The sequence below is a fragment of the Nansenia antarctica genome (genome assembly GCF_963989245.1).
Source record: "Nansenia antarctica genome assembly, chromosome: 5".
NCBI classification, from domain to species: Eukaryota; Metazoa; Chordata; class Actinopteri; order Argentiniformes; family Microstomatidae; genus Nansenia; species Nansenia antarctica.
In genome coordinates, this window is record NC_137690.1 from 30,871,554 (window position 1) to 30,943,642 (window position 72,089).

General features: G+C 45.3%; 1 protein-coding gene across 1 annotated transcript; it reads right to left on the reverse strand.

The window, feature by feature from the left end:
- Window positions 1–23,953: 23,953 nt before the first annotated feature.
- atad1a (ATPase family AAA domain containing 1a) lies at window positions 23,954–32,307 on the reverse strand. The gene is made up of 10 exons (XM_080532405.1): window positions 32,288–32,307; window positions 31,655–31,908; window positions 30,961–31,059; window positions 30,695–30,815; window positions 28,558–28,758; window positions 28,207–28,313; window positions 27,665–27,754; window positions 27,359–27,409; window positions 25,662–25,846; window positions 23,954–24,855 (listed from the first exon to the last, which is right to left on the reverse strand). The coding sequence occupies exons 2-10, from the start codon at window positions 31,826–31,828 to the stop codon at window positions 24,732–24,734; spliced, it is 1,152 nt and encodes a 383-aa protein (XP_080388531.1). The 5' UTR covers window positions 31,829–31,908; window positions 32,288–32,307; the 3' UTR covers window positions 23,954–24,731.
- Between the last annotated feature and the right edge of the window lie 39,782 nt (window positions 32,308–72,089).

Here is a 72,089-nt window from a genome sequence, read left to right on the forward strand (position 1 = left end):
ACCATGTCAGAAACACAACCAGACCATGTCTGTAACACAACCAGACCATGTCAGAAACACAACCAGACCATGTCAGAAACACAACCAGACCATGTCTGTATCACAACCAGACCATGTCAGAAACACAACCAGACCATGTCTGTATCACAACCAGACCATGTCTGTATCACAACCAGACCATGTCAGAAACACAACCAGACCATGTCTGTAACACAACCAGACCATGTCAGTAACACAACCAGACCATGTCAGAAACACAACCAGACCATGTCAGAAACACAACCAGACCATGTCAGAAACACAACCAGACCATGTCAGTAACACAACCAGACCATGTCAGAAACACAACCAGACCATGTCTGTAACACAACCAGACCATGTCAGAAACACAACCAGACCATGTCAGAAACACAACCAGACCATGTCAGAAACACAACCAGACCATGTCTGTATCACAACCAGACCTTGTCAGAAACACAACCAGACCATGTCTGTATCACAACCAGACCATGTCAGAAACACAACCAGACCATGTCTGTAACACAACCAGACCATGTCAGAAACACAACCAGACCATGTCTGTAACACAACCAGACCATGTCTGTATCACAACCAGACCATGTCTGTAACACAACCAGACCATGTCAGAAACACAACCAGACCATGTCTGTAACACAACCAGACCATGTCAGAAACACAACCAGACCATGTCAGAAACACAACCAGACCATGTCAGAAACACAACCAGACCATGTCTGTAACACAACCAGACCATGTCAGAAACACAACCAGACCATGTCAGAAACACAACCAGACCATGTCAGAAACACAACCAGACCATGTCAGAAACACAACCAGACCATGTCTGTAACACAACCAGACCATGTCAGAAACACAACCAGACCATGTCAGAAACACAACCAGACCATGTCTGTAACACAACCAGAACATGTCAGAAACACAACCAGACCATGTCTGTAACACAACAATGCATCAGCTGAGTTAAAGAAAACCAACTCTTACCTTTGATGACAGAACATGAGCCGTGTTTACCCGTACCTCCGCCTTGCCCCGCGCATATTGCTATGAATAGTTCGAAGATAGGTGCTTGCACGTTAGGTGCGAGGCTGCTTGGTTAACCCATTAGCGGGAACATTATTAGTTGCACAAAATAGGCTGATTTAATTGACCATGAACATCAGAGACAGACATTACGAATGTTCATTTAAAATACTCCGGAAGCCCGAAGTCCGGAAAACCGGAAGTCGGGAGTCCTCAGCATAATGCATTGTCTGCAATACAACCGGAGATTCAGGAGGACGCACAATTGTGCGCCCTGGCCAAGAAATAGAGACAGCCAATTGGAGCGCTGCTACAGCTCACGTGTAAGCGAAAAGTATTCGTCCTGGCATAGACTTGCAATTGACCGGCGCCCCGCGTCCTTCCCCTATGTATTTTAACAGTGAGTTTTACACACACACACACACACACACACACAGATAAAAATGTTTATTGTATTGGAGGATTTTTAATGAATGCTGATAGGCGCCGACAGAATATCAGCCGCATTTTGTGAATAAACAATGTTTATTTAAAAAAAAAACTTTTTTTTTTCTTCAAATCGCAACTAGGAAGTGAAGGTGGGGGCGGCGCCCCAGCGCCCTCTATCGGCCAGCCGCCACTGCATACAAGGCAGTGACAAATGCATCCACGGTCTCATTTGCTTCCTGTTTGCGCATGTTAAATCGCGCACGTTCATACACAATGTTCTTTTTCACTACAAAGAAAGATTGAAAGCCATCCCTCACTTTACTGTACAGATGCAGGTCTCCCTCGCTGAGTTTCAAACCCCTCAAAACATCGTCGGCCTCATCTCCCATACAATAAATCAAAGTGTTCACCTGATTATCATCAGAGCTGGTGGCTAGATTGCTTGCCTGTCGGAACCTCTCAAATCTCCGTATCCACTTTGTCCACTCGAGCGGCTTAGAAAAATCAAAAGGCTCCGGCGGCTGAATGTTGAACGTCGCATTTGTAGTAGCCATTCTGCTAGCTTCCTCTTCCTCGCGCGGTACGTTACCGTTAGCCAGCTGCTCGTCTTCTTGTCCGCTAGCCAGCTCGCCTTCAGCATGTAACGTGGAATCGCTCATACAGCCTGTCGATTAGGCACATCACTGGTAGATCTTCTCTGTACTGATTTAGTTCAACAGCACTTCTGACATCATGTCGCGTTTGGTAATATAAACGCTTGAGACAACTGTTAACTAAATATATCTGGTACTTTATTAACCATACAGTTCCACCATTCAATCCAATCTGCCGCTTTCCCACTGCGCGTGCTCTCCCCTCTATCCCCAACTCATTCCCATTGGTCTACAGCAGTGGTCTTCAACCGGGGGTCCGCGACCCCTAGGGGGTCCGCAGAGGTACTGCAGGGGGTCCGCCAAATTTTTTCAGAATAATTAACAATTTTCACCAAAATAATTTGTGACAATTAAAAAATATAACAAAAGTTATATTGAGTAAACTACAAGCATTAATAGGCAATAATAAGCTACTTTTGACAAAAAACTATTTACAATAAAAATGTACTATTTACCATTTGCATTATGGGTAATGACCCGAGGCACTGTTGAAGCTGAGTGTTGATTAAACTGGTTGAGCTAAACCTGCGCAAGTTGTCCGAGTCCGATAATGATATTATAACTTCACATTATTAGTTACTACTATTAATTAGTGAAGCAGGATGGATAAATTTGTAACAGTAACGAGACCTCGAGCTCGAGATCCAACGGCTAGGCCTACTCCTTCCACCTCGGCCCCAGCAGCGCCTGCCCCAGGGGCAGATAAACGCAAAAGAGAAAAGTCCCGAAAATATTCAGAAGTGTACCTAAAGTTTGGATTTACTTTCATAGAAACCGAAGGAGTGGAATTGCCGGTGTGTGTTGTTTGTGCGGCGACGCTCTCAAACGAAAGCATGAAGCCATCAAAGCTGCAACGACACTTTGAGACGAATCATGGCCACTTACAAGATAAAGCACTGGACTACTTTCAGGCTCGTCTGCACTCTCTCCAAGGCCAACAGACAATGATAAGAAAATCTGCGAAAGTCGGTGAGCTTGCTTTGAAAGCCTCATATCAAGTTGCTCTTCGCGTTGCCCAGTGTAAAAAGCCATACACAATTGCAGAAGATTTGATATTGCCTGCGGCCACTGATATGTGCAAGACCATGTTTGGGAATGATGGATATGGATATGCAGAAAAGTTGAAGACTATCCCATTGTCAGACACAACAATTGCTCGGCGAATTGGTGAAATGGCATCGGATGTGAGGGTGCAGTTAATTGAGAAATTACAAACGGCGGAGGCATTTGCACTCCAATTGGATGAATCAGTGGACATCTCCAAAGACGCACAGCTCTTGGCATTTGTGCGCTTTGTTGACCAAGACGAAATGTGTGAAGAGTTCTTGTTTTGTAAGAAGCTTCCTGAACGCACAACAAGTGCTGAAATTTTCAAAGTGATTGATGACTTTTTCGGTGAAAATGACGTAAGTTGGGCAAAGTGTGTCGCGGTGTGTACCGACGGTGCGCGCGCTATGACTGGGCAAAAGAGTGGACTGATGGCGCTTGTCAGAAAAGTCGCCCCCAAAGTGATGTGGACTCACTGCATGCTGCACAGAGAATCCCTCGCCGCTAAAGAAATGAGTGCTGAGTTTGCCGATGTTATGGACACTGTTGTAAAGGCTGTAAATGTTATTAAGAAGAGTGCCCTACAAACTCGCCTCTTCGCTTCTTTATGCGCCGCTACAGGAGAGGAACACACAGCGCTCCTTTACCATTCAGAAGTCAGATGGCTTTCCCGTGGATCCGTATTGGCACGAGTATTTGAATTACGCACAGCTATCCACGAATTTCTAATTGGCCAAAACCGCGCGGAGCTGGCTGCGCATTTCATCGACAATGCCTGGGTCTTTAAACTGGCATATCTGGCGGACGTTTTCGCAGAGTTGAACCGGCTGAACAGTTCTATGCAGGGCCGCAATACACACGCCATTCAGCTGTATGATAAGATGGAAGGCTTCCTGAAAAAAACGAAAAGATGGAGAGAGCGCGTCAGGGGAGATAACATCTCCATGTTTCCATCAGTGGAGGAGTTGACGGATTCCGCTGTGATCTCGCCTGACGTGAAACGCGCAATTGGTAATCACTTGGAGGCACTTGAATGGCAATTCGAAAAATATTTTTCTGAGACTGAGTCCTGGAGAAAGGACAAGACCTGGATACAGTTTCCTTTCAAAGAGAATGCACCCGACGGCTCAAATCTGACAGCCGCTGAGGAAGATCAGCTGATCGACCTGTCCACAGATAGTACACACAAGCATGTGTACGAGTCAAAGCCACTGATCCAGTTCTGGATCCATTGCCAAAAATTCTTCCCACAACTGACAGCAAAGGCCATGGTGAGCCTCTTGCCTTTTGCAACCACATATCTTTGCGAAAGTGGATTCTCCTCCCTCACCCACCTGAAGAGCAAATACCGTTCAAGACTGCAGCCTGAGGATGACATGATGCTCTGCCTGACAACCTCCATCTCCCCCAGAATAGACAAGCTGTGTACCACCCACCAGGGCCAGTCATCGCACTGAGGTAAGCATACCTGACTTCCTGAAGCTAAATGTTTAATTGTTGAATAATAATAATAATAATAGAAAATATAAGCCTCATCAACAATAATAATAATAATAATAATAATATATATATATATATATATAATAATAATAAAAAATAATAATTATGCATGAACGTTTTATCAATCATAAACACATATAGGTTAATAACCCAGTAATTAGCCTGTTACTTATTAATTTTCCCTTGTGACCTGACCCCCTGCCTGTCTGCCGACTACTCCTCCTGTCTGACCCCCTGCCTGTCTGCCGACTACTCCACCTGCCTGCCGACCATTCTTCCTGCTTGATTCCCCACCTGTCTGCCGACCCTTCCTCCTGCCTGACCTCCCGCCTGCCTGACGACCCACCTGCCTATTCCCATCAGCCTTGTTACTAGAAATAAACCTTTATTATTTAACTCTTACCTGTTCACCTGTGTCTGCGTTTGGGTCCTACCTCTGGTCGTGACAAAATAGGTTAATAAGGTGAATAAAGTTATTATAGGCCTTAAAATGTTTTTTTATTTTTTATTTATTACATGTGGGGGTCCCTGTTCTGGTTGTCTCTCGTCCAAGGGGTCCTTGGGCTGAAAAGGTTGAAGACCCCTGGTCTACAGCATAAGCGTCACACCATATATTTATTATCATTATGTTCTAACTAACATAATACCACACTTTCCAATGCCAATTGTCTGATGAGTGATAAGACTATTATTTTGTGAGTGCAGCGCAACAGGACTTCTCCTCTGATCCTAAAAGATCTTACGAAAAATACAGAGTTTGGACAGGCGGGATAGGGTGGTACACAGGGCATAGCGAGCTGGAAGTTCAGTGCCTATTCTGACAGGTCTCTACTGCTAGACCTACTTCAACTGCAGTGGATTTATACATGAGCCACCAAGACACGTTCTAGTGCAGTATGGCAACAAGGAGCATACTTAATTTTTAGTTTGAAGAAAAAAAATGTTGTGGGCCAATTAATCAGAATCAGAATTGCTTTTATTATATCAATGTACAGGTACACAGAGTAGAATGCTTGATTCTTCATTCGACATTGGCAATGGCATAAATCAGGATATAAAACCCTCAAAAATAAACAATCCACAATCAATAAAGCAGAATATAAAAACAACAAAATCAACAATAGCAGCCATAGCAGCAATAGTATCAGTAGCATCAATAGCAGCTGAATGCATTTACAATAATGGAATAAAGTAAATGAGTAGGGTGATAACAGAGACTACAGCAGTACTACAGCTGGACCAGTCGGGCTGCTGTAGAACAGTTGTGCAAAAACGCTCTGCAGATTCCAATGACATGAGATACAATATCATACAGTATGCAATAATATAGTTCAGGTATGATATATTACAGGAAGTTCAAGGAGTAGTCAGGGGGTGCAAAAAATGCTGTGCAGGTAGCAGTGAGATGTAATACACTGTCATATGGTGTACAATATGGTACAGATATGGAGCAGTACATAATTCAAGTAGTAGTAGTAGTGTTCAAGTAAACAGGCAGTATGTAGTTAGTCATAATATATATTATTAATGCAGTGGGGATGGTTTGGGGGGGACAGACCTTTACCTTATACCAATGCTATTCCCAAGGAGCCTGATTGCTTGAGGGAAATAGCTGTTCGACATACAGGCAGAACCGTTGATGGTGATGGGGTCTTGTGCCTGCCTCTTTTCCCTGAAGTCCACCACCAGCTCCTTGGTCTTGTTGGCGTTGAGAGTGAGGTTATTGGCATGGCTGTAGGCCGTCTGGTCGCCTTCAGTAATCAGGCCAATCACTGTCGTGTTGTCGGCGAACTTATGGCGATTACCATGTTGGAGCTGTGAGTGGCCAGAGGAGGGGGCTTAGTACACAGCCTTGGGGGGCTCCTGTGCTGATAGTCAGAGCGGCGGAGGTCTTAGAGCGCATCTTCACCACCTGTTTTCGGTCCGTCAGGAAATCCAGGATCCAGTTGCATAGGCTGGGGTTGACGCCTAGGTCCCTGCGATTGCTCTAGAGTCTGTAGGGGACTATGGTGTTGAATGCCGAGCTGCAGTCTACAAACAGCATCCTCACATAAGAGTTTCTCTTATCAAGGTGTGTGAGGGCTGGGTGTAGCGCCGTGGCAATGGCGTCATCTGTCGATCTGTTACATCACAAATTGGTGAGGGTCTAGGAAGGGTGGCAGCTCCCTGCAGATCAGGATCTTTTTTTTTTTTGTGATCAATTTTTTATTGAATTTTTCTTCAGGGAATGGTACAAGGGAGTGGTAACATGTAAATGAACAAAAGAGAAATAGAATAACAAAAATCCAGTAGAAACCACCCCCCCCCCCTCTCCTAATCTCCCTTTACCCCAGCAGCCCCCTACCTCCCCCTCCTCCCACACATGTCCCTCCCGCCACAAACCTCCAACCCACTCGCCCAATCACAGCCCCCTGCCCCCCACCCACTCACAGCCCCCCGCCTTCCACCCCCCACCCTATCACAGCCCCCCCGCCCACCCCCCCCCACCCAATCACAGCCCCCCCCCCCCCCCACAGGACCCTATGGAAGGAGCAAATCGATTAGCCTATAGTAGTGTCTTGAGGATGGTTATAGTTTGGTCCCAGCATGAAACATTGTCCGAAATTGCATGATGCCTGTTGGCTATCCAGTGTTCCATGCTGGCTATGTCTATGTAGTCTAATATCCACCTCTGTGTGGTCAAGAAATGGGGTGACTTCCACCTGCAAGCTATAAGCCTTTTGGCTGCTGTAAGGCCGGCCAGCCAGATGCGTCTTTGTTTGATGTTTAAATCAAGGTTTGAACTGTCATGTAACAATAGGACTACTGGTGAGTGTGGAATGTGTTTGGACAGGATCAGGGACAATGCATCACAAACTGTCCTCCAGAAATCAGCCACTCCCGGGCATTCCCATACCATATGAAAAAAGGTGCCAACTGTATTTCGGGTGCAAAGAGTACAGTTAGGTGAAGGTATGGTCTTTATTTTATGTAGCAGATATGGAGTGAAGTATGTCCTATGAGTAAAATTGAAATGGATAACCTGGTGGTTGGGATTTCTGGAGGAAAGGGATATGTTTTGCCAAATTAATTGCCAATTTAAGTTATTGTGTGATAAAGTGTCTTTCCACACTCTGTCAATGTGTAATGGTTTTAAAGAAGCCTTAACCAGGATGGAGTAAAGAGCTGAGACCTGACCCCTGGGTCTGGTGAATGCTATGTGAAATGGATGCATGTCTAATGAGCTATTCCAGGGTACCCCGTATGTGCGCATATCTGTACGTAATTGAAGGTAGAAAAAAAAGGACGTACCCGGTAAATTAAAGTTTCTCTGAATGTGTTGGAATGAGCGGAGACCCTCAGCCCCAAATAAATCTGAGAATGTGTGAACTCCCTTGTCACTCCACTGGGGAAATGAGATTGGACGCCCTCCCAACTGGAGAATTGAATTTGTAAATATAGGCGAATGGAGGTACCAGTTGGTTGAGATTTTGCAGAACTTTTCTGCGCATCGCCAAACTGAGATTAATTCAGTGATGATGGAGCCGAATTTCAATTTGGACTGTTTAATAGAAATGTTAGAGTATATTACATCTTGTAACCTATGAGGATGGACAATGTTTTCCTCTAAGGGGCGCCAAGAAACACGAGCAGCCGGATCAAACCATGTGGAGAGAGGACGCAGCACAAAGGACCAATAATACCATTCGAAGTTTGGTAGCCCCAATCCCCCTTCGTTTTTTAGCCTCTGGAGGGTTGAGAATTTGAGTCTGGGCTTCTTCCCCCTCCATATAAAATGAGAAGAGATAGAGTGTAGTTTCTTCCAATAACCACTTGGTGGGGCTAGAGAGAGCATGGAACTAAAAAAGTGTATTTGTGGAAGAATATTCATTTTAATAACTGAGATACGGGAATGAAATGTGAGGGGTGAAGTTTTCCACCTTTGTAGATCAGAATCTACCTCCTTCAGCACATTCTTATAATTAATTGATACTGTGTTTGAAATTGAGGGGTAGATTGAGGGGTGATACCTAGATATTTAATATTCTGGACCACTGGGATGTTTAGTGAGATATCTAACTGTCTAGCTGAGGCATTCAGTGGCAATAGAGCTGATTTTCCCCAGTTAATTTTGTAACCCGAAATTCGGCTAAAATTATTAAAGATGTTTAGAAGGTGAGGAAGTGACTGAGGGATATTCTGAATAAAAAGAAGGATATCATCAGCATACAGAGATATGTGATGTTTGGTGTTCTGGACCGTAATAGGATCATGGGTAACTGACTGGCGAACGGCCTGGGCCACAGGTTCCAGAGATAGGGCAAACAACAAAGGAGAGAGAGGGCAACCCTGGCGCGAGCTGCGGGATACTGGGAACTGTTTAGAGCATGTGTTCCCTGTCAGAACCATTGCTGTCGGGTTGGAATATAGTAGTTTTATCATATCCACATAACAATCTCCAAAGCCCATATAGCGTAAAACCGCCCATAAAAAGTGCCACTCGAGACGATCAAAGGCTTTCTCAGCATCAAGTGAGAGAATAGCATTTGCTGAATCAGTAATATTCGAAGAGTCAATAATATGGAGAAGGCGGCGAACATTGTCTGAGGCAAGGCGATTTTTAATGAAGCCTGTTTGGTCCTCATGCACTAAGGTAGTCATAAATAGTTCCAGTCGAGAGGCTAGAACTTTGGCGTACAGTTTAGTATCTGTATTTAAAATTGACAAGGGGCGATAGCTTCCGCAGTCAGTAGGGTCCTTCCCCTTTTTCAAGAGCAAAGAGATTATAGCTATATTGTTGTTTTTGGAGAAGGAGCCATTTTTGATTGCAGAATGAATCATTCCCAACAGCAAGGGGCCAACTTGGGGCCAAAAGGCCAGATACAATTCAGGTGGTAGACCGTCTAACCCTGGTGACTTGCCTTTATTCATGCATGAAAGAGCTTTGTATAGTTCAGATAGCGTAATAGGAGAATCTAAATCAAGGGAGTCATTTTGGGAAAGCTGGGGGAGCTGTAAGGGGTTCAAGAAAGAACTAACGGCTTGATCATTATAATCAATCTCAGAAGTATATAGAGCCGAGTAGAATGCCCAGAAGTTATTGTTAACCTCTGTTGGATCAGTGCACAAAGTACCTGTAGAACTTTTAATTGAAGAGATGTTTGCTAGTTGTTCATTGGTTTTAAGTTTTGAGGCTAGTAAATGGCTTGGCTGTGCACTGTGCAAGTAATGGTTTTGTCTAGTTCTATGAATGAGGAAATCAGCTCTATGTCTGAGAAGATGGTTAAGATCTTTAAATAACACTTCTCTCTCAAGAACTAGGTCAGGGGTAACATGCGGAGTCATTGTGATCTCCAGTTCAGCAATTTTCTTTTCTAAATCTTGAATATGTTTTAATCTGGATTTGTGTAGATTAGAGGCAAAACCAATAGTTTTATCCCTAATGAACCCCTTCACCGCATCCCAGAGAATACCAGGATCATCCACAGATGGCTTATTAATTACAATAAACTCATCAAGTTGTTCCTTCATTTCCTTTAGGAATGATTCATTCTGCAAAAGGGTGGAGTTAAAGCGCCAGCGAGGAGCCCTTTTAGGCTTCAAGGAGATCGCTACTCTGCCAAAGACCGCCCTGTGGTCAGAGAGAGACATAGGAAGTAAATTAAAATCTGATGTCTTATCATACAGATGTTTGGATATAAAAATATAATCCATGCGAGAGAATGATCTATGTTGAGAGGAGAAACAAGTGAATTATTTCACGGAGGGGTTAGAAGAACGCCAGACATCTACCACAGCACAGTCACTAGCCCATTTCCTTAGTGCAGAGGACGCCAGGATCTTGATGATCTTCTAAAAGCATTTGCATACTATGGAGGTGAGACCAACAGGGCGCCAGTCATTTAGGCATGTTACCTTACCCTTCTTCGGTACCGGGATGATGACAGATGACTTGAAGCAGGAGGGCACTAAGTCCGTGGAGAGTGAGAGGTTGAATATGATGGTGAAGATACCAGACAACTGTTCTGCGCATGCTTTAAACACCGGGCCGGGGATTCCATCTGGTCCAGCAGCTTTGTGTATATTTATGTGCTTGATAAGCTCTAGCACGTCTTCCACGGTGAGCAGAGTGGATGGGGCTTGGCCCGCCAGGCACAAGTGTGCCACTATTCCATTAACTTAGTGGCCACTCTAAAATGGGCAGTCTTTGCACTCGATCAAATTTCAGGACCCTCCTTTTATGACTTTCCCTAGATATGTGCGTTCTACCACCCAGTATCCTTACATTTTTTTTTACATTATTTTGACGTTTTTCTGTGTAGGAAGCAGGCCAACTTACAAGCGGCCAACTAGTGGTCGTTGTGTGTAAATAGCAGCTTGAGCATTGTAAAGAGGGGTTCATTTGACCACTGAGGCGGCTCTTTTAGTACAAACGTTTAGTAACATGACACGGCTGTTCTAGTGTTAAAGAGAAGCTACAGGATATTTATGTAGTTTTTAAACCTTTCTTTTTGGGTCTGGATGGTGAATGCGTAATATAATGTATGAATTGTATCACCATCTTCACCTCATTCAGCCGGTTTATCAGCCATCTTCTGAAGCAGCAGATGGGGACCATTTCTGCTCGTTAGAGCTACGTTTGGAACTGAAATGATCCCATACAAATGATTACATGGCATAATTTTAAGATGGAAGTAGGCGAGAAAGCAGTGGAAGTATGATACAAACAAACTTTAGGCTAAAAACAAACAAATCGAGACAAGGCGAGGTAGGAATTTGAAGCAGGAGCCAAACCGGAAGTAGACTTTTGTTCGATTGACTGTGGCCTTTGAGATTTATAGAGTATATCATATTTTAAGCATACTACTTACTGCTTTAATACATTTTCAATACACGTAAGTATACTTTTACACTTGGGTTTCGCTTCGAAAGGATTTGCAGGGTAGAAATACCCCAATTACGGAACAATTTATTCCATTGCCGTCTTTAAAAGGAGATATTCCTCATAGTCATATTCCTGTTGTAGAATATTGCCATACTTGCCTTAAACTTTCTATAATTACCAGTGAATCAGCACTTATATCAGCAAATGTAATGAAGCCTTATGCAGATGGTTAAATATGTATTGAGAGAATACACCTGTCTTAGCACAAGAACATTTCAAAGTCCACTGAAATGTTTCACGTAGGATGAAATCAAGATCAAGAAAAATATATAATACTGGTGTGGTGCTTTCATGGAAAGTTACTATGATTCAGCATAAAACTTTCCGGGTTTCCGGGTCCAAATTAAAAAATCCCTGCACCAGAGTACCAATGCACTAAAGCGGTAGAATGACAGTTCAATCGTTTTTTAGACTCGGATCTATTCATACAACAAGGGACACAGCACTTTCCCGTTTTTCCCATATTGTCAGCGTCTTTGAGCCTCGTAAAAGCGCTATACAAATATAATGAATTATTATCATTACTGCGGCATTTCGAAGAGAGCGCCTCAGCCAACGTTGGACCCGGAAACACGTCACGACTTAACAACCGAATAGAAAATAGTGGGAGGCTCAGAAAACCTAACTATATAACTCTGATGTATGAATGTATGCATTTAGTTGCTTACAGGCCCTAGCAACTCCAGACATGTTGTTATGACAATAAAAGCCTGTATCTATCGGACAACACTCTCACTCTGAGTTTCCTAATTCCACTACAAGGTACAAGCCACAAAGCCACCAGACTGTAGAGTGGGCTTGTAGGCCGTACAAACAGCCTGCGAAGAGATTATTGTACAGTGTGTGTGTGTGTGTGTTTTCACTGTTTCTCCAGTGTCTATTTAAGAAGAAAAAAACAAACAAAAAAACTGCTACAACTGGTGAATTGATGATTCACTTGCTTAGTCAAATGTATCAATTGTAAGTCGTTTTGGAATAAGGTGTCTGCTAAATGCCAAAAATGTAAATGTAGATGTGTGTCTAACTATCTGATGTAGGCTACAGTAATAGCATCTTAGCATCTGAGTTAATGCCTGGTTTTTATATTTTATTCATCACTCATCCTTTGTTCAACAGACCAAGCCGACATAGAAGGTCGCTGGGAGGACTATTGATTTGCCCCTGGAAATGCCCATGCATCACTTTAATCACTCACTCCATCTCACCCTCCCCAATCTGTTAAAATACATCTATATTAAACAGTAAGATTTTCCTGAGTTGCATCAGATATCCATAAAAGGATGGTAAAATGCATATTCAACATTAAAGATTCAAGATGTTTATTTGTCACTCAGGTTATACAAGTACAATCGTGTGACATACTTTCACTGGGGGGGGCTCCAACCTAGGTGCATATAAACATTAATAAATAACCTAGACATATATAGTCATATATAGACATAATATATAATATTATAACAAAATATAAGAGGCAAAGGAAAATATATTTAAAATATAAAGAAAATGATCGGATTTTATACATTAATGGTAAGAAAGAAATGATACACTCAAGTTATACATTTAGAAGAATGTTGCACAGAAGTTGGATAGCACTTGTATGTGTGTGGTGTGCTTCTATGTGTGGTGTGCTTCTATGTGTGGTGTGTGGGGGGGTGGGTGGGGGAGTGGTCGTGTCAGTGTGTATGTGTGTTATTTAGCAGTTTTATGGCCTGAGGAATAAATGAGGGGAAATATATATTCAGCAGCCATGTAGACGATGTCATAAACAACTGGGCTAAGCAGAATCCCTTTCAAGTGCCGATATACATATTCATGAGAGAATAATCATCCACCTCCGGTGATTCTCTCTACTTATCGACCACTTCAACCAGCATCTGTGGAAACATCCGCACGAGAGTAATCATCCTTCCTTTAAATGTCAACACGGTGGTGAAGTCAACAGACATGCACAACTGCTCGTCGGAGTGCTCATTAGCATACTACAATGTTGTTATGGATTCATTGCATTGCTACAACTACTACTGAATAATAATAACAAAATAATAATCCTCTGCAATCTACTTAACTTATCAGTGTTGGTTAACAGGCACAGCCCTGATAAATCAGACATGACATGAGTCATGTAATTGACCTATGCTGTCTCCCAACAGCTCAGACATGTGGATGGGCGGGCAAAAAAGAAAAGAGTTTTCTTGGTGGTATGTGTCTCTAGGCGGTCGCCTGTCTCCTGCCTCCTCCACTGCGTGGTCGTGTGTCGTGAATCATCCGCTCATTTGTCTGCCAGCAGAGAGATGGAGCCTTCAACCCCCGGTGCGCAATTCATTAGCGCTCATTATGCCATCTCCGCTTCCCTGGGTGGGCGCTGCGCTTTCTTCCTGCTTTATTAACATACATTTAGTGAACAACCGCCAGTGACGTCCATTCTGAAACGTGGTTCTGCAGCGCATCATAACAATCTCACAATGCCGAGCCGAGCCTGCTGAGATCTGGAGATGTTGTACATTTCTTTTATTAGGATAAAACCCCTTGAGATGAGCCATCTCGTTTTCGAGGGGGTCCTAAGTTACAACTCATAAAGCATAATACATCATAATACAATAATGATGTATAATACAATACAATAATACAGATATAATAATACATATTGCATAATACATAATCATTACATATTACATAAGAACAGGATAAACAATAAAAGACACACATGATAAAACACAGACAAACAGGAGACAAACAACAACACACATTGCCAGTTGAAAACATTGAGAACATCACAACCATAACACGACCAAAATGGATAACAGAACAAGGGAAGGCGGATCTACATACAATAATATACATACTATACTTTACAATAAACTTAATAGGTGTACATGTAAGTGGTGACAACTTCAAAGGAAACGAACAATCAATCAAAAGGTAAGAAGACAGTGCATGCTTAAAAGTAACAAAAGATGTGATGGATTTGATGTGAACCGGTAAATTATTCCAATCAGCTGGAGCTTTGAAATTAAATGCTCTTTTACCAACTGGTTTTGTAAGGTAAGGTGTGGTGAAATTAAACTGAGATGAATGCCTAGAACGATGGTTTGCTGTAAAAGGAACAATACTGTTGTAAATAGGGGGGATAGTTTAGATTAATGCATTTAATTATAAATTGAAGCCAGTGCATCCGTCTTCTTACATTAGGAGATGGAAATTTGAGTGCCTGATACATGTTGCAATGGTGAGTGAGAAAAGGACAACCAAGGACAAATCTGCAGATTCTGTTATAGGCTGTGTTAAGCGGGACAAGATCCGTTTTAGCTGCGGTTTGATAAACAACATCACAATAATCAATGAGTGGAAATATGAGTTGTATGACAAGTTTTTTGCAAACATTGGGTGAAAAACAATTGCGTGATCGATATAGGGTATTGATTCCAAAATGTACTTTACGCAAGGTATGGTCAATGTCTGATTTGAATGAAAGATTGGAATCAAGCCATACACCGAGATATTTAATATTGTCAACTTTATGTAAAGTAGTGCCATCATTACAGGATATTAAACATGAACCGGGTGTAGATTTGATTTTCTGTCTAGTTCCAAAGATCATAGTGTAAGATTTTGATTTATTGAGCAGTAATTTGTTCTGTAAGAGCCAATCTTGTAGGATGTTGAAGTCAGACTGAAGAGAAGTTTGAATTTGTAGTATGTCCGGTTTAGATGTGTATATGACAGTGTCGTCAGCATAAAGTTGAGCACAGCAGCTAATGAAAATTGATGGTAAATTATTAACATATACCGTATAGAGAAGAGAAGTGGTCCCAATGTAGAGCCCTGAGGCACACCTCTTCGTTGAATTGCAAAATCAGAGACATTTCCATTCAATAACACACACTGCTTTCTGTTATGAAAGTATGAATTAAACCACATTGTCAGACAGGCCAATAGCATGAAGTTTATCTAAAGCGGGGTACACACATAAGGATTATCTGGCCGATTTTGGCCCGATTTTCCCCCTTCCGACCAAAGACAGAAAACGCCCGACAACCTGCTCGGAAAATGGTTGTGGCCGGCAATCGTAAATGTCAAATGTGTTCAATACTTACGACCAGAAATCCTAGGGTTGCCAGATTTTTGGGTGGAATTAGCGGTTTTAGACTGTGGTTAGGGTGGAAAATGTCATTCCCATCTGGCAACCCTGCTCGCGAGTCCGACTATGACGTGGATGGAATGTAGCCAATCAAGAAGCGAGCTGACTTCTTCTTTTCGTTATTCGGCACTTTATTTGCCCTGTCGCACATGGTTGCCTCGTACAGGTCAGTCAGGGTACTACGTTAGATAATAATAATAATAATAATAATAATAATAATAATAATAATAATAATAACTTTATTTGTATAGCGCTTTTCCTGCAAACGTTGCGGCTCAAAGTGCTTTAATCATTCTATAATCTTAATTTAATTATTTTGTAATTTAAAGGCAATATTAAAAGGATGGGTTCACGTGAGATTTCTGGCTTGGGTAACGAGACTCTAGAGAGTCTGGAGTCTGTCGTAACGAAAATCTTTATGTCTGTGGGGTGCTGAAATGGGAAAATCGGCGCACACCACACACAATACGATCAAGGCTGTTCAATCCAAGAATTTGTATCTTCATGTGTGGGGTCTGTCTCAGATAAGAAATCTGTTAAGATTTTGAAAATCCTTATGTGTGTACCCCGCTTAATGGTGCGGCCTCTCTTTAAACCCAACCTTCCGTTTCGTGAAGAGGAGACAGACAAAGAAACAACTGGATGAAGAACCGAAAAAAGTCAAGGTTTTCATTACAGAGCTAAAGCATAGGCCACCCTGGGCTCGATCCTGGCTCTGAAACTCAATAAAACCTTTGTGTGTGTGTGTGTGTGTGTGTGATGCCCTGGAAGTCTTTTTTGTGAACCTCTGGAGATATTGCAGATGGTCTTTTGGCAACACTCTCATGTACGTCATATGACCTGGCATACATGCACTGTATGCATGCCCACAGACACCACACAGCACGAACCGTTGAACAGAAGCACACCGAGCAATGTTGATTTAGCCCGACATGTTTATTATCTATTCATCACACACCATGTCGCTTCGCAGACTGTGCAGTCGAGCGGTTTCTCTTGACGTGAACGCATATGAATTGCGACCCCCTTTTCGGTGGCCACTGAGATATTAATCAACAGTGAGTGTGTGACATCCCTTTCCCCCGTAGGCTATGGCCATGACAGTTTCAATCAAAGTATATACAAAAATAAATCAAGGACATGATGAGAGTGGTCCCTTCTCATGGGCAGACCTGCTAACCTGTACGCATTTTGCGTAGAAGGTACGCATTTTAACGTCAATGTACGCTGGTACGCATTGTCAGCTGAAAGGTACGCAAAAAGCTGCCTGATTGGTTCCTCCTTCCCTCACTCACTCGTTCCACTAATCATATGCGCGAGCGTCACTTGCGTCACGTTTACCTGCTCTGTTTACAGAATACAGATAAGCATGCCTACAGCCGACCAGGGTTGCCAGATGGGATTGACAATGTACAGCCTAACCAGTCTATAATCGATAAATCCAGTAGCCCATTCGGCGGTAACCCGCCCCATCTGGCAACCCTGCAGCCGACCGTTCCTCTTGAGAACTCTAAACTGTCAAGCACTTTGGAATAGTTTGGAATACAAGAGAGAGCCTTCGCCAAAGTGGACATGGATTGAGCTTTTGTCAACTACAGCGGCAGCTTTGGAGATGGCATATAGCCTATGAAACATGCTGCTTCTGATAAACATTCTTCAATTTACATCAAATAGGTAGGATTCTGTAACGTTATTTATCCCATCGCCATGGTTAGCCACTTAATAAGAGGATTCAGAGATTGTGCCTGCACTAAATGCCTGCATTTTTAATGACTTACGCAATATTGGTGCAACCCAGTCCAGTAGGCTACCAGATACGATGTTGTAATGTATGCACATATTTTGCTACCACGGTTGCCAGATGGAATTGACAATGTCCAGCCCAACCAGTCTAAAAGCTGCCGAATCCACCCGTCCAGTACCAAAAGTAGCCCAATCTGGCAACACTGCTTGCTACGTTCTTGCAGCTCGCGTGAACACAGGTTCGTCCATCAGCGCTCGCCTGCCGCTTCGATTGCAGACTCAAGTTAACGCGCGTGCAGAAAGATGCCACGAAACTCATGTCCGGTAAAACAATTGTTATTTCTCGCCGTGAGAAATAGAGATGCGGCGTGAGAGCGTGAGAACTGGTTGAAATGCGTGAGTCTCACGGTGATTGCGTGAGACTTGGCAGCTCTGCATGTAATGTTAGACCCATGTTCGAACTTTGAATAATGTAACGTTGGCCTATGCTCTGTTGGAGACAAAAGTTACAATTCAAATGAAAGGTGTTTGACTACAGACTTCTAATACACAAGCTTGTTGCAAAACTAGAATTATTAAGGAAGAGGTGTGTGTGTGTGTGTCTTGCAGACTGTCAACGCCACGTGGAGGGGAAAAAGCACATGAAGATGCTGGCTGCTACAGATTCAGTCCCTAGACTGAATACGCTTCCACCTCATTCTGAAAGAAAACAGTAAGAGGATCCCACTGTTGCAGTAGACGGTTCACACATTGCCCCAGAGACAGCCATCTTGTGGAGATCATCTTGAGGATCTTCCTCACATCTGCATCACACATTATCTGTATGTCACGGAGATTTGACTTTCTCTTGCTGCTTTTATCCAGATAATAGTAAATGGTGACAAGGACATCTTCAATGTTCACACTAAGCTGCCTGGATGCCTTCTCTGCTGCTAGGTGTATCAGGTGGCAGGCACAACCAACTAGGTAGATGTGTGGATGTTGTGCCTTCAGGAAAGCAGCTACTCCTTTCCCCAAACCTTGCATCACTGCAGCATTGTCTGCTGCGAAGCTGACACCATTTGACCAAGGTATGCCTCTCTTCTTCAGTTCTCCATCCACCAAATCAAATATTGCTCTCCCAGTAGACTTTCTTGTTTCACAAATCTTGAGCAACATCACAATCACCCTCCCAAGACTGGCATCAAAAATTCTAACTACGATGGGGTACATTTTTATGTCCTCCATATCTGTGCTCCCATCTGTAGCAAGGCTGTATGGAGAACGCTTCATTGCTTCAGTAATGCACTCTTCGTCATTACTGGCCAGGGTTTTAATTATGCAGGCTGTCTTGGTCCTGGCACTGCTATCTCACTATCCGGAAACATTTAAAAAAAAAAAAGTGGTCTGGCATGGTCTGCAGCAGCTAATGGTAGGTTGTGCTCAACGATGAAAGAAGTAAAAAGTGTTTCTGCCCGGATTGGTCTTACATCCTTTGTTGGTAGGAAGAAGGCATTCAGTCTAGGGACTGTACAGTGTTGGCTTGATACCTCTACCAATTTCAGTCATCATAGTGACCACATGCTCAGGCTCACAACCTGCAAAAGGGACTGTCTGTCACACGGAAGGCTTCAGTGATGCTCTGCTCAGAAAGGCCAAGTCAGCAACTTATGAAGCAAAGCAGTCAAGAGCAAGTGCCACTGCAAGAGGTGATGCAGTCACGTATATTTAGATGCAACATGCAGCCTAAATATACATTTTATTGAGTGATGCAGAGAATTCTATTTTATTTGTATAATGCATTGATGTAATATGTTTTACTTTTAATATTAAACAAATTATTCTAAAGAATATGATTGTATGGATTTCTTCATAGCTGATTTATTTGTTGAATAATGTGATGATATGGCTGTGAGTGGGATAATGCAAAGCATAGTGGGGTGAAAGCATGTGAATCAGGGGCAGGGCTAGGGGGTGGCTACTTCTCATGCCCCTGATGTTTTCCCACAAGCCCCGGTGTATCAATTCATAACAATAATATAATTGTAATTCCTAATCGCCTCCATACTCTGTTAACTTATGTTTTTTGCTTCACAAGCGTCCGTGTATTTGCCTCACACAAACGCGTATGCATTTTTTTTCCCGTCACGATTCCACAAGGGGACAGAGTACACACGTCCGCCGTCAAAAAAACTCCAGAGTCGATAATCCAACAGGATATCCTGTTGAGAAATATGCAGGGTGCAACAGCTGACACTGATTACACAGGCCAGGGTCGATCGTGAGCTGTACTGTTGAGCGGGTATAGATCCTCTTCACTCACTCAGAGCCCGTCTGAATGAGAGGGTAAGACCACCCGAGCAGGTTTGATCGATAACGCTACTGACGTGACTGATCCGGATGTTTATCTCCTGCTGTGGGCAGGCCTGTTCAATCTCAGATCCGTTAAAAACGCTAAAGCCTCGTATTAAGTTGTTAACTTGTTTATTTTATTTTTTTAAATAAATATATATTATATAATAAAAAATGTTTTATTATATAATATATTTTATTTTCAGTTTTTCAGTTTTATACACAAGACAAACAAACTAACTAACAAACAAACAACAAGCTGCCAGGCATACATGTCTATATGATTTGGTTCCAACCAATTCCCAAAATGCAACATTGTCAGGTATTACAAGGATACAACTAAATCACCGGCGGGGTGATCACCGGGGGGATCACCGGCGCCACCCTCCCCTCTCTGGAGAAGCTGTACGAAACACGCTGTCTCAGGAGGGCCTCCAAGATCTCCAAGGACCCGACCCACCCTGGGCACGAACACTTTGTCAAGCTGCCCTCGAACAGGAGGTACAGGACCCCGGCCGCTAGGACAAACAGACTGAAGGACAGCTTCTACCACAGAGCCGTCAAGGCCCTGAACACAGAAAAGGCCTAAGTTCTGGGCCCAGGACAAGTCCGGACGGATTGTAATGGCAGCTAGTGCTGAGGCACAAACATGTACATTTTCAAGCCTGCAAACTGACACTTTAAAAAAATGTGAAAAAATACTTTCTTGTGCAATATGACAACCCTAGTTGACTATCTGTGCAGTATAGTACAGTGGATTGTGTACATAGCCTCTATTGATGTAAACCAGCTCCTTATCTTCTTGTGATTTTATGCATCTATGCTTTTTCCAAAATGTGTTTCTTTTTCCTTTCTTAAACACCAGGGGAGCCTCCCCTCCTAAATTTCGTTGTTTGGTACCTGTACTGTAACAATGACAAATAAAGTCTATCTATCTATAAAGAGTACAAGTAAAATAAAATAAAGAGAAGAAAAAAAAAGAAAAAGAGTACAGGCTTGCATCACTACAGGATATAGTCAACAATTCTTTACATTTTTAGATAATCAATAATTGGACCCCATATGTTCAAATATCTATTGGGACCTTTAGAGTTGTAGAAGCGTATTCTCTCCATGTGCATGATACTGATTAATTCGTTGAGACATTTCTGGAAGCAGGGAGGTGGAGGTGATTTCCAATCCAAAAGAATCATTTTCTTAGCAGCTACCATACCAGTCATTAATGCCGACCGTTCCTCAGGCTTATAGCAGACTCTGAGCGTTAACTTGTTTAGTTAACCGTGGACGGGCTGGGCAGAGCTTCCGTCATTGAAGAGGACTTCCAGAGAAACTTCCCCATGGCCCACATTCCTTACGATGAATAACTCACGACGACGTCGCCAATAACAGATCGATGACGTCGAGTCTGAAGTCAGAAACTCAACGGAACCCAATCAGAAGCAGAAGTCGGCCCTATCAATGATTAAACCAGACAACGTCACCACGCCTCAGGCAATAACATTCATCTGCACCGCCACCCCCGGCTCCCACAATGCATTCCTTGTTGATTGCTTTCTAAGAATATACTGATTCATTTCCCCATCATTGGTAAATCCCTCCCAAAAAAAATCCCACATGGAAATCCTGGCAAATCTTGTCATATTCGCGACAGGATCTAGGTCTCTAGCGATCACAAGGCTTCAGGTCCTGAGAGAAAAAGATGAAAAGGCAACGTTGGCCTCCGGTGACCTGAACACAACACAGCCCACACAAGACAGCCTGCGGTGGGGCAGAGCAGGGAGGTCAGATATGACCCCTGTGCTCCGGTTGTGTATGTAACAACAGATTAGGCCATTGAGATAAATGGGAGGGCAGAGTGTCTTTGCCACCAGGCCGGGGCCGTGGAAGGGCTTATACAGACTCAGGAGCATTATCAGGAAAAAAGGAAGAAAAAGAAAGCTGTTAATGGAAGACACAGACAGAGGCCAAACCAGGATGTGGGTGTTAGAACGTGTCTGAATCAAAGACATCATATTATGTCACTTGGTCTACACTGCATCTGTCCACGTGACCCGGCTGTCTACCTCTGGATTGCCTTTTAAAAAGGAAGAACGCAAGTCTCTCCATAGGAGGGTGCAGACCTTTCTCTTGGAACGAAGATATGTGTATCTAGTGTACGTTTACAGACCTGTATGAACAATAGATATGTTGGTCCATTTACAGTGTAGGTTTACAGAGCTATGGGGTCTCCTCAGTCTGAGAAGGATGATGTCATCAGGGGAGATGTCCATACCTGGAGCTGCCTATCAGACCCTCAGCCTCGGCCAGCTGTAACAACAGCGCCACCCTGTGGTCACCTACACTCTTCATGAGAGGCAGGGAGCTCCAGCAGGGATCCTAATTGTGACACGGTTTGGGTCAATTGGTCCACAAGTTTTTCTTTCGAAAAATTGGGAATACATTTCAGCGTTGTTAGAAATCAACGGCACACTCGCTAGTCAACTAACACAGCTTGTTTTGTGAGCCTGCTAACAATGTAAAGTAGTGTTATAATTAACTAGGTAACAGTGGGGGTTACTCACCGAATCCATAGCGTTGCACTTGACTAGCGAGTTTGTGTTGTGATTCCCAACAACGTCGAAGTGTATTTCTGTGTTTCAAAAGTAAAAGTCCGAACATTTTGATTAGTTGCCGACTTGCGGCCCAAAAGACCAGACCGTGTCACAATTCATATCACGGGAAATCTACCTCCGCAGAGTGTCATTTTGTGACAAATATTAGGAACTGAACTGTGTGTCCAGAAGGAAAGTAAGAGGAGCATCACCGGTCGTTCACGTACCAAACTGTAGGGTGACAATATTCCATCCCCGGGAGGTCAAAAGGTTTTTAAAGGACTACAAAGACACACGCGACTCTTAGAGGTAAAACAATAGGGGTAATAATAGCACAAGTGCAACAATGGAACATAACAGATAACATTAAGGACCCCAATTGAAATAAGCCAGTGGCTTTCTTGGGTTTTTATCCTGTTAGTTGACCTTGTATGTAATATGTACTTTCATTTACCTACTTCTGCAAATCTTCTAATAAAGTTTTCAATCAATCAATCAATCAATCAATCAATTATTTCAACAGTATCAGCTCTTGTGTTGGATGACAGTCCATCCAAGGGGACTGAACGTTGTGACACATCGTCAGGGACATCAAAGCAAGGCGAGGCAGACCCATCTTTGTCAGGAACATAATTAAAGGGATGGTTCAATAGTTTGACACTTACAAACGTACCGTATTTTTCTTCATAGTTTTACATTGCCGTCTACAGCCGCCAGAGGGCGCTGTGGGCTTGTCACAACTATGCTGCTCCTATACCACTGAAGAATTAGCTGAAACATTAACGGGAGCTTGGTGAACTTGTTTACTGGTAACTTGCTTGTTGGCTAGCTGGTTTGTTATGTTAATTTAGCCTATTCAGCCTCCCAGGTAGTTCTTTATGCTATGGTGTAGCTGAATAACTGTTAATGTGGTTAATTTAGCCTATTCTGTTAATTTAGCCTATTCAGCCTGTTGTTCTGTGTGGTATTGTGTAGTTGAATAACTTGCTTTTCCAGATTAAATGTCTGTTCTTGGTCTTGGATTTTGTGAAATACATTTCTAAATATATGCGACTTATAGTCCAGTGCGATTTATATGTGTTTTTTTCTTCATGACGCATTTCTTAGTGGTGCGACTTATAGTCCGGAAAATACAGTACATACATTTCAATTAAAGGGATGGTTCAATAGTTTGACACTTACAAATGCACTTTTTTTTTTTTTGATACGTGTATTGTATTATAACCTCCGTACATAACTTTGTTATGTAGTTATGTCCTGCAGCCGCAACCGGGAGCTATATCTAAAAGAAAACAACTAATGTAAGCGTCAAAATAGTCAACCATCCCTTTAATGGGATATGCAATGCCAGTCAATGATGTGGCAAAACCGCATTATATACACACCGATGAATCTTCAATAAAACAGAAATGGAGAATTCAGATCTCTCATCGCCCAGGCAGGGAACATTTTAGTTTTTCTTTTGGTTCGTAGTCCGAAAATATCTGCCTTTCGTGAGCTTAGAATTATAAGGTTCTATCTCCGTTTAGGGTAGTTCAGAGATATTAAGCGTCAAAGTTTTTACATTCCATTATGTTTTGTGAGATGGAACCTTTGTATTTTATGAATTACTAACTCAAAAATGTCAACATTTAAAAATTAACACCACACAGGCTTTAATAAACACCTAATGGATCAGATTATGTAAAAAACTCAATTTTGACAAAAATGGAAATAGAACCTTATAATTCTAACGGCACGCTTTGTTATTATCACATGAAAACACATGTATGTTACTTTTCACTACCACTCAAGACATGCAGACGACTAGACATTTGTGACGCAGGTCCTCACAGCTGAGAAGCTTGACAGCGCTTGACAGTCTTTTTTCTTTTTTCTTTAAAAGGAAAATAACATAATGGAAACATTCTCAATTTGAATATATATTATCTGTGCCCTACATTATAATGAACAACAATAAACAACGATCACTGAGGTGTTGGGAATGTGGAGATATAGATGTGTGCCGGTACACAGGTGTGTTGTTTTCGGTCTGGAAGACGCAGTAGGAATGAATAGGATGTCCGGGGGGGGGGGGGGGGGGGCACTGGAACAGGAGAGGTGGTGGTGGTGGGACACACACACACACACACTGGAACAGGAGAGGTGGTGGTGGGGGGAGAGAGAGGGGTTTATTCAGGACAGGAGCACTGCCCTGAAACAATGTGCTGTGAGTGGAGGGAGGGAGGGAGGGAGGGAGGGAGGAGGCTCAAGGCCAGTCTGCTCAGTAACAAGTGGGGCTATGTTATCGGAGCGGAGGGTGGGGGGGGGTGTTAGTCCAGGGCCACCTCTCTCAGAGGCTGGGGCATGGTGGCCTGCTTGGACTCCCTCATCTTGTCCAGGCCGAACAGCATGTCCAGCTGGGTGATGGGCCTCAACCGCTCCTCCTCCACAGGCCTGGAGAGAGACAGAGAGGGACAGAGAGAGAGAGAGAGAGAGAGAGAGAGACAGAGAGGACCAGAGAGAGACATAGAGGACCAGAGAGAGACAGAGAGAGACAGAGAGGACCAGAGAGGACCAGAGAGAGACAGAGAGGACCAGAGAGGACCAGGACAGAGGTGGTCAGGAGAGGGACAGAGAGGACCGGGACAAAGGTCAGTGGTCAATGCTAGACAACGCTGCTGGACAAGGATGCAATAATGCGTGCACACACACATACACATGCACACGCACACATACACATGCACGCACGCACGCATAAAAAAACCACTGCTTTAAGACCCAAAGACTAGCACTCTAAACAGAAAAAGACCCATGCCCTTTTACACGGTCCAACCCCCCAGAGAGGAGTCATCCCTGTGGACTAGGCACCTAGGAGTGCCTTTAGAGGACAGGTTAGAGCTTACCTCTGGAGTAAGGTGAACAGATAGGAAAGCCTATTTTTTTTGCCTACTTTTATTCTTATTATTGTATTCTTAGCCTACTTTTATTCTTTTTATTTTTCCTAGAAGTTCCTAATCCCTTTGTTTGGGGGGGGGGGGGTAATGTTTATTTAATGATTGTTTGATGTTATTGTTGTCTTGTATGTTAATATCAAAGGACCATGTTGGGAATAAGTGTTCACAATTTCACATGTCATCCCTTGGATTACTGTTTTTACTCGACCCATGAATAAACTCAATCAATCAATCAAGCAATCAACTAGTTCTATTCCAGGTGAAGGAGGTTCGTCGTAGGTATATACATAAGCAAAAGAGACGTACTTCTCTTCCTCCGCCCCCGCCTCCCCCTCCTCCTGTATCTGCTCGGCGATCTGCCTCATCTGCTGCTTGCGGACGTAGTCCCTGACGCGGTACATGGCGGCGTCGCGACACAGCTCCCGCAGGTCGCTCCCCGAGTAGCCCTCCGTCTTCTCCGCGATCTCCCTCAGGTTGACGGCGTTGCTCAGCTGAGGAGGGGAGGAGGAGAGGGTGAAAAAGTCTGTGTTTTATTCGATTCGTTTGGCATTACGTCGAACACAAACACAAACCAGCTCAGCGGCCTTGCGGTGAAGAGCGTCCGCACTGAGATCGAGAGGTCGTGAGTTCGATTCCCCCCGGCACGAGTCCTACCCAAAGACTAGAAAAATGATACCCGATGCCTCCCTGCTTGGCACTCAGCATTAAGGGTTGGATTGGGGGGGGGGGGTAAGACCCTGTGACATACCAGCGTCATGTCCAGGGGGGTGTACTTGTACATCAAGCCGCCTCACGCTAAGGAAACAGGAGATAGGCTCCTGCCGCCTAAGGGTCGTTAGGCTCGAGAACCGTCGGTTCTCAAGGCTTACTTACTAACGAAACGCCTGAGGCAGAGCAGCTCTACGACATCTGTTGTAGAGTGGGATACGTCCATCTCACCACTAGGGGGGCGGTAGTGCCATTGCTACGTACTGTAAGCTACCGCTCCCCATCTGTAGGTTCAGTTGAAGTACGGGTCGCTATGCAGGAGAGCCACGGTCGCTATGCAGCCGAGCCACGGTTCGGGTTCTCGGGTTCTTAGGGAAACTTCTAAGCAAAGTCTGTGCCAGTCCAGTTAATAGTTAGTTATATAGTTATAGTTATACCCAAGATACTACAATGTCAATCAACATCCACAATATGAATGTAAGTAGAATTAGAGATCAAATATAAACATCAAGAGTAATAACATTAAATACAGTAAAGAATAGGATATATACAGAATTTAAGTGTAGTCTAATGGCCTGAGAAGAGGATTGTGTGTTGGCTTTTACATTTACAGTACAGTAGTAATAATAATAATAATAATAATAATAATAATGCATTTTATTTATAGGCGCCTTTCAGAGCACTCAAGGACACTTTACAGAGCATCATTTAAAAACAAGCAACAGATTCAAACTGGTTCAAACAGTGATTCAAACAAACAAAAACAAAACAAAACACAACAAAACAAAAGACTTAAAAAGAACCATCAGTTCAAAATACGCCAGTTTAAAAAGGTGGGTTTTCAGGCAGGATTTGAAGGTGGAAAGAGAGTCAGTGTCGCGGATATCTTGTGGGAGAAAGTTCCAGAGACGGGGGGCAGAGTGACTGAAGGCTCTAGACCCCATAGTGGTCAGGCGGGCAGAAGGTATAACGAGATGAAAGCGAGAGGGAGTGTAGGTGTGAAGGAGTTCAGAGAGATATGGTAAGTAAGTAAGTAAGTAAGTAAGTAAAACTGTATTTATATAGCACCCTTCTCAGCACGAATGCACAGGGTGCTCAGGGTGCTTTACATATTATATGGGGGTGCAAGATTGTGAAAGGTACACTGTACCTTGGGGTTTGGGCTTTAATTGTCACTACAAACAGAGCACTGTACTGTACGATTTTCACAGTTGACGTGGACACGCGCCGACCGACCCCTGGGTAGACTGCATGCTGTAGGGTCGGCTGTCAGAGAGGGAGACAGCGTTACTTACGTTTTCTCCCGCCAAGATCAACTTCAGGATTTCCTGCCTCTGTCGGGTGTTCTACAAAACGTGTCGTGAGGGAAACACACACACACACACACACACACACACACACACACACACACACACAGGCTTTAACACGAGAACAGGAGCGCATAGCAGAAGGCACTGTACAGACTGTTTCCAGGCCATTATCCAAACAGGGAGATGTTGAGAATGTGACCGTGTGTGTGTGTGTGTGTGTGTGTGTGTGTGTGTGTGTGTGTGTGTGTGTGTGTGTGTGTGTGTGTGTGTGTGCGTGTGCGTGTCACTCACCGGCAGGCCGACGTGAAAGGAGGTGGGCATCCTGCGCAGAATGGCGGGGTCCAGATCCTGTGGTCTGTTGGTGGCTCCCATCACCATCACCTGTAAGGACAGTTACCACCATGTGACCAACCGTACGTGACAGCAGCTGGTGAAACCGGGAACTTTTATTCCGTAAAATTTAAAAATAATTTTAAATAAAAGTCAACGTTGTTGAAAATCAACGACACGCTAGCTAGTCAACTAACACAGCTTGTTTTGTGAGCCTGCTAACAATGTTAAGTAGTGTTTTAGTTAACTTGGTAGCAGTGGGGACTACTCAACGTATCCATTGCGTTACAATGTTTTGGCGTGACTAGCGAGTGTGTCGTTGATTTTGAACAACGTTGACATTCATTCGAACATTTTCAGAATGAAAGTCTGAACAATTTGATCGGTTGCCGACTTGTTCGTCACATATTAGTAATCAGCACAAGCTACAGTTAAGCGAAAGTCAAGAGACAGTAGGGTGCTGTAGGGGGGGGTGGGCGGGTGGGGTTGGGTGTGTGTGGTACCTGGCTAGAAGCTCCAGTCTCCAACCCATCCCACAGGCTCATGAACTGGGCCTTCATCATGGCTGTAGCTTCATGGTCTAGGCTGGAGCGGTTCCTCAGGAAAGAGTCTGACAAAAAAAGAGAAGGAGAAGTCAAAGCTTTGGACAGAAGGCTGATTGACTCGTGGTTGAGGTCTGCGTGAGTCGCCATATTGTGTCCGGTATGAGGAGAGCATCTCGAATACAGGATACATGTTGTGACAAAAGGATATCACCTGTGTCTGACTCAATGCAATCGATTGAAGGACAAAAAAAAAAAAACGTACTTTTTCTTGTAGTATTGGAATCCCAGCGAGAGACAGGACACACTCACCAATTTCATCAATGAAGATGATACAGGGCTGGATCTTGACAGCCAATGAAAAGACAGCAGCGGTGAGCTTCTGTGATTCGCCGTACCACTTGTCCGTCAGCGTAGAGGCCTGCAAGTTGATGAACTGGCAACCAGAGGCTTTGGCGGTTGCCTTGGCGATCAGGGTCTTCCCACACCCAGGAGGACCAAACAATAACACACCTGAAGTCACAGACAAAAGACTGTATAGCAGGGGTCTCCAACCTTTTTTCATACGAGAGCTACTTTGAAGCCGAGAGCTTCTCATGTCTTATTAGTAAGCTCACTATCTTCACATCAGTCACAGAAAACATTTGTATCGTCTGTATCCATATATCAATGTATCACATCACCTCCATTCACATATCAAAAGCATATCATAATGTTATGGTCCACATGTGTATAATAAGGGCATTCACATCAAAGTCATAGAAAACATGACTATTTTTAAAAACTTTTTTTTTCTCCTTAAACGTCATTGACAACTAATAGATATGTTTTTGTGTTGGAGGGACATCGGTATTGGATTGAAATTGGAAAAGGTTTCCACGTGAATTTATTTGTTATTGTTTTTTATACAACAGTTAGTTCCGACCAAGTAATTTGATTGGACAAGAGGCATTCCATGAGTTACGATATACAGTATAACAGCACTGGGACTTTTAACTATATGTATCACTCCGCCGCACAGATGTTCTACTAAATGACCGTTAATTAGACTACATGTTTGTGTTCAGGTTACTAGGCAACAGTCCATTTGAAGTTCAGTTGCGGAACTATTTTTTGTTTATTTTTATTATTAAATAAACAAACAAATCATAATCTGTTGTCGCTTATTACTGTTAACTAATAAATCGCGCTGTAGAACTGTTATATACAGGGGTGCACATAACTTTTTGGGGCCAGTGCTCAGAGGAGCACCTAGGGATGCTGCTTGGTGCTCCCCGAGCTCACGAGTCACGACCCGTCCCACAGGATGGATAAAAAAGGGATACATGGATAACTTATATTAGCAAAACGACATTTATTCAAAAATAAGATGAACAAACAAATGATTGTGTGCAAAACAAAAGAAACAAATGAAAAATCAAATGACTGCTCTTTAAGCATGAAAGTCTGTCAGACTCCTTTAAACACAATGAAATCAACTGACATCTCTTTAAGCACTAACTGAATGTCTGTTCTTTAAATACAATGAAATCAACTGATATCTCCTTAAGCACTGCTCTGTTCTGTAAACACTGAAATCAACTTTCAACAAAAAGTTACAACCTAAGCATTTACTTATGCTACAAGCTTAATCATCATCATCACTGCTCTCTTGACTGTTGTTAATACTGTCCTCAATTTCAACCATGGTAGAGGATGTTGTAGGCTATCACTTTAAATAGCTCATTATTTTGATTGTTGCACAAAGTCTTTTTTTTTTCCTTCTAATATAATTCCCAACCATATTCCCTGGGTCAGGGGTCGAGGTGCGATAATGAAGCTGTAAAACAAACGTCTGAACGTTTGAAAGCTTCAGAGAAAAGAAACGTGAAGTGCCTTGGTGTTGTTTTTCCTTTTAGCGACGAGTCGTTCGGGACTGAATTTTCACGTGTCGGCGTGATAACCATGCGATGCGCGATACGCGGAATGAAAGTACAAGTTACGATACTTTCCGAATGTTTTCGTGAGGGGAGTCGCCGTGGTCGTCGTCGGTGGGTACATTGTGGTCATGAAAGGATATGGTATTGGTATTAACGGGCAGTCAGCAGTTAGCAGTAGGAGTTTTGAGGAAGTCAATTCCTCTCCCAGCGCTTCCAGCTGTTGGTGCGCAAGAGCGCGTTCATGCCGCTGATCCTCCGCGCAACATGCATTTTGGCGACGCATGCGCACTGGCGCACCAGTTATGTGCACCCCTGGTTATATAAAAGCAATATCACACTCGAGGTCGTGCTGTTATACTGAATATCAGCACGGCTGTGATCGTCTATTGCTTAATTGTAGGCTACATCTTCTTGTCATCTTTGAAGCTTTTGGCGAACTACTCAAAAACAGGCATGGGAATTGTTTGTTACAAATCAGATCAAATTCTGTAACAACTATGAGTTGATATAATGTGTTGGTTTCAACCTACCTTTGGGAGGCTGGAAGAGTTTAGATCCAGCTAGCAGGTGTCTCTTCTGGAAGGGTAGGATGACGGTGTCCTGCAGCTCATAGATCACCTCATCAAGCCCAGCGATATCCCTCCAGCACACCTACAGGAAGAGTGGCAGAGCCATGTTCAACCTCATACACTCCTCCTTTCCTCTTCATCTCATGTACAAATCCATGTATTGTGTCACAAGCTAATTCGGTCAATCCAAAATAACATTTTGAAGATTATTATTTTTTTAAATTTACCTTCATGGTGCGTGGATCAACCAGGTGAGAAGCAATGTTCATCTCATACTCTGTGAGTTTGACGCCCTCGACTCCGATGTTCCTCATCAGCTGCTCTGCCTGGGGGGAGAGATCATACAGGGACGTCACTCAACAGCTCTCCTCAACTGATGACACACACAGGGTCTAATAGAATTTTAGACCTATTCGCGACACCATATGATAGCTTTTTGTCATCCTCGAGGTGATGAAATTAGGGATTTCACTGCCATACAGCCAACAAAGGAAGCAACTTGGCATTTTTTGGGTTCCAGCTTGATTAATATCCGTGTAAATAGATGTGGTCGGACTGATTTCCTTGCAAGATCTCATTTTTAAGACCTAACACCTCATTTTTTGACCGAATAACTGAAATTCAAGACTTTTTTAGGCCTTAGGGTGTGGTTTGCTGGATTTGAGACTTTACGTCTTTTTAAGACCAGCACGGGAACCCTGCACACAGGCCTACTGCCGCTTAGCCTACCTTTGCCTAGCAGTAGATCGCCTAACAACAATAACAACGACTACTACATGAATGTGTACTTACTAGTATACAGTACATGACTACAAGACCTAACCCCTAACCCTATTAGGCCCAAGTCTCAAATTGTACTAGATACGAGTGATTACATCATTCCGTTATCCAGAGAAAGCTATGTAGAGGTGGTGTATGTACCCTTTTCTTAGCCTGTATTTTCTGTTTATGCGTGGGATCCATGGCCTCCACCACCCATTTGATGCCGTAGTAGGTGGCAGCTCCGAAGATGGTCAGCCTCACTATCATGCCCAATACTTCATTCCGGGACAGAGGGCGCATCAGGGCCTCCCGGGGAAGGTCTTTCAGTAACATCTCAGCAGCCAGGTGTCAGTCAGGGGTCAGCCCATTGGTAGAGGACAGCAGTGACTGAATGGTGCAGGCTGGAACACAACCTGCACATGAACAGGGCACAAGAATTAGCTGACAGTGAGATGAAACCGTAGCTGTCAGTGTCACTTATCCCTACAAATAGCCACATAAGACGGCCTGTCACTGACAGTTAGTTAGCAACTCACATTATTGTCAATTAAACGAGCTGCCAGCTGTACAAACGAAGACGTGGTTGGAATGAAACACTTCTACGCTAGAGAGCTAACACATCTGGCTAGTTGCCTGGCTACTACAACCACGAATGATTTGTCCACAACTCCTAGATGTCATGCAGTGTATAAACACTTATTGTAAAGCACGTTACGATGTTATTACAATATGAATGTATGTGATCATGCAAAATAAATAAACAATGATAGCGAGAGAGCTGAGGTTCATTACCGCATCAATCATGTGAAGTGTTACTGGTACTGTACGTCCGGTCTGAAACACAGGCTCAATCACCAACCGTTCCGACTGTGCTATTTACAAACAACCACTGGGTGGCAGACAAGGCATATAACGGTGTGTATCATCAGCACCATGGAAAGCGGCATACAATGCAGTTAGGGTCATACCTACTACTTCAATGAGTAGGACTCAAATCAACTCACAGCAGAGCCCTCCAAGAAACCTTTGTGCACTGTCTGGTGGACAAGTCATTGACTGACATCTAAAAAAAATTGTAAAGTCCTCGACTTTGAAAGCAGTGTTGCCTGTTCTACATTTTCTTCAACCCCAGTGAGATGACCGGCCCTTAGATCCAGTATGTGGAGGGTTTAGTGGTATCTGTACTGACTGAGAGAGAAGCGTTAGACCCTATCTAACAGAGCAGACTGTGTCCCTGGTGACGGGCCTGCACATCAGATGAGATTAAAGGTGTGTGATTGGATGCCCAAGCTCAACAGGAAGTCCTGAGGTGGATATAATTATGTTCCACTTTTCTTTGTGATTTTCATCAAATCTCGAAGCCAGATATGTTGCTCAGTTCTAGTATCGGCAAACAAATTCCAGCTGGCTATTTTAGTACACATGGGATTAGAAATGTCACACCTCGTGAGCTCACATTTGAGCTCACAAGTGACTCTCTGCAAATATCAACCTGATACGACACGAAGAGGATGTGAATTGTTGCTGTAGCTATTCTGACGAGGATCAGTGTTGTGCTTCTGTAATTATTACTGTGCCAATTACGTACTTATAAATTGCATATACGCAATTCCAATCCGCTGAGCTGCGACCGTAAACCCATTTTTTTGTTGTGTAAAATGGCAAGCCGACTGGAATTGCAGACACCTTTGGTCATGAAACTGCTTCATAAAAAGCTTTAATCCTCCTGTAGTGCAAAAGCAGGTCCCGGGGGATAGGAGGCTGACAGGGCCATTTTGACGGATCTGGGCATGAAAGCACAATTGTGTGTATCTAGAAAGTGCAGCCGGGGCTTTTGCAATCCCACAACACCTTGCACCTCACCCAAACAGCCTCTCTCTGGGGGAGAGAGAAACACCTTGCACCTCACCCAAACAGCCTCTCTCTGGGGAAGACAGAAACACATTCAGCTCCCCCCCCGACTCTCAGCTCCCATCACATTGTGGCTGAATTAAAAGTAACAACTCAGTCCTGTGGGAAATATTTTCCATGGTTTCACACGGCAGATCTTTTTCTTCTTTTTTTTTCTCGATGAAAAAATGACAATGGGTAGCTGAGCAAAGATATGCCTTTCCCTGTGGAAAAGCTGTTTATAGTATTTAGTATATATATATATAGGCCGTCTATTTGGGCATTTGGATTTGTTTTTGTGGTAACAATTTTGATACATTTGGAAGACTGCTAAGTAGGAGTGTCACCAGCTGCAATTTAAACATATGGGTAAACTGTTAACACCCCCCCAATACATTATTGCTCACACACAATAGTTGATTACCCTTTAAATCACCCCCGCAAAAGATATTACACCTGACAAGCCAAGAAAGCCTGTGAGAGCGGATTATTTATTTGGCTGTTGCCAAGAGGAACCCAGAGACGCTGCAAGATTTATGTATGCGATCACAGACAAAATTAAGTGTTGAAACTAGAATGCCTTCTTTTTTATTACACCCATGCAGGAGACCCATTTCTCTCCAAAAGAAACATTAGACATTTCCCACCACTATAAGATTTTATTGTTTGCGTGTGCTTCAGTATCACAGCTAGTGCTCTCATAAACATGCACTCAGAGTTTTCATGGGATTTTAATGTACTGTACTGTAGTACCTCATATGGCATTATGGCTTCTCCATAAGTATTTCACCAAGCTCTTTGTTAGGCTCAGCACTAACTGATGCGCACCAGAATTGTTGAGGTCTGGTACTTGATTGACATTTTTGCGATTCCATTTAGGTCACAGAAATCTCCCCCCTATGACCAGTGTTGTTCTAGAGCAGTAGAGGAAAGAGCAGTATCTGTGGCTGTGCCTCTCATCACACCTCTCAAACCCTCAGCCTTCTATAATGCACCAGTGGCAACATGAATGATTCATGCCTGTCAGATCACTAAGAGCTGATCATTCTTATCTGGCATGTGGGAAGATGAAAACACAAGAGAGAGATGAGCTGCTCGCATGAGATGCATGAAAGAGAGAGACATGTGTGTGAGAGAGGGACACGATAGGACTCACAACAGGGTTTTGTTTTGAGCGTGGCGTCAAATTCTTCCAGAGGCAACGTGTGTCGCTCTGTGTTCATTGTGAGAAGGTAACACAGGAGGGCAAGGGGACGACCCACCACTGACACAGCCGGAATAAGAAGATAACAAAACGCGGTTTGCCAACGGCAGTTTCCTCTCCGTTTCGACTCCGCCATCACCATGGTAACAGGGACACTAACGAGATAACACAAACAGGAGGGAGACAAAAGGGGGGTCGTTTATCTCCTCGTCTTCCGTATGACGTGTTGACAGTGAGTGAGAGTGCGTTTTTTCGAGACTGCCAACCGTTTTTTCCCTCCATAAAGATGAGTAATTCAAGATTAGTCAATTGTATTTTTAGGGGAAGAGTTATGGGTTAAGAATTTTCACAGCACACACACACACACACACACACACACACACCTCTCTCTCTCATCCCTCTTTAAGATGCTAAGATGTGGCATGGCAAACCATCACCGCTCTTGTCACCTGCCATCACACTCACAGAGAATATTCCACCCTATACACTCTCCTGTGTACTACAGCAGTATGCACTTTGATGATGCACACACCATACGGTATGTCACACCATACGGTAGCATCTCCTTGCATATTGCATGAGATATGAGATACGGTATGGCTGTGAAAACGAAGCACTTCCCCCGCTTTGCCTTCCGCCGCCGAGTGCAACTAATAAATCGCAAAGGTTAAAGTTCATCCGATGTGTCTTTTTGACATCTGACAAGCTCATTTCCCCATAAGCTCTCGGTGCGTTCAACATTTGGACAGGTCGAGTAATCGTCTCGAGGGGGTCCTGTGTGTTTTCTTCCCACGTTTGCGCCTCGATTGCTTCCATTGACGTCGAGGCTAATGACGATCAAAGGCCGGCCGCTTTGCAGCAGTGTGAGTGCGGTTTGTTGATTTGGCTGTATTCCTGAATCATGTACATGGCAGCACAGTTATTCATGCTTATGTACTGTACCTATTACTGTCAAAGTCATGGCCAGAGGTGACTGTGGACAAGGTTGTCAGTAAATCAGGAGGTGAACGCCACGTACATGCTCTGATTAAATGTGACATTAATCAACTTCCCATTCAACCGCAATCTTTGCCATCTCTATTTATAGAGAGTGATGGGATTGTGTTCATCTGACGGATGATGTCCTCTCTCACGTGGCTCGTCTCTCACGCTGACCTCTGATCTCTGAGTTTCCCGTGGTTTACATCCCCTGCTTCATGTGACCCCTCCCCCCACAGCCAGTCTCAGCCCCATCATCTCAAACAACCCAGAACACAGAACACCCCCATTAGGACAGAGCCCCCCGCCCCCTTTAACACTAGAACAGCCGTGCCTATTTTACCTACTATTAGAGCCGCCTCGGGGGTCAAATGACCATAGTCTTTACAATGGGAAGCTGCTATTTACACACAAAGACCACTAGTTGGCGCCTCTTGTAAATTAGCCTGCCTCCTACACAGACAAACTGCAAAATAGCTTTATACTAGCTTATCCTGATTGAGATCCGTGATTTAGAAAATGTAAGGATACTGGGTGGTAGAAGGCACATATTACTCACAGGGTCAAATGACCCCACCCATGGTTGTTCTAGTGTTAACCCACCCCTGTCCATCCGTCCTTCCGTCCATCCGTCCGTCCATCTACACATCCACTGTGTCACACCATTCAACCAGAGGAGGCGGAGCTGACTCACTAACAACCACCTGGCAGCCGGGAGAGAACCTCTGCAGGGGCTGATGCCTCAGGTGGATCCCAATAAGGGAAGCTTGGGGAGGAGGAGGAGGAGGAGGGGGGGTGGGGTGGGGTGGGGGGGGGTGTCTGAGGGGACGGTGGTTGGGGAGGTGGTTGGTAGTATGGAGGGAGGGGAACTGGCAGGGGAGTTACGTTGCCTCTACAGGAAGGACGTTTAATAGTTCATAGCATGTGAGACTTGTCGTGCTGAGTGAAAACAATTGGCCAGTTCCAGCTCCCATTCATCAAAGTGACAGCGGTCGCCACGTGGAAATGAATGAATAAATAAAGCAGAATGCGTTCTGTGTGCAGATGAAGTGGAGCCTGGGTGTGGGTAAATGGAGCCAGAATCCGGGGGAGAGCTAAAGCGAAGACTGTCCGTGCAATCCCATGTCGGCACACAGATGCGACACCCCGCTAGGCCCGGAACATTCTTTTCCACATGGCTATCTCTTCCCACATAACACACATCAATGCTTTTTAAGGGACAGTTTTGTCCCTCCATAAAACAGTTTTTCATTTCTTCAGCTATTATAGAACATCTGGTTGTTGTACCTTCTCTTTCTTGTGTTACAAGTGTTGTAAAGAGTGTCCCTGATGAGAGTTGTGCATCTGGGGAATATTAACATTCCTTTGTATGCTGTGTATTGATTATTATCGGGGCGGTCTTAGTATGCAACATGGGTGATAAAGAAATATGTTCCTTTCATCGCTCTCTTCTTGAGCTATGACCTGTCACATATTTATTATTGATTAACACATTCTGTGCTGCTGAGTGCTGAGGAGCTTTCTGTTGCCTTGGTTACCTATAGAAATCCATGCTAACCCCCCTCTCTGTGCTGTATTCAATAGTGAATAAAAATTATTTGATACCAAAGCTGCACATTCCACTGTGGGTAAGACACTTCACTTCACTGACACTTGGGTTCACACAGGTTGAAAAGGAAAAAATGTGTGTGTGAATAACAAAATGTTCACTTCAGTGACCGTACATTGATTCAATCAGTCACTGTTGTCGCTTGACAGGCTCAATGATTGACCTATTGGTCAGGTAGTGATTACCACCGGAGAATACCAAGTGGGATTACCAGAATGATACTTTTAGCTCTATCTGGTCCGGCTTCAAAACTTCCTTGGTCCCAAAAAAATAAAAAGTCAAAAAGCCCCATAACATTCATTTCAACCACACCTGCCCTTCAAAATCACTTAGGATTCCATCCCTTGAAACGTAACTTTTGATGTGATGGATTGGATCAATCCATCATTTTTGAATGAAACCGTATTCCACAGAGCTAGCAACTTTTTTTCTCGGAGGATAAAAAGATGCTATTTCCATTATCGTACAGAGTCCCTCATCCATCGGATATCAGTCTTACGGGTGACACCTTCGTCATAAATTACACGCGGGTCTGCTCTGTGTCACCCAAACTACGCCACAGGTAACCAGCGGGTGAGAGAGGGCTCCGGAGGGGGAAAGTGTATCTCTCCGCTACGTAGGGAACCTTATTGATTACCACTCATGTTTCCTTGGAATCAATCTCCATCACCCATTGGCTATTTTCCACCATTATATTTCATACAGAGAGACAGATGAGGGGTGAAGCCTAAAGGAGGGTCTACCGGTGGAGAAGCAGCAGCAGGAGGAGAGACTCCATCAAGTGAAAGGCTTTGGTATCCTTCACCCAGCTTCGGCTAATGGAAGAAGACACATCACTGTCACAGCCCCGGTTCCCCTGAGGACGCCCAGACACAACATTTACTTTGGCTGATTAAAACAGCTGCCAAATAACATCATTGCCCTCTGGTTGGGGCCAGAGGCCATTAATGGCAGCGCAGTGGTGTTTGTGTTTGAAAACGCCTCCTTGTTGGTTCACAACGAAGACATATTGAAGTCGATGTGTACTATACCAAGGAAAAAAATCGATATCGGGGATAATTGCTTTTTTATGGTATTGCTTTCGCGCTCGTTTCAATGCGGTATGTATCAATAGCGTGCTGAGGCAAGTATGTATGACTAAGGACATGACTAAAATCCTCCTAAACTTGGACAGCAAACTATTCTACAGCGTATACCATACAATGACTTTATACAACAACTCTAACGAGAAACACACGACAATCGGGCAAAACAAGTTCCGTCACTCAAAGAAGACACATACTGTAAAGGACAGCTGGAGGAGTGGCCACCTACGATGGGGTTTACCCTCCAAAACAAGCCCACCTTCTCTTGTGCTTATCTTCTCATAAGGCCTGGCTCTCGTATGAAGCCTTTGTGTGGAGCCTTTCAGCCGCCTGATGTCAAAGGGATTTATTCTCCAGCCTGTGTCAAGAGCTCTGTCAGCCCTCTACCCTACCCCCCCCCCCCCAACCCCCCCCCCAACCCCCCCGGTGATCTCACCAATCAATCAGCTCCATCAGTGTTTCTTGTGTCCTGTGGCACACCCACCCTTCTCTCTCTCTCCTACACTGTCTTTTGTCTGTCTGTTTGTTGCCTGTGGTTGAGCTCGTCAAGATTTTTCATACCTCACTTTAAAGAAGCTCTATATACAGACAAATTCACAGGCGAGAAGGAAAAGGTCAAAACACCAGGGCCGGCCTTACTTTCCGTCAAACATTGAGCTGATCATGAAGTGTGAGCCATCTCGTAAAATGAGGGCGATGCTTTATATCATCCCCCATTAAAATATGGTGCACACTTATAATAGCTGAGCCAGGGTTTATAGGCCCGTGAAGGGCACCGTGGAGGGATGTGATGTACTGCAGAGCCCTGGGAGAACTGCCTCCATCTCCACCCTGTCACAGAACAGCCCCTCTCAATACACCAGGAATGCCGATCAATCAACCAGTCGTTCCACACTCACTGATTGAATTGACAAACAGTACATTAGATCAGTAGAGGCTGGTGGAGGTAGAAAGCGGAGGACAGGCTCATTGGAATGCATGAAACAGATGAGGAATGCCTACAATGTCTTCCCCAACCCCCCCCCCCCCAACCCACCCAAAGCAAAGCATTCTTCCTTGTGTAGCTTCCTAACCTAACACCCCGATGAACATAGACGGATCATGAAAAAATGGGCCCCTGGGCCTGGACGTGTAGAAAGCCCCCCCCCCCCCCCCCCCTCCCCAGCGCAAACATTTTTTTTTTTAGAGCGCAAGTAAACACAATGCCAACAGCATATAAGACATAGCCTACGTTTACCTGCATCTCAACAGGTTTTACAGCGGAGGAACACTCAAAGCCAACAGCACAATAACTAGAAAAAAATCACCTGTATTTCAACGACACAGGATTTACAATACAGGCATGCCACACTCAATTGAAGCCAACAACAGTACATGTACAGTAACAAAATACACCGCTTTCAACCAAAAACAATTGGCAACACTATGGTGTCATATATAGCAACCACAGGATGGCTTTATAAGACTAAATTAATCATAAAATAGTCTTACCTTATGCAATGCATTTTTTCCCTGGCTCTGCTTCGTGCAAAATCATCCACGATATCATTAAAGTCCAGTGATTTGGTCAGTTCGCTCTCAATTGCCATGAGAGAAAGAGCCTTGAGACGGTGTTGCGTCATTTTAGTCCGCAATTCGTTTTTAATCCTGGACAGCACAGAGAATGACCGCTCCCCTTCGCAATTGGTTACAGGCAGAGTCAAAAATAGCCGCAGCGCAACATAGACATTTGGAAACATAGATTGCAGGCCACAATCGATAATTACGCGGAGTAGTCCTTGTGGGCTTTTATCATCTTCAGCCTTAATAAAATATCTGTAAAAGACCTGCACCAGTGTGACCTCGTGACCTGTCCCCAGTACACAAACTTTAATGGCGCCCTCTAGTGTCTAGTTTCTATAGCCTACTCATTAATCTAATGGGAATGTAGCCTGTATTCGCATTAGAATCTGAGTAGGCTATAGAAACTATGTAGCCCACACAAGCTTCTCTTTTTTTTGCAAGACGTGGGCCCCTATAAAATTGTTCAAAATAGTATATTCAAAAGTATATTCAAAATAGTTTTTTTACGTTCATATAAGGAATCTCATTTGTCCCAGTTACAGTAGGACATTTTCTACCGGCATCCCTGTGACAAGAAATGCAAAGGGCCCCCTGATCTCTGGGGCCCCTGGGCCTGGGCCCGGTAGGCCCGTTCAGTAATATGTCTTTGCCGATGAAGGTTGTTGATCGAAACATTGGTATCCTTCCACCTAAAAGTAGCAAGAAGCCAACTTGGTTTTGACCCTTTTCTAATCTTCCTGCCGGTTGCCATTGCCTTAAGCATGCATGCACACACTAGGGTTGCCAACTTTCTCACTACCAAATACCAGACAAAAGATGATGTGCCACTGCACAATACGCAGGGTTTGCAGGAATTGGCGCATTAATGCTATACGTACGCACGAGGGGCCCTGTGATTGGATGTATATACGGGACAAGGGAGGTCGGGACAAGGGAGGTCCCGTATATTCATCCAGACCAAAATACGGGACATCCTAGCTAATACGGGACAGCTGGCGGCTGTGGCTCAGTTGGTAGAGCATGTGACTGGACACGCCCCTTTCAGGAAGTGTTTGGTGGGAGAAAGACTGTGAGCACACGGTGGAGCAAACGAACATACAACGATACATCATTGTTTTAAAGTGAAGTTTCAACTGAGAAAGGACATGGTTAAGTTTGGCTTCCCCCAGCAGCTTGGTTGTCTGGGGGGGTAACATATTTTGGACTCTCGGACGGATACAATGGAAATGAAAAAAGGAATGGAGAAGGACAATGAAAAGAACATCGGCAGTGGATCAGCAAAACAACAAGAGAAGCAGGTACGAAATTATGAGAAGGCGTTGACGGTGATTGTGAAGGTGGAGGGAGAAGGGGAAGTGACTTTGATGGAGTTGTTGAGAACAACAAAGATGGTGTGTGGAAGTGTGGAGGCGTGCAGAATGAAGGGGAGAAACTCCTATGAAATGACAATGGGATCTGTAACAGCAAAAGAAAAAATCATGGATGGCTTCAGAATTAAGGGGTGTGAAGTCACTGCAAAAGAACTAATAAATAATGAGGTGGTGGTATCATTCATGAACCTGCCTGCTTATGTCTCTGATGAGGAGATATTGTACAAACTAGATGGCTGGGGAGTGACAGCTGTATCCCCTATAAAGAGACGGATGTGGCCTGGAACAGATGTGGCGGACGGGACGAGATTTCTGAAGGTCAAATTCAATGGCACAATAACATCTCTGCCATACTCCACAAAGTTTCAGACGGCTGAAGGTGCAGAGTTTTTTAGTTGTCCATGATAGACAAGTGAGAGTATGCAGAATATGCATTCAGCCTGGACATATAAAGAAAGACTGCACTGAATTCAAGTGCCACAGATGTGGGGAACAGGGGCATTATGTAAGGGAGTGTGAGGAGGGAAGGGAGCGGCGGAGGAGAAGGAGTGATGACCAGGGCGGAGAGGAGGAGAAGGAGGAAGGAGAGACGGGAGAGGAGAAGGTGGACGAGGAGCTGGTGGTCAGAGAGGTGGTGGACGAGGAGCTGGTGGTCGGAGAGGTGGTGGACGAGGAGCTGGTGGTCGGAGAGGTGGTGGACGAGGAGCTGGTCGTCGGAGAGGTGGTGGACGAGGAGCTGGTGGTCGGAGAGGTGGTGGACGAGGAGCTGGTGGTCGGAGAGGCGGAGGACGGAGAGGTGGCGGCAGTGGAGGAGGAGGTGGTGATGGACAGAGAGGAGGTGAACGTCGAGGAAGTGATTGAGGAGATGGTGGTGGGAGAAGAGTTGGAGGAAGAGGGTGAGGAGGAAGTGGTGGTGGAGGAGATGCCTGTTGGCGGTGTGGAGGAAGACCAGCTGACCAGCAGTCTGGACAGTGTGTCAATAGACTTGAGCAACAGAGGAGGAGTAGAGCTGGAGAGAGACAGTGGAAGGAGAGAAGGGGTACGGACAAGGCAAAGTAGGGGGGGGGGATGAAAAGAATGAGGGGTCTGTTTTAGGAAGTGATGAAGAGGACTTTCCTGGGTTAAAGGCAGGCAGGAAGAGGCCGTTGGGAGCGAAGGTTAAACGGAAGGTGGGGGGGGAAATATGAGGGTAAAATGAAAATGTATGTAATGATGTGGGTTCATGTAATCATTATAATTATGTTGTCTATTTTTTCGTTAAATGCAAATGGTGTGAAAAATGTGTTTAAGTTAGAACAGGTTTTGAAAACATGTGATGCAGATATAGTGTGTCTACAAGAGACACATTGGGTGGAAGGGGAGATGGGTGGAGTTGAAAAGAGATGGGGAGGGAAGGTGTTTGTGAACAACGGTGGGAATAGATCCAGGGGGGGGCGATTCTGGTGAAAAAGGGGGTAGTGCAAAAGTTGAGGCAGACAACAGATGAGGTGAATGGGAGGGTGATAGGGATTGAGTTTGAATATTTTGGGAAGAGCTACAGGGTGGTGAATATATATGCACCAAATGAGGATAGAGAGAGAAGTTTATTTTTTTGAAGAGTTGAGAGGGAAGTGCGGGGAGAACTGTATGGTGGTGGGAGACTTTAATGTGTGGTGCAGCCGGTTAGATGCCTCTAAGAGTTGTATGTTTAGGGGTGATTCTTCTAGGGGGGTGCTATTGCGTGTAATGAGGGAGATGGGAATGATAGACATTTGGAGGGAGAGGAATCCTGCTAGAAGGGACTTCTCTTGGAGGCAGGTGGTGGGAGGCATCCTGAAACAGAGCAGGATTGATCTAATGTGATATTATTTTTGTTGGTTTGAACGTTGGGTTTTCTTATTTTATTGGTTTCTTTGAGTTTGAGATAGGGGGCTGATGCCTACCTATGTGTACATAATGTAAATTATACATTTTTGATAATAATAAAAAAAGGAGGTAGAGCTGTCGTCTAATGATCGCAAGGGTTAGGGTTCGATCCCCGGCTCCTCCTGTCCACGTGTCGAGGTGTCCTTGGGCGAGACACTGAACGGCAAATTGCTCCCAATGAGCGGGCCTATTAGTGCAGTCCATTTAGTCGGCAACACTACTCTTCGCTGGTGACTATGGCGGATAAGTTTGTAGGCACTTCACTTCGTGAACGTCACTGGCCAAACAGAACAACCTCACAACATTGTCTATTTCTTATTGTAGTGTAGAATAGATGGCCTGTGGGTTGAGTGGGTAGGGAGTCATGGAGAGAACTACATATTGTTAAGTGTTAACCTGCGGTCACAGTGTGCTTCTCTGTCTCCGTCAGCTCTACAGTACAGCGCTAGATTTACTACGGTAAAAGGTTCTGAGTGCTGAAATGGAACTTTGGCTAAAATACCTTTTTTTATAGCTGCCCTTGGGGTAGTGAGTACAAGTCATTCTCCATTACTGGAGTGCACTTTGCCCATCATCGGTATGTGTTTTTACTGGTTAACATGTTTTGCTAGTAGTCAAGACAAAAGTGATGAAATACTCTATAGATGTTGCTTTGATGTGGTTGTATGCACTACTTTAGCCACTAGGAAGCTACAAGGAAGAATACTTTGCTAAGTGGTGGGTTGGGGAGTTGGGGAAGGCACTGGGTGTAGACATTCCTTCTATCTGTACCACGGATTACAATGAGCCTGTGTCCTTCTCTTATTCTTCTGAAGCATCGCCAACATCATGGGTTGCAATTGCATTTTCAGTGTCTAAATGTTATGTTTTTTTATTTTTAGTAGTTCCTATTTAAATAAATGTGGAATAATACTATTGTGCAATATGACAACCCTAGTCGTCTGTCTGTACAGTATAGTACAGTGGATAGTGTACATAGCCTTTATTTATGTAAACCAGCTCCTTCCCTTCTTGTGATTTTTTTTTCTAAAATAGTTTTTTTTTTTTTTTTCTTTCCTAACACCAGGGGAGCCACCCCTCCTAAATTTCGTTGTTTGGTACCTGTACTGTAGCAATGACAATAAAGTCCATTCATTCATTCATATGACTTTAAGTATACTCTGTAGGCCTTGGTACTGTAATTGCTCATATTTGTATATCAAGGCAAAAGCAATACAAAGGGTGGTGGTCGTGATTGTAAATGTAATATATCTTCACAACTCTGGGAGAGTAGTGGATGATTTGTTTTCTAATGAGTGGTTTCAGACCACCAGCAGTAGTTACCCTAACAGCATTGTAATGTGCATTTTAGTGTTTCAAACCATACCCTATTTACTGTATGAATATTAGACAATAATATATTGCAATATGTTTACATTCTTGTGTTAGGTTCATATACTGTATATAAGTTACTAGTTCATATGTTTATATGTTTATAAAAGTACACATTACATGCTAACTCCCCCTGTCTATATACCCCCCTGTGAATAGGCCATATAGTGTATAGAAGTATAGAAGTTACATAATAGATACATTCTCAGATTCCTACTGATCACTTATCCCCTTATTTATATCCCCCCTATTTACAGTATGTCACATTCTTGTTTTTTATTATCGTATGACTGTGTTTTATTATCTTATGACTGTGTTTGATTGTTAGCACCCTAGGGCTTGCATTTACATTTCGTTGTACCTGTTACAATGACAATAAAGATCATTCATTCATTCATTCATATAGATTTCTCACATTCATAATTGATATATATATATCAATAATTATCTGCATATTACAAAAGTTGAAGTGTTGAAGAGCCCACTAGATATAACAAACAACAATTTTAGGATCACTAAAATAATAGTATTGTGGTGACTAGACACCCACTGAGTGATCAGGGCGAATTCACTACATTACCCAGGTGCCTTAGCAGGGTGATGAGGTGTATTTAAGGCGACCAGGAAGTGTGAATGAGGAAGTGAATGCAGAGTGTGCAATAAACACAGCTCTTGTTTACACATTAACCATGTGCTCCTAGTCCTTCTTCATATCCCTCAAACCAACAACTACATTGGTGACCCCGACGTGACGTGAACTTGGGCTGGACGGAAATCTCTTGGCTGCTGACAGCCTGGCCCGGAACCACTGGGAGGTTTTTTTGTTGTGCTTGTAGGAGGGCGGCCACGACGTGGTGGACGGGCCACCTCCACAGCCCGTTCTCCATCTAGATGAGCTGTCTTCAGGCGGTCCACTGAGATATGCTCCATACTTCCCCCTATGTCAATGATAAAGGTCTTGTCGCCTGTCTCCACAACTCTGTAGGGGCCATCGTAAGGCGGCTGTAGAGGGTTCCTATGTGCGTCGTGGCGGATGAACACATATCTTGCTGATTGGAGATCCAGAGGGACATGGATACGTGGCAGGCTGTGATTTGAAGTAGGGGTCGGCATAAAGGCACTTGCCTTGTCCCATAGATTACGAAGTTGTTCTGGTGCAGACCAGGGAACGTTAACAGAGGGGAAAAAATCACCCGGTACTCTAAGGGCCTGGCCATAAACAAGCTCTGCCGAAGAAGAGAGGAGGTCCTCCTTAGGTACAGTACGAAGTCCCAGCATCACCCAGGGTAGCCTGTCGATCCAGCTATTGCCCTGGAGGTCCACTTTCAGGGCTGCTTTCATGGAACGGTGAAATCGCTCACACAGGCCATTGGCCTGGGGATGATATGCTGCAGTCCGATGGAGTGAAATACCCAACTGTTGGGTGATAGAGGTCCACAATTGTGAGGTGAATTGTGGTCCCCGGTCTGAGGAGAGGTCAGAGGGAACCCCGAACCGGGCGATCCAAGTACCAATGAATCCGCGGGCCACCTCAGCTGTCGTTGTTCCCGACAGTGGAACCACCTCTGGCCACCGTGTCGTTCTGTCCACCATTGTCAAGAGATGGGTGAACCCTCCAGAAGGAGGAAGAGGTCCAACTAAATCCACGTTGATGTGGTCAAAGCGCCTTTCTGGGACTGTGAACTGCTCCAATGGTGCCTTCACATGTCGATGGACTTTTGTGAGCTGGCATGCGATGCATGTTTTGACCCAGTCGCGAATGTCCTTCTTCATGCCATGCCAGACAAATTTTTCTGTCACCAGACGCTGTGATGGCTTCCGGCCTGGGTGTGACAAGCCATGTATGACATCGAAAACCTTCCGTCTCCACATCTTGGGTGCCAGAGGACGGGGCTGGCCAGTAGAGACATCGCATAGCAGTGTCGTACCCTTATCGTCAAAAGGGACATCCACCAACCGAAGCCCTGTAGTCGCCGTCCGAAAGGCCTGAATGTCAGGGTCTGCATCTTGGTCCACAGCCATGCGGGCATAATCGATGCCGAGGTGGACGGTGCTTGTGAAGGTGCGAGAAAGGCAGTCAGCCACGACGTTCTGCTTTCCTGCTACATGTTGTATGTCTGTAGTAAATTCAGAAACGTAGGAGAGATGACGCTGTTGCCTGGCTGACCATGGCTCCGACAGTTTAGACATGACAAAAGTTAAAGGCTTGTGGTCTACAAAAGCAGTGAATGGTCGAGCCTCTAGGAGGAAACGGAAATGTCTGACTGCCAGGTAAAGGGCTAGTAGCTCACGGTCGAACGTGCTGTATTTCTGCTCACTAGCACGGAGCTGCCGGCTAAAAAAAGCGAGAGGCTGCCAAACCCCGTCAATCTGCTGCTCTAAAACAGCACCAACTGCGCGGTCTGAGGCATCAGATGTCAAGGCAATGGGGGCATCTGGCACTGGATGTGCTAGCATGGTTGCATTTGCAAGAGCTTCCTTGGTGGCAGAGAATGATCCTGACATTTCACTGGACCAGTCAACAATGTGCTTGGGAGGCTTGCCCTTGAGGGCCCCATACAGGGGTCGCATGAGGCAGGCTGCTTGTGGAATAAAGCGATGATAAAAATTCACCATACCCAGGAACTCCTGTAGGGCCTTCACTGTTGTGGGGCGTGGGAACTGCAGCACCGCCTTCACCTTTAAGGGCAGTGGGGTTGCACCGGCCACCACGTCGTGGCCGCCCTCCTACAAGCACAACAAAAAAACCTCCCAGTGGTTCCGGGCCAGGCTGTCAGCAGCCAAGAGATTTCCGTCCAGCCCAAGTTCCGGAGTCCCGTAATCGCTTTGGACGAGTCCTCCGAGCTCCGGCACGTTATGGGAAGTCAGTGTTTGTGAATTCTGGGGGGGACCTGTGTGGTGACTAGACACCCACTGAGTGATCAGGGCGAATTCACTACATTACCCAGGTGCCTTAGCAGGGTGATGAGGTGTATTTAAGGCGACCAGGAAGTGTGAATGAGGAAGTGAATGCAGAGTGTGCAATAAACACAGCTCTTGTTTACACATTAACCATGTGCTCCTAGTCCTTCTTCATATCCCTCAAACCAACAACTACAGTATATTATTATTTGTGAATTGGATTCACTGTATGGTCTGCCATAGGCTACTGGGTTAGTGATACATGGTTTGTAAACAAACCTACGTTTTAGGACGTGTTCAAAAGCAAAGACTGTATGATCATCTCATTATGTGTAGTTATGTGTTTTTAGCATGTTGATGTTCTATCAGAATGTTGTGATGTGGTAAACATGCAGTTAGATGTTCATAGTGATGCACCATCTTAGCTGCTAGCTACTAGCAGCTGTTTTGCGTGTGTTTTGATTCATAGCGAATTTATCCGGTATTGAGGGGTACCAACATTCAAATAAGCTTCTTCTTCAACTATTTTCAGATTTCAATATATGACAGATCATCATCTTGGGGACTTTTTCACCAGACCGCATATTCAATTTATAGTTATTTAGATTTATTTACTGTGTATACTATATCATATTGCTACCCTGGCTGAGGCAATGACCATCAAATTACATTTGGCTGTCACAAGATGCTGTTTTCTCTCTGTGGAATTTCAAGTAGAAATTCTCTCGTGATCATGTTATTCTCCAACTTCATTTTCATATACAGTATCCCACAGATATCATATCCAATCCTATCAGTCACTTGTTACATGCACCATATAACCAGGGACTTATCTTAAGACCAAGTGCCAATAAAGACAGTTTTCATTTGTCTATGCCAGCTCCAAGTGTGACCTCTTGTGCTTTTGTTTTGATGAAGAATCCAGCTCCAAGCCCTGCAGCGACAACTTCCCTTTTCTCTTCCTCCACTTTCCCCCCCCTCTTCATATCCTGCTTCAGAGTAAATACATCCTCTTCCTCTGCATGCTTGTTGTGTTGCAGGGATGTGACAGGGTATTGAGAGTGAAGTGTTGCCGAAGGCATGGTAATTTCTTTTTCCTCCGTCTGTCAAGATAATTCAGTCATGTTACATAAATTCACATTCTGGGCTCAATTATACCGGTAAGAGACATATGAAAACATTCTTGTGGAAAACTAATGAGAATGAATAGCACTGTACCTTGACAAAGAAGAGATGGTTAACCATATTCAACATTTTTCAGTATACAATATATCTCAAATGTAATATGTTCATTTAATATAATAACTTTGTGCTATGTGCATATATTTGGCTGTGGAATAGAATCACCTACAGTATAAAAGCCTTTCAACCATGAACTGCTTTTTAAATGAAACAGTATATCACATCACCACAGTAAGACGTAACCCCATCACACATTTCCACCTAAGACCAATATATTGTTCTTGCCTTTATTGGTTAGGGTTGAAAAGCTGCCTTGTGGAAAAAGAGGAGTGAAACATCCCTGTATTTTCCTGACAGAGCATCACATTCTCTGCAGTCTACACACCCTGGCTTGTGTTGGTCTGAGATCATGTTGAGCTGGCAAGCAGGGGGAAGCCCTCAGCTCACATCTGAAAGCCGTGGCTGACGTCCCGTCCCCTGGGTTCTCCAACGATGACTCTGTCAGACCCCCGGGTCCCGCTCCGTCTCAGAGAGACTGGGACTCAAACGCTCCGCCACAGAGCTGTCAAAACGCCTTGTGTTGTTGTGTAACTTCAAAGGACTGACATAGAGCAATGATGCTGTTTCACCAGTGTGAAATAGAGACCAAGTTACTACAAGTACTTGAAACATGGGCTAGTACGAGGCGAGTCGAAGCTGATGGTTTACTGCGAGTTTCAGCCAGAGGAGGCTGGTGGAGGGATACAACGGAGGACGAGATGATTGTAATGCATGGAATGGAAATGAGGAATAGTATCAAACATTAGATCCCATTTGAGATCGTTCCTCATTCCATTCTATGAATTACAATGAACCTGTCCTCCAGTTTCTACCTCCACCAGCCTCCTCTGCTTCCAGCGTCATTTCAAACGCTCTGTCCCAGTTCCTCACTATACACACAGTACCTGAACACATGGCCCCAAGGGCCTCAGGAGCTGCTGGAGGCCGCAACATTATTCACCGACTCTGATGTTCCCAACGATGCATTGGGGATAAGGTGGCCTGTTTAGTTTTTTCTTGGAAACCTGCGATAGTGCTGCTGGAATAGAGACAAATCACATGAAAACAATGTGTCGCTATTCAATGAGGTAGAGTATGAGTGAATGAAAAACAAGGCAACCAGTAGTGTACTTTGGAAAGATTAATTACCGTTCAAGAGGATATCAAATTAAAACACCATTGTTACACACAGCTTTTTGACACAAGATTATTAATTACCATCTAGGTACAATTGATTTACACGAATAATGGGTTTACTTCATGGGCAAAACTTTGTAATTTTGATTAATTATTCTTAGGCCTTGATATTAAGCTGTGATTGAAAACTTGTATAGGAAAGGTGCCAGAATGATACGGGAGGACAAATTAACTAGGAAGTCACAATAGGCTTTGTCACCGGTTCTACTAAAGAATAGGAAATTGTGATTTGGATCACGTCTTTTCAGCAAGAGAACAGCACCCAATCAGAAAAAACAAACAAACAAAGAAATACTGTAGAAGTGGTCAAATAAACAGAAAGATAACAGTCGTACCATTAACTGCAACTGTGTCATTTCTGTATATACCTTTGCACACAATAAATGATGGGCCATCTGACAGACACAGACAGACACACCGCCGAGAATGAAGTGTGGTTGCTTCATCGCATCATCAATCAAACACACACAACACAAACAATTTCTGTCCCGTCGATACAGGATGGCACCTTGCATGTTATTGAGAGGTCTTTGGCAAGTGGCAGTGAGAGGAATGCAGAGGCTTCACAGACCACCAGTGAAATACAGTATGGCCAATGGAAATCAATGCAGAATGTTAGTAGTGGTAACCTCACCATTGGATCTAAGCACGAAGAGCGGTTGTGTGACAATATAGTGTTGGTAATACAACTGGGTAGCATTGCTACACCAACAGGACAGAGCCTTTTCAAGGCAGACAGGACAATGGAGCCAGTGGTGTATTCTAGTTTTTTCTATTGGGTATTTTGAGATTTTTCCCGCCCAGCCTCATATCGTTCATTTCGGAACGCCATAAAAATCAATCTGCACTCCCTGTCTAAGGTTATATACTGTATATCTAACATTACATGTTATAAGGCTGATCTGTTCATGATAGTGCTGCATTTTTTTTTTTTTAAATACATTTATTTTTGAATTTATCCCTTTTTCACCCAATTTAGTATCCAATTATACCCAACCTAGTGTCCAATTATCCCCTGTCGCCTATTGCGTAGGATCGGCCGCACGCGCACCCCGTGGCCGGCAGCCCAGATGAGAGAGCCGATAGACTAGCTACCGGCCCCTCGAGCCCAACACTGTTATTCCGGCACCAGACGGGGGCGGTGTTGCGCGACGGATCCTTATCCGGAAATAGCCTATACCACCCTCGGTAGCGGCCGTCCAATATGCTGCTCCCCGTGGGCCCCGGCCATATCCGGGTCTGGCGAGACCGGGTTTCGATCCCAGTCCCCAGTGGGCAGCTTGCACCAGAGACTGATGCTTAGACCGCTGCGCCACCGCGGGGCGGATAGTGCTGCATTTTGACATATTTCATGTCGCATCTCCCCCCGTTGATGGTATATGACGCTATAGTCAGTCCCAATGGTCCAAAATTCAAGTGCTTCGTAACACAGACGGGGTGAATTTTATGAATGAAAGTGAAAGTTCTGTCACAAAACGCTGTTACGTATCCTCACACATTTTTAAGTGGGTATATGGAAATTCTTGGCCTTTCCTAGTGGGTATACAGCGTAGTCCCGCGTATCACCTAGACTACACCACTGAATGGAGCTGTATACACCATACTGTACATAGCTACCTTACCTGTACATAGTTTACTACTATCCTCTCCTGTATATACCGCTAACTACTGCTTGCCATACTGTACCTATCACTATCAATATCATGTTTTATCACTATTTGGACTTATGGTTAGATGCTGAGCTGCATTTGGTTGTCTGGTACTTGTACTCTGCAATGACAATACAGTTTAATCTAATCTAATCGAATCTAATGTAATCTAATGTAATATCTTAGAGTAGTGATATTATCATAAAGGGTAATACAGGAGGACAGTGGCATGCAAAGCAGTATTATTAATATTGAATAGTTTCCCCTCGAAACTGACATTGTCCTTTTTAGAAATTGAGTCATGGAATGTTTTACCTTGCTGCAAGGAAGCCGCGAGCACACTTACAATAATGAATGTAATGTTGTTATGCAAAGACTGTCGATTCAAGGTGAACAATGATACGTGGAGCTGTTTTCCAACAATGGAGGAATGACATTTTGCTGAAATATTTGTTTATAATGTTGAGGCTTTAACTCAGGGTGCACTGTATTAAACATATTTGAGAATCATGATGAACTGCAAAAATTAATTTCATGAAGTTGTCCACTTAACACTACTAACTGGGGACAGCGGTGGCTAATGAGAGACAACAGAAACATAATTAGAAAATAACATTTTAAATATATGTTTTAATCATATCTGTATTTGATATTAAAGGTTGGCTTTCAAATTAAAATGTAGCTTAGTTATAAACTATTTTCATTAATAACATTATTAGTTAGTTTCACCCGCCCACAGAATGGTACATTCAACGTAATGTTCCATCGTGAACGAGCACTGATCTATAGCAGATGCAACATAGGCCCTAAACTTTATTTAATCATTTATTTATTTGGGGAAGTGTGTCCAAACCTTTGACTGGTACTGTACTTTGACAGCTAAGGCACTGCACCTGGTAGCCTAGCAACAACAGTCACACATTTCACCATGTTAAAAGATACACATTTTGAGATAGAAGAAGCTTAATATTTAAAAAAGAGTTTGAAAAATACAAATGTAAGCAAGTCAAGTTAGACCTAGATTAAAGGCTGTAGGAGGAGTAGCATACCTGAGAAATCAGATAATCGGATAATAATAATAATACAGTTTTTCTCAATTGCTAAAACACATTTCACAAAACTTTCCTCCATTTTCACAAAACTCTAAACACAACACACTTTTCTAAAGCTACATAAACAAAACCACACCTTCTCTCTTCAAAACTCAAACTTTCACACCAAAACAGCTGCTCAAAGCCTGCAAAACATTTTAAACACTATACGCATCATTACAAACTACAACAAAACAACTGAAAACACAATGTTCAGTGTGTGAGAATGTTCTTTTTTTCACAACTGCCAAAGCACATTTTTAGAAACCTTACAGTATCTGTTCTCAGAATATATCACTGAGTATTGGGCATTCGTAGATTTGTGTGTTTCATATGAACAGTATATAAATCTACAGAAAATACAGTATGTACACTACGGTACTGTATCACAACTCAATGCAAACACTACAGAGGATCCATTACACACAACAATACTAATTGAAAACAATGTTCAGGGTGTGATGTTTTTTTTATTTATTTATGGAACTATACCACACACACACACACACACACACACACACACACACACACCACAATCATTGTGTGGCATCACGTCGTCGAGCTGTGTTGTCGTCGAGATAATTGTGGCCACTAAGAACCTATTCAAGTTTGTATGGACTCTTAGTCCTACTTCAGCCATTGTCATGGACAATGACATGGTCAATGACTGTTGCTCGCATATCGTCTGTAATGATGGTGCAAGTTTGTCTTGCTCTCCCTCCTGGGCCTGCTCCGTCCATTGTGTTCGTTTGGAACCTTCAGCAAACTGTGCACTCTGAACTGGCTTTTATAGGTGTGGTCACATCATTTGCAACAAGTGTCTTAAATTTGGAGTCGTTGTGTTTAAGGAATGAAGCCAGTTATGTTCATTGTGTTCAAATTCTGCTGACTGTGGTAAGCATTTTGCATCACATGAGCTTTAATTTGAGAATTTGAGCAGAGTTTTTTGCAACTTGTGTTTTAGCAAGACAAAATGTGTTTAGATTTATGAGAAAATTAGGATTGTGTTCTGTGAATTGTGTCTTCATGTGAAATGTGTTTATGGTTTTGGCAAATGGGGGCTAGTTTTATTAAATGTGTTTAGAGAATTGGCTTTTGTGTTTTAGCAATTGGAAAAAACTGTAATAACTTTAATTTCTATAGCGCCTTTCAAAAAACCCAAGGACGCTTTACAATTCTAAGGGAAATGATCAGACAGACAAAACAGAAAATAAACAAAGCAAAACTGAAACATTGACTAGGGGCCAAATGCCTTGGTGAACAGATGTGTTTTAAGGGCTAATTTGAAGGAGTCCAGGGTGCGGGCGTTGCGGATCACTATGGGGAGGGAGTTCCAGAGAGTAGGTGCGGTCATGCTGAAGGCTCTGTCCCCAAAGGTCCGTAGGTTGGTGCGGGGGGTGGATAGCAGGCCCCTGGAGCTGAGGTAGACTTGGGTATCGTCGGCATAGCAGTGGAAGTTGAGGTCGTGACGACGGAGGATCTGGCCGAGGGGAGCATGTAAATGGTGAAGAGGAGGGGTCCGAGTACAGAGCCTTGGGGGACGCCTTGGTCTCTATTATTATTATTAATAATAATAATAATAATAATAATAATAATAATAACACGCTATTATAGAAAACACAAGCTGCAAATGATGTGGAACACAGGGGACCAGGTCCCATACTTATAGTCAACAATGAGCTCAGGAACACAAAACTGAGAAATATGTAGAGAAAGATCTATACAATAATTTAATCTATACATCTTCCACTGTATCCAAAATGTAATGCTTAATAGTCCGGGAGCCATGGGGTTGAACTTTGTTTTGTCGGGTTGTTTCTTTCTGCTGTTTCTTGTTGCTTGGGGGTACTTCAGGCGTCAGGTCTCCCACGTACCTGGTGACCCGCTGGGGGAAGCCCCAGAGACGGTGGCCGCAGGAACATCATGATGGGCTTGCCCTCCGTTGCCATGGTGACAGGCTGGCACAGAGAGTTGGCCCCTGGGCAGGAGGCACTCATGCCGGACTCCCGGAGACGTCTGGGGCGGCACTGGGCCTCCGGGGGTCCACGCCTCCACTGCACGACCAGCCCTTCTGGTCTGGGGTTAGGGCTATGGTTGAGAGTGGCGTGGTCAGGGCTCTGGTTGAGAGTGCCGTGGTCAGGGCTCTGGTTGAGAGTGGCGTGGTCAGGGCTCTGGTTGAGAGTGGCGTGGTCAGGGCTATGGTTGAGAGTGGCGTGGTCAGGGCTCTGGTTGAGAGTGGCGTGGTCAGGGCTCTGGTTGAGAGTGGCGTGGTCAGGGCTCTGGTTGAGAGTGGCGTGGTCAGGGCTATGGTTGAGAGTGGCGTGGGTAGTACTCTGCTCGGGGCTCTGGTTGAGAGTGGCGTGGGTAGTACTCTGCTCGGGGCTCTGGTTGAGAATGGCGTGGGGGTAAGTGGTCAGGCCTTGTTTGTGCCGGTTGGGATGGATGTCCGGGTCAGAGTCTTGAAACAGCAGGAGGTCAGAGGTCGTGTTCTCAGAGGAACTGTGACAGGCACTGGAGTCTTGCTGGCAGGCAGAACTTTCTGACTGGAAGAAGTCTGGCACGCCTGGACACCTGTTCCCCCATCTTCTGTTCCTATGGTGACACGTTCTATAGGGCCTCTGAGAGCAGCAGCTGGACGACTGAGCCGAGGAGGAGGGCCAACTGGAGCAGGAGGCGGAGTCAGAGGAGGAGTCAGAGCCCAGGTGAGCAGCCAGCTGAAACTCCAGGGTGTCCAGGATCTTCTCCAGTCGCTGCAAGCAGTCGCTATAGAGCGTGACGCTTTGGTCTGTGAACTCCTTCAACAGCTTTCTGCAGGAGGACACAAACAGGGCTCTCATTCTGGCTAACACAGGCATTAAGGGCCAATCCAGACTAGCTTCGAAGCCATACCCCTTGATTCCAACATGCATTGCGAATCATCTACTACAGAAATGTTATGTCGCTCTATTCAATGCGGAAATGTCATTACTTTCTCTGTAATTACTTATTAATAAAGATTTGAAAAATTATGATAACCATCTTATTATCTTAGTTTAATGTCATTACAATGCATTATAGACCTATTCTTTATAATAAGCATAACAAAAAAATCGCTTTTATGTAGAGGTGCTGTGTCTAACGTTACAGGCTGATTTGTGGACAGTCGCGCATATGACATATTTCCATGTCTGATGTCTACTGTCTAATGTCTGATGTACTAATGTCATTTCAATGCATTATAGACCTTTTCTTTACAACAAGCATAACAAAAAAATTGCTGTTATGCCGAGGTGCCTATGCGTGTGCCTATGCTTAACATAGAAAGTTCCACAGTCTAGCGCGCTCGGGTTTAGCAGTAGAGGACTGGTAGCCTACCTGATCACTTCCATTAGACTACCAAAGCAGGACACCGGAGCACTCATATCTGCGCGTTTGTCACAGGGTGACAGTCACCGTGTTCCTCTGCCCGGCGTCAGTCCAATGGAATCGTCAAGCACAGCCTTCCCCATAGAAATACATCAGTGCACGATTAACATTTCAGAGATGTACAATCATGTTTATTTAGAAATAAATTGTGGTGTTTGACAGCGAATGATGGTAGACATATTTAATGTAAAGATATCTAAAGTTATCTATCCACAGGCTGATATGTGCATGATAGGCGTGAATTTCCCCCCCCTTGGTGGTATATGACGCTATAGTTGTATTGTGGCCAGGGCTGGGCTGGGACAAAAATTAGGCCCTGCCATGTGGCTCAGACCGGCCCAACACAATCGGTCCGACACCGCCGATCAACATGCTGGCAGTCTGTTGAATATACCATTTGTAAAAAAAAAACTATAGAGCGGAGTAAGTGACATGGACAGCAAGTATACCAATGCAAGTGTGAACCAGTGTACTCACTCACTGTTGACGTACTCCACGGTGATGAGACATGGCTGCTGTATCTGTAGTAGGCCTAGCCCCCACAGTCAATCCAGAGAACATATCTGTCAGTTTCTGACATTTTGAGGCATCCTCTGCTAGTTTCTTACTTTTTTTCTCCCTAATTTTCCGGGCACCCCCTTTCACTATCTTATCTACGAACATGACACTGCACTTGGGTTGTCGGCCGAGGGATCAGAGTGGGGGAGGGGGCCGATGGACAGCAGGGCCTAAGCATGTGATTGGGCCAGCCCATGTGTTAGTATAAACGGGGGCCGCCGCTTGATTCAGCGCTAGTTGATGCCGCACTATTTTGGGCCGCGCTAGTTTGGGGTTGGCCGGACTAGTTTATTTTTTATTTTTTATTTTTGGGGGGGGCGGGGGGGGGGCGGCCCGACCGGCCCAAAACTAGCGCGGCCCACCTGCCAGCGGGCAGGTAGATTGTATGGCCAGTCCAGCGGTGATTGTGGCACTTATTATACCAAAACAACTCGCAATCTAATCCGAGCAGTTGTTATTACCGTATGTAATATTATCGATGGATGTGCCATTTTTGATGGAGGGCAGTGAGCGGGAGACTAATCAAGGACATGTAGTTAATTAATGCAGTGGACAGCGGCTGTTTCTCCAGCGTTCCTGTCACATCGGATTTCGGAACGTCATAAAAATAACTCTGTAAGTCATGCATTTCTCCATGTTTCCCATTGATGGCATATGACGCCGTAAATGTAACTAAAGTTCAGCCGCGAAGTTGTTGCACTGTTGTCCTAAATCAGTGCAGACTGGCAGGGTAGGAGCACAGGTTTCATACAGGTTAGAGCGCCATTTATTCTGTCATGGTCTGATAATGAAGCATTGTTCTTTTTTATTTGATGACTTGTTTGATCGATTGATAGCGTAAAAGTTAACTTGTGAATGAATCGCGAGCGTCAGTGCTTTTCTACGCTACTACTGATGACGTATCAGTCTTGAAGGGTTGTCCCATTTCATAGGGGTAGATTTCAACCCCGACGGCTTGTGGCTCTGTTCGAAGGCCTTGGCTCGAAATCGAGTGGCACTCGAAAACGAGCCATAGGGGTAGAAAAGGGAATCGGGATTGGGCCTTAGGCTGTTCATGTTATCATCAAACCACTTTAGTTTAACAAAGAATTATGACAAATCATAATTAATGGAACTTACATTTTTTGGTCAATTGTTTGTGTCGATTGGATTTCACAGCTGTCTGTACTGTTAACATGTATTGTTGATTGTTGCATTGTTGAGGAGTTGCTTTCCCAAAAGCACTTCATTACCCTAACCCTAACCAGGGCTGGACTGGGACAAAAATTAGGCCCTGCCATGTGGCTCAGACCAGCCCAACACAAACCGACACCGCCGATCAACATGCTGGCAGTCTGTTGAATATACCATTTGTAAAAAAAAACTATAGAGCGGAGTAAGTGACATGGACAGCAAGTATACCAATGCAAGTGTGAACCAGTGTACTCACTCACTGTTGACGTACTCCACGGTGATAAGACATGGCTGCTGTATCTGTAGTAGGCCCAAAACCGGCCCAAAACCGGCCCAAAACTAGCGCGGCCCACCTGCCAGCGGGCAGGTAGATTGTATGGCCAGTCCAGCGGTGACCCTAACCCTAACCCTGTCACCCACTCACATAAGTTTGTCGGATATACAATATCCACCCTTCCTAGACCCCCACCAATTTGCCCATCGAGACCGACAGATGACACCATTGGGCACCACAAAGCCCTCACACACCTTTGATAACAGAAACTCTTATGTGAGGATGCTGTTTGTAGACTACAGCTCGGCATTCAACACAATAGTCCCCTCCACAATCTAGATAATAGATTACATATTTTATGTTTATTAACCATTCATTAACATCTACCACACATACTGTAAAGTTGTCTTACTGATGCTGACTGGTTTGAGTTGGACAATTCTAAGTATCTTGCAGAGACAAACAAATGTAATGTTCTGTATACATTTGAACAATAAAAATGGACCTTCTTCCATGCAAGTTTGTCTTTTGTTGTAATAATTCTTATTTTTGGAGTCTGAAGACTATAAGGGCACAAAAAAAAAGCAATTGATCTTTGAGGTTGAGCAAGTGCATTTTCCAGAGCAGATAGAGAAGAGAATCAATTCAGGGGAAGAGCACCAGTGCCACAATTGTTTGTGGGTATCAAAGGCTGCCCTTTTCCATCTCATGAAACAAACAAACCATAAATCAGCCTTGATTGGACAGTGGGGCTTTGCTCTCTGCAAGGCCTCTCTGTAATACCTGCTTGGCCACCACTGATACAACCAAGCAAAACTCATTTCAGAGTCTAACTTGAGTCTGATAAAAACTTGGTCATTTCGTTCTTTTGGGGTAAAGGGGCCCTAGGGAAGCTTGTTTATAAAATGAAATGTCACTGGGCTGTATTCACCCAGAAGGTCACTTTTAAGTGCTACCCTGCACCAAAAACTGTCAGTCATGGATTTGAGGATAGAGCATACTGTTATCCAAAGCATTAAACAAAAGGCTCCGCTAACACGTCAGTCTGCATTTGGCACCAGTCATTTCTGGATGATCTGACAGACTGTTCTTTGTTTTTATGACATCTTTTTCCTATTACCTGATTACCTGGGTGTCCTCTGCAATTTCCCCCTAGCATAGAAATAATAAATAGGTCTGCATTAGTCCGCAGTCTACTTTTAAATGATGAGCTACTTTCTCCCTGATGATAATCTTCCTAGTGGAGCACGGAAATGGTGATTAAATGTTGATTTTCCATCAGAGAAGCAACGGGTGATGTGTTTTATCACACTGTCCCTGAGTACTACTCACAGGCTGATTGCAGAGGTTATCTGTGGGAACATGAGCTCTCCCTTCCCCCAGCGAAGACCTTGCTATGGCCCGACCGGCTCTCTATCTCCAAGGCTGCCGTATCACACTAAAGTGGAACTCCTTGTTCCTTTTCGATAATAACAGTGGACTCGTGTCGTTCCTGGCAAGGTCTAACGTAGTCACGTATCGAGGGCTGGGCAAATGTCTCGCCACATTATCAAATCAAGGGCATCAGGAGCAGCTCCATATGAAACAGACATGGCTGATTGTTCAGGTAGATACAGTGAAACTCATTGGTATTCACAGATAGAGTAGAGTGCAACGTGGCCTTGAGTCAGGGGAGGTGGACATTGCTGCATAAGAAAATAACCTACAATACAATATAAGTGGCACCTTGGTGAAATCAACACAATATCAATGATGATCATAGAGTAGAGGACAAATGAACCACTAAATTGATATTCGCATATCCTTCAGTTCATATCATTCACCACCTTAACGATGCGACTATGACAGTACAATAATATCCATTTGGCGCACACAGACAGTACTCCCAGCATATCTAGTAAGCATATCTAGTTACCAGTTGGAGTCTAACAAGATACTATGTTTCCCCTAATGCAAGTCCTTAGGAGGAAAAATAGTGCTATGGTTTCAATAAGATTATTTCAAGAAGAAATTAAAGACACTGTTTCACCCTGAGCACATGTGACAGTCGTGAAAGAGTCTGGAGACGCCGTGGCGAGCGTTATGCTGCCTGCAACATCTTCCAGCCTGACCGGTTTGGCGTGTCAGTGATGATCTGGGGAAGGATATCCTTAAAGGTTCCCTTAATTTCTTTGAGCAGTGTATATACATACTCCTCTCTGCTGACTCTGGCCACCTCACCATCCTCATCCTCCTCGAGCTCAGCGCCGCCTTTGACACCATCAACCATTCCATCCTCCTCACCCGTCTCCAACACATTGGCATAACCGGCACCGCCCTCTCCTGGTTCAAGTCCTATCTCTCAGACAGACATCAATACATCTCAATAAATAACTGTAAATCCTCCACTGCTCCAGTCACCCACGGTGTCCCCCAGGGTTCAGTGCTAGGCCCCCTCCTCTTCATCCTGTACATCCTTCCCCTTGGACAGGTCCTCCGCCACCACGGTCTCCGCTTCCACTGCTATGCCGATGACACCCAACTCCACCTCTCCTCCAAAACCACTCCACTCTCACTACCTGCCTCAGCGACATAAAATCAGGGATGCAACTGAATTTTCTGAAACTCAACTGCAATAAATCGGAAATCCTCATCATCGGCCCAAAGTCCCTCACCCGTTCCACCCAGACATTCTCACTCAACATCGATGGCTTCACCGTAACCCCCTCCAACCACGTCCGCAACCTCGGCATCATCTTTGACCCCACCCTCTCGTTCCTTCCCCATGCCAACCAGGTCACTAAATCTGCTTTTTTCCACCTCAGGAACATTGCCCGCATCCGACCCTCCCTGTCCTTTTCCACTGCTGAAACACTTATCCACGCATTCATAACTTCCTGACTCGACTACTGCAACAGCATCCTCTATGGTTTGCCTAATAACATCCTAAACAAATTCCAATACGTCCAGAACTCTGCTGCCCGTCTGCTCACCTCCACTCGCCGCCGTGACCACATCACCCCTTTCCTCCAAAACCTACACTGGCTCCCGGTCAAATACAGGATCCAATTCAAAATCCTACTCACCACTTACAAAGCCATCAACAATCTGGCCCCCTCCTACCTTGCCGACCTCGTCCCCCTCCCCACCCCGTCCCGTTGCCTCAGGTCTGACGACCAAACCACCCTCAAGACCACCAGGACCAAGCTCCGGACCTGGGGTGATAGGGCCTTTTCAGCCGCAGCCCCGTCCCTCTGGAACGCCCTCCCCAACCAAATCAGACAGGCCAACACCCTCCCAACATTTAAACAGGCCCTCAAAACCCACCTCTTCAAGCTTGCCTTCACCAGTTAACCCTCTCCCCCTCCCCTCCCCATGTGTCCCCAGCACTACCTTAATTAGGCCCCTATACTTTCTTTTATTTATTTTTTGTGTCTTTTTATTATTACTACTCAATCTTTACAGTTTGTAAAGCGTCTTTGAGTGTCTAGAAAAGCGCTATATATGTCTAATGTATTATTATTATTATTATTATTATTATATAATGTCCACCCATTATCCTTTCATCGTACCACTAACTGTAGTAGGTAGATATTCACCGGGAACTCTTCATTGTGATACGGGTAGCACATTAAGATGCAAATGAGGAAGTATGCTCCCCACAGCGGGGCAGAATCTAAATTGGAACTCAAGCAATTACTCAACAGTGTCGTCAGAGCGAGCAGGGAGTCGTCACAGTTCTTTGTGTTTTTATTTTGAACGTGGTTGCTGTGTGGGTTGCTGAGTGGCTGTTTGCTGCGATAGGCACTCTTATTTGATACTTTGAAAGGAGCACCACTTTAAAATGTCTGGAGTGGCCTCAAAAGAAAAAATGCAGGTCCTCACCAAAATAGATGTGATGCTGAGACTTACAGTATTTCGCAGCCAGAAAGTTTTTCTTTTTCAAGTGACCTTCTGAAAATAATCGAGGGACTTTTAAGTAAAAATAGACAAGAAACCATAGAGGTAAAGAGCATTCTTTTTGCTTCAACTTGTTGAAGAAAAACACTTGAGAAGGCTTCTATTCCTAGGCATACTCAGATGCTTCTTTGATGGAAATGAATAATTTGTGTTGTGGACTCATGTCCAATATGTCCATCTTCTGAGACACTGCTGCACATGAGCACAGATCCCTTGCTCAGCTGTCCTCTATATCCACTGCAGTGAGCTATTCCTTGGCTCCTCTCCCTCCGCTGCACACATATAGATGTATGAACGTGGCATTAGCACATCACAGTGGGGAGAGATTGATTGCGTTCAGGCGTGTTATTAGGGCCTTGGAGAGCAGCCAATGAGCAGGCAGCACAGTGCAGGGGTTCTCTGGGACAATTCAATTAGTTTGCTCCATCGTCGTGCCCTCGCCAGTTTGACCTGCTGCAGTCCCTCATGGTGAAGATCTACCTACAACCGATGGCATCATTTAGTAGTATATTAGAAGTAGTATATATATATATATATATCACACAATTACTTTGCCCATTCAACATATTGATTATGTTGACTAGAATAGCTGCAAAGACATACTGTAATAACATGGAAAGGCTTTCTTAACCTGTTCCTTTGTAAAGTGTGTCGACAGTACTGTTATTGCACCATGCAGGTGATACAATAGCTCCACTCATAATCCTTTACTTAAGTCACTTAAAATTCATTAAATGACGAGTTCAACTTTCTAATTATGTTCAGTGCTGCTAATGCCCAGGTGTTGCCATTGACTACTACAGCCAGCCTATTCATTGACTCTGATTGGCTCTCGACCGTTGAATCTTGGCGGTGCGGCAGGGATGTGCTCTCGTTGGGCACGCGTCCAGCGATCGATCCCTGCCTGCAGTGCTTGGGTTCTCTAGGTTCTAAAGGTTCTCTAGGTTCTAAAGGTTCTTTAGGTTCTAAAGAGCTAACAGAGATGTAGCGGTTTTCCCTCAGGCATACTGCTTGGTCAAAAGGATGATGCATCTCTCGTACGTCTCTTTTTTTTAATTTTTTTTATTTGTTTTTCAGATTTTATCCCCTTTTCACCCAATTTGGTAGCCAATTTAACCCAACTTAGCATCCAATTATCCCCTGCCTATTGCGAAGGATCCGCCGCACGACCCCGTGGTCGGCAGTCCCAGAGGAGGCCGCCAGGCAGACTAGGCTGACTGGCTCCTCGAGCCCAGTACCGTTACTCCGACACCAGACGGGGGCGGTGTTGCGCGACGGATCCTAGTCCAGAACTACTCCTATACCCCCCTCGGAAGCGGCCGGCCAATATGCCGCTTCCCGTGTGCCTCGGCCATATCTGGATCTGGCGAGCCGGGATACGAACCCCGGCCCCGGTGGGCAGCATGCACTAGCGGCCAGTGCTTAGACCGCTACACCACCGCGGGGCCTCTCGTACGTCTCTGATACGACACAGCGTTGTCGGTTGAAATAAGCCAGTGGCTTTCTTGGGTTTTTATCCTGTTAGTTGACCTTGTATGTAATATGTACTTTCATGTACCTACTTCTGCAAATCTTCTAATAAAGTTTTCAACCAATCAATCAATCAATGATGAGCAGTGTTTTCAGAATACCTCCCGTGACCGTGGTGCTGATTCCATTCCATGCGTTCCACGACGCAACCTCTTTGATCAACCAGAAACGATTGGATGCACGATCTCCTGCGAGAGTTGGTATTTCCTCTCACTGACGACTGTGCCATGTTCACATTGACATAGAAGACGAAAAACTACAAAGGAAAGCCTCAATTAATCAAAAGAAAACAAATATTGAAGGTGAGCATGTCAACCGATCTTTTTGTACAGTATGATATTTTTGGGACATACTGCAGTGACAAAGTGAACTGAATAGGAAAAGTAACTTAACCAATGCAAATGCTTCTTTATTTTATTTTTTATTTATTTAACCTTTATTTAACCAGGCAGGGCCAATAATAACTAATTCTTATTTACATTGGCGGCCTGGCAAAAGACCAAAGCCTCTTGGAGTGTGGGGATGGGGGGGGCTGAGAAGAAATCAAGTTATATGTTCAAAACAAAGAACACACGACAGACAGCGGCACACATCCAAAATTCCAGCACAGTTAAAAGAGTAAAAACATATGTACATCTCCACACCTCCTCCACTTACAGTCACAGCATCAAGTTAAAGGGACAGCATCACACATCCACATAAACCCGCACAACATTAAGCACAGCAAAAAGCTTCAACAGTGAAGAACACACATAAGCAAATACATATGCAGTACAATGCCTCCCAGGAGAGGCTTCATTTCAGTCACAGCATGACATTGTCTTTCTTTGGATGAAGCCAGAAACGAGTTTAGAGTGTTGGAGAAGCTCCTTTTTGGAGAGTGACCTCAAACCATGTTATGATACGACTCACATATTGCAATCTCCCTCAGGTCCTGAGCTGTTTTTTTTTTTGGGCATTGTGAGAACGCACCATTAAAACTGTCACTTTTCATGATGCAGTAATATAGTGCAGAGTAGACTGGCTGACCTTGATGGAACACATTTGCATAAAACACCCCTCTAGGCCACCATCCTGCTTCAGTGTACGGTGTTAAACTGCTCTGCAAAGCTGCTTCTCGCCACACCACACCACACCACACCACAGGAATCACCTCCAAGTCTATAGAAATAGGACAATCTGATAGGCCTGAGTCATCTTCCTTTGCCATGCTCAACAGGGATCTATCTATAGACTCTATTTCATTCTTTTTCCACTGCGGAACCCTGAGAAGGGTGAGCCATCAGTTGAGTATAATGAACTGAAGTCTGGAATACTCTGTAGTCTCCATTCTGTCTGATTTGTCCTTTTCTTTGTTTTCTGCTTGCATGCTGGGAGCTGGATTTAGAGATACCAGTACATGCTGTTCACATTATCCTTATGTTTATATGATTCCCTTTAAAGATGTTTCATTGAACTCCCTGACAGTCCTGCTGAGAAGGGAACCATATGAGAGCTATGACTCACAGCTACTGTAGCGGTGTGGTGACTGTATCATTTCAGAATGTTTCTATTGAAGTGAATATTAATATAGAATGATTGCGTACTTAAGTATTGTATAACAGAAGTGTAACAGAAGCTGTTCTTAAAATAATATGATAGTATAATAGTGTTGTGAAGGCCCACAGTTTTAGAGCCAGTTTTAGTTTCCCCGAAATCAGCCCTTCTGCCCCAGTTATTTACTTTGTTATTTTCTATACTATTAATATACGTTTCGTGAAGTGTATGTATTATTCTTGTAATGTTTATGCATATGTTTGATGACGTAGTATCCGGGGTGTGCCCGTGACCCGGATGCTACGTTCGGTGGTGTATATAAGAGACGGAAGGGCGGAGTCAGAGGGAGTGTGTGGAGAGAAGCAGAACGAGAGAGAAGCAGAACGAGAGAGTAACGAGAGAGAAGCAACGAAGTAGATCTAAGATGGCGGATTCCGTGACACGCACCCCGTGCTGAAGCGGACCACCCGAAGTGATTATCGAGTGTACCACTGTAGCCCGTTTTAGTTGTGTTCAACGTTGGACCAAGCGAGACGCCAGCTGGACATCATCGTCGCCTCCACGAGCGGACTGCGACCAAACACTGACTCCAGCGGAGCTTCGACGCGGACCACGGGACTTGGGCCCTTCACCTCGTGGTAGACCACGAAGACGGCCCTTTCCCTCCGTGTTGCTACGTTCCCCCCCCTTTCGTCGGCTAAACTTCATCGACGCACATGCCATTCAACCAGGCCTCAACGCGCACCACAGCCCTGGACTATCAGCCTGTTCAGGCCAGAGACTATCAGTGAGTGATTGAGTGTGTGTGTGGCCGGCCGGGAGGGAATGTATATATGGGGATGTATACAACCGTCATGTGTAATAAATGTGTTGTTCATATGTGATACCGTGTGTTAGTTGTTTGTAGCTCCAATGCTAATGCTAGTTGTTTGTAGCTCCAATGCTAATGCTAGTTGTTTGTAGCTCCAATGCTAATGCTAGTTGTTTGTAGCTCCAATGCTAATGCTAGTTGTTTGTAGCTCCAATGCTAATGCTAGTTGTTTGAAGCTCCAATGCTAATGCTAGTTGTTTGAAGGCTAATGCTAATGCTAGTTCCCTTGCTAATGCTAACGACATTAACTGCTAGTCTAACGGTTTGCTGGCGCCCCCTGCCTGTATCCTCCTATACTGCCTATTTAGCTCCATTTGTTAGATAACCAGCCCCTTCCTAAAGTATACAGTCCTTTTCAGCTACTCCCTGGTTACAATTGGTCCTTCGAGCCGGATCGGTAGTGTAGTGATAGCATGGCTGAGCGCAGCCAACCAGACCAGACAGTTACCCCCCCTTCTCCGCCCCCTGAGCCAGAGCCACGACCACAGAGAGTCCCGCGGTTGCCTCCGAGGTTACAGGAGTATGAGCTTGAGCTCGAAAGCTCACTGAGTGGTAGCGAGGAGCGCACTCCACGGGATACAGTGGTCGGAGAGGCCGAGGTGTCCGCCGGCGCGCGGGTGGCTAGCACTGAGACAGCCCACAAAGAGCACCAGCCAGAGGATGAGATGGCAGAACCGCAGGGTTTTGCCGTGGAAACGGAAGAACAGGAAGGAGAGGCCCGGTCCGACAGCGCCCGCGGGCGGAAGAGGGAGGGCCTCAGCCTTAACGATCTGCCTCCCAGTACGGCGCGCTCGAGACCTAGCTCCTGCCGCTCCGTGGCTTCCTACCGGTCCAGGGTTTCCGTGGGCAGTTCTGCCTCTGGGGCGGATAGCCTGCACTCCAGAGGGAGTAGTGCCGCGCTGTCCGAATATATGCGCCAACAGGCCGAGATGGCGTTAGAGCGGGAGCGCCAACAGGCCGAGATGGCGTTAGAGCGGGAGCGCCAACAGGCCGAGATGGCGTTAGAGCGGGAACGACTCCATTTCGAGCGTGAACGCCTCCAGCGCCAGGAGGCGCTAGAACGTGAACGCTTCCAGATGACCGGAGCGGAACGCGAGGCGGAGAGACAGCGCCAGGAGGCGCTAGAACGTGAACGCTTCCAGATGGAGCGCGACCGCCTCCAGACGGAGAGACAGCGCCAGGAGGCGTTAGAGAGGGAACGCATCCAGTTCGAGCGCGAGCGCCTCCGGATGGAGGGGGCGGAACGCGCGGCGGAGAGACAGATGGAGGGGGCGGAACGCGCGGCGGAGAGGCAGATGGCGAGAGAGCAACTGCACGCAGAGAAGATGGAGGAAATGATGCAGACCATGCGCGACGTGTGCATCAGCAGAACTCCGTCGGTCCGTAGCTCCAGAGCATCATCCGCACGGCCCTCTCGAGTGCCATCTCCGGAACCCCCCGCCGATGGCTCCATGACCCCCGCCATGACTGTCCAACTACCGGCCCAGCTGACCACCTGGAAGGAAGAGGACCCGGGACCCGACCGCTACGCGGCCCAGAGGGAGCCAGCGTCGCTGCCCGGGAGGGGAGCCAGCGTCGCTGCCCGGGAGGGGAGCCAGCGTCGCTGCCCGGGAGGGGAGCCACCCCCCAAGAGCGTAGCACACCCCTAGGTCCTCCAGTGCACCAAAATGCATGCAGGCCGGACACCCAGACCGTCACTCCAGCACCGATGATCCACTACAGGATGTTCCCCCCGGTGGAGGGACCCAAGTTCCCCTTCTTCAAGGACGAGGACAGGAGCCAGTATGTGGAGCTACGCATCTGCCTAGACACGCTCTTGGACAACTCCTGCTCAGAGTCCTACAAATATGCGATTCTCCTTCAGCATGTGAGGAACCCCAGAGCCCACAACATGGTACTGGCCCATGCCTCCGCACCGACACCTTACACCAGAGCGCTCGCTGACTTGGATGCCCGCTACGGTCGTCCCTGGAACCACGCCCTTGCTGAACTGCAAGCCCTCGAACAGCAGGCCCCCATCAAGGATGACCGGGCGCTGGATGACTTCGCGCTCCGAGTGCACACCTTGGTTGGAATGCTGAAGACGCAGGGCCCAGCTGGCGCCAGCGAGATCAACAGCACCTCCAACGTAGAGCGGCTGCTCCGCAAGATCCCACGCTTCCGGCAGGAGAGGTTCCGGCGACAGCAGCGCGTTCGTAACCCCGGGAAGTTGGGTCTGAGCATGGCTGCCTTCGCGGAGTTCCTACTGGAGGAAGTGCATGACACCAACGTAGACGCCATGGGTTACGCTGAGCCGAAGAAGGAGAGGGAGAAGGGAGACCGCTGGGACGGGCCGAGCTCGAACAGAGGACGCCCAGTAGGAGTGCTGCACACGGAGGAGGAGCCTCGGAGAGAGAGGACCACCCGACCTGAGGGAAAGGATTCCTCTCAACCCCCTCAAAGGGGACGGAGAGGTCCACCGCCATGTCCGTACTGCCCCAGCGAGCACTGGTTCAATGAGTGCAGTGACTTCAACAACCTGAGTACCGAGGCCAAGCAGAGGTGGCTCGAGGAGCACAAGAGGTGCTGGAACTGTGGGCGCGACCATCTGGCGAAGAACTGCACCTTGAAGAGGAAGTGCAACCGCTGTGAGGAGGTCCACCTCCACATCCTACACGAGGTCTCCCTCGCCAGGTCCACGGAGGGCAACAGAAGCCCTAGGTCCGGTCGCGCACCGGAAGAGGAAACCCCTGTCTACTACCTAGACTCGCCACAGAGCAGCGGCTCCAAGGTTCTACTGAAGGTGGTGAAGGTCCGACTTCACCACAACAACGCTGTGTACGACACGTACGCCGTTCTAGACGACGGGTCGGAACGGACCATCCTTCTCCAGGGGGCAGTGCGCCAGTTGGGGCTCCAAGGGACTGCGGAGAAGCTGACTCTGCGCACGATACGTCGCGACCTTAAAGAGGTCACCGGGGCGAGAATCAACTTCTCTATCTCCCCGGCGGGGCGGCCGTCGGATAGACATCGGCTTCAGAATGTCTTCACCGCCGACCAGCTAGCGCTCTCCCGCTACGACTACCCCCTGGAGAGGTTACGCGCAAGATATCCCCACCTACGGCGAGTAGACCTACACCCGATAGAAGGAGCGGAGCCAACCCTTCTCATCGGCTCGGACAACGCTGACCTGAACGTGTCGCTCCGTCCTCCGCTGAGAGGACCACGAGGCTGCCCGATGGCTGTTAAGACTGCGCTTGGGTGGGCCCTCCAAGGCGCTACCGAGGGGAGAGATAGAGACGGGAGAGCTACGTCATCCCTCCATGTCCGAACCGAAGAAGCAAACCAACCAACCGGACCGCCTGGAGTGGAATCTATTGCTGCCAGTGCACCTGGAACAGTTAGTACCACAAATGGTTCACCACAGGATGACCAACCAAAGAAGAAGTCTCTGTGGACAGAGCATAAGTCTCTGGATGGGAAGCCTTACTACTACAACTCCCAGACTAAGGAGTCCCGGTGGTGGCGCTACCGTGCCATGGCGGCAACAGCTGTTGCCGAGGAACACCTGCAGGTGGCCATGCACCCTCACGTGGCCGAGGTCAGCATTGACGCACCCGTCAACTCCGTCGAGTACACGCCAGCCATGGAAGTCTCAGCCAGTATTGTAGACGCCTCCAAGGAGGAAAGGCCGGAGTTGGCGAAGAAGACGTACAAGTGGAACCCAAAAGAGGAGGCCAAGCAGGCCTTCAAGGAGCTTCTGAAGGAGAAGGGTGTTTCATCCAACGAGTCATGGGAGCAAGCCATGAGAATGATCATCAACGACCCACTCTACAGCGCCCTGCCCAAGCTGAGTGAGAAGAAGCAAGCGTTTAAGGCCTACCAGGCTAAGAAGGAGAAGGAACAAGCCAAGCAGCTCAGGAAAAGGAACTGTGAGGCGCTGACGAGCATTCTGGACAACATGGCCAACGTCACCTACTGCACCACCTGGTCCGAGGCCCAGCAGTACCTGCTGGACGACCCCACCTTCGCTGAGTACGAGGCGCTGCAGAACATGGACCAGGAAGACGCTCTGATCTGCTTCGAGGAGCACATCCGCGCCCTGGAGGAGGAGGAGAAGCAGAAGACTCTGCTGAGGGAGAGAGACAAGATGTCCGAAGGTGCCGTGGTACTGGGGATCGACCAGTCCCTTCCGCGCGCCGCCTGGCAGACAGGCAGAGTGGTCGACACTATCACCTCCTACTTCACGCTGCTAGAGCAGCCTAGCCAGTGTGCCTTCTTAGTTAACTGAAACCGAGGGTTTCATGGGGCGGCTGTTGTGAAGGCCCACAGTTTTAGAGCCAGTTTTAGTTTCCCCGAAATCAGCCCTTCTGCCCCAGTTATTTACTTTGTTATTTTCTATACTATTAATATACGTTTCGTGAAGTGTATGTATTATTCTTGTAATGTTTATGCATATGTTTGATGACGTAGTATCCGGGGTGTGCCCGTGACCCGGATGCTACGTTCGGTGGTGTATATAAGAGACGGAAGGGCGGAGTCAGAGGGAGTGTGTGGAGAGAAGCAGAACGAGAGAGAAGCAGAACGAGAGAGTAACGAGAGAGAAGCAACGAAGTAGATCTAAGATGGCGGATTCCGTGACACGCACCCCGTGCTGAAGCGGACCACCCGAAGTGATTATCGAGTGTACCACTGTAGCCCGTTTTAGTTGTGTTCAACGTTGGACCAAGCGAGACGCCAGCTGGACATCATCGTCGCCTCCACGAGCGGACTGCGACCAAACACTGACTCCAGCGGAGCTTCGACGCGGACCACGGGACTTGGGCCCTTCACCTCGTGGTAGACCACGAAGACGGCCCTTTCCCTCCGTGTTGCTACGTTCCCCCCCCTTTCGTCGGCTAAACTTCATCGACGCACATGCCATTCAACCAGGCCTCAACGCGCACCACAGCCCTGGACTATCAGCCTGTTCAGGCCAGAGACTATCAGTGAGTGATTGAGTGTGTGTGTGGCCGGCCGGGAGGGAATGTATATATGGGGATGTATACAACCGTCATGTGTAATAAATGTGTTGTTCATATGTGATACCGTGTGTTAGTTGTTTGTAGCTCCAATGCTAATGCTAGTTGTTTGTAGCTCCAATGCTAATGCTAGTTGTTTGTAGCTCCAATGCTAATGCTAGTTGTTTGTAGCTCCAATGCTAATGCTAGTTGTTTGTAGCTCCAATGCTAATGCTAGTTGTTTGAAGCTCCAATGCTAATGCTAGTTGTTTGAAGGCTAATGCTAATGCTAGTTCCCTTGCTAATGCTAACGACATTAACTGCTAGTCTAACGGTTTGCTGGCGCCCCCTGCCTGTATCCTCCTATACTGCCTATTTAGCTCCATTTGTTAGATAACCAGCCCCTTCCTAAAGTATACAGTCCTTTTCAGCTACTCCCTGGTTACAAATAGTATATATCATAGTAAAACAACAACAACAGCAGCAGCAGCAACAACAGCAACAACAACAGCAGCAGCAACAATAGCAGTCCACAATCAACATATTCTAATACTTTCCAAGGAAACTCATCAAAAGCATTTCAAGTTTCATTCCAAATGGAATTCGGCAGTCACGTGCAGTTCTTCGCAATGCGTCACAGATGTAAGTGCTGAGGTGAATGACACACAGTCTCTCCACAGTTGTAGTGAGAGGCAGCCAGGAGAGGGCATTAGAAAGCCACAAGAGGGGACCTAAACACTCTGTAATTTATGCTAATGTTAATGGATGTGCTGCTCACTGGTGGTCCGGAATGGATTAGTCAAATGTGTTTCTTGCTGAGACAAATTTATATGTCCTTACTCAGAGGCGAACTGTGTGACATCTAATCATCGTCTCTTCTTAAATGAGAATCGTAGACGTTCATCAGCTTACTTAGATAAGAAGACTGATAACAACTGGAGGAGTTATCTCTGGAAACACGCCAGTGTATTCTTCGGTTCCTCCCCGCGGCACGTACGCACACGCACGCGTGCACACACGCCTGCACGCACGCATGCTCACCCACACAGGACACGCACATCTCGCCGTTGTAATCCACATCCACAGCTCTAACTCGGAGGTAGAGTTACGCTGGGCCTAATTGTGTCTCGGAGCTACTTGCCTCATCTCTGGAGATCTCATTATAGGATCCACAAGCTGTTCAGGCGCGTACAAACCCTCGTCACTTTCTCGTCAGTTCAGCTCTCATCGTTAATGTACAGGACAGCGTAACTGATTGACATCTTCATCGCGGTGCGTTGTAGCCATGGTGTACA

Bases quoted from the DNA above. Each gene is read 5' to 3' on its own strand.
- atad1a (XM_080532405.1), bottom strand. From the start codon at position 31,828: ATGTTACTGAAAGACCTTCCCCGGGAGGCCCTGATGCGCCCTCTGTCC. The intron at 28,314-28,557 runs GTGAGTGTGTCC...TTTTTTTGTCAG, and splicing joins CATCTTCATTGATGAAATTG to ACTCTTTCCTGAGGAACCGC. The intron at 24,856-25,661 runs GTACGTCTCTTT...GTCTCTCTCCAG, and splicing joins GCGGGGGCGGAGGAAGAGAA to GCCTGTGGAGGAGGAGCGGT.